A 56,115-nucleotide genomic window follows, 5' to 3' on the forward strand; every position below is an offset into this window, starting at 1 on the left:
TCTAACTTGGGGAAGGATTTCATCATACACAATAATGGGGCTGGGGTGTAGATGTGACTCTAGACCGGTGGTGGTTCTCAGCCTTCCTAATGCTGAGACCTTTTAATAGAGTTCCTCATGTTGTAGCAACCCTCATCCATGACATTATTTTTGTTGCTGCTTCATAACTGTAATTTTGTAATTACAGCTTTATATAACTGTAATTTTGCTACCATTATGAATCATAATGTAAATATCTGATATGCAGGATATCTGATACGTGGCCCCGGTGGAAGGGTCGCCACCCACAGGTTAAGAACCACTGCTCTAAACAAAATCCCTGGAATCTGCTGAGGCAACAGGTGTCTCTATTGACACTTGCTGATGAGGAAAGTGTGACGTATTGCTGGGATAGTCACTGTCAACAGGAAAGTCAGGCACCTGCTGGTCAGTCATGCTGCAATTCTTCCAACACACACACACCCAACTAAAGAGGAAATTGCAAAGGAGAACCGAAGAGAGGATTTACTTTACATCGAGGGACATGTTTACATCCTAGGTTAGCCATGAGTGGTATGAGTATATTTTTAGGTCAAGCGAGCTTAACATGAAAATACCAGCAGTGGCGGCCATGGTGGCACACACCTTTAATCCCAGCACTCAGGAAGCAGAGGCAGGCAGGTCTCTGTGAGTTCAAGGCCTGTCATAGTGAGTTCCAGACAGCCAGGGGTACATAGAATCCCTGTCTCAAAAAAAGAAAGAAAAACATACAAAACTTTAAAAAATAGATAATAGTAACTGTATCATAGAATAAGTTTGTTAAACAATTTGTGTCTATATCAAATGTCCCAGAATTCTACCCTTTTGTCTTAGTTAGATTTTTCAATTGCTGTGAAGAGACCACTATGACCACAGCAACTCTTAGAAAGGAAAGCAAGCATTTGGTTGGGGCTGGCTTCAGAGGTTCAGTCCATTATCATTCTGGCAGGAAGCATGGTGGCATGCAGGCAGACGTGGTGCTGGAGAGGTAGCCAAGAGTTCTATGTCTGGATCATCAGGTAGCAGGAGGAGACTGGGAGCCACTAGGCCTGGTTTGAGCTTCTGAGACTTCAAAGCCCATCGTGACACACTTCCTTCAACAAAGCTACACCTGCTCCAACAGGGCCACACCTCCTAATAGCGCCACTCCCTATGGACCTATGGGGGCCATTTTTATTCAAACCACCACAACTTCTAAACTTTTTGAGGGGCATGCATATGTGTATGTGTATCCATGCATGTTGACATGTGTGTGAATGTGTGTGGAGGCCAGAGAGTGAAGTCCAGTAGCTTCTGGATCATTCCCACCTTACATATTGAGACAGAGACTCTCTGTTGAACACAGAGCTTGATGGTTAGATTAGTTTAGTGCAGCTGCTTGTTCCAAAGATCCCACCTCTGTCTCCTAAGCACTATGATTCTAAACAGACTACTAAGTAGACCAACGTTTACTAGGTGCTGGGGATCTGAACTCAGGTCCTCAGGCTTTACAATAGTGAGTAATCTCCCACCCAGTCATCTCTAAAACCCACTTCTGAAGATTTTGTTTTTCATTTTTAATTATATGTATGTGAGTGTGTATGTGCATGTGAGTGCAGTTGCCCAGATAAGCCAGAAGATGGCACCAGATCCCCAGAAGCTAGAACTACAAGGGGTTGTAACCCACTTGATCTGGGTGCTGAGAACCAAAGTGGGGTTCTCAGCAAGAGCCATTTGCACTCTGGACCTCTGAGCCATCTCTCCAGCCCCCACTCATAAAGACTTTGTGTGAGGTTTTCATGTTTTTCCCTGCCATATTCCTTATTCAATCCTACTTCTCTTTGTTCTTGGGTAGAGCTTACTTAGGACAAACTCTCTTCTCGTGTGTGTGTGTGTGTGTGTGTGTGTGTGTGTGTGTGTGTGTATGTGTATGTGTGTTTCTCTTTCTATTTTTAGAGACCCTGTACCACAAGGTGACCTTGAATTCATGACAATCCTCCTGCACAAGCCTCTGAAGATGCTGGGATTACAGATGTGAGCAACACACCTGGCTCTACACCAAGCTCCTCCTCCAGTTTCTAATCTTCTCTGGGGGAGAAGGATAATTAGCATCTTTACATCATACTACCTCAAGTATAAAATTATAACATGTTGGGCCTGACTTCTGTAATCATTATCTATGGGTCATAGCCCTAGGGCTTGGGACCTTGCTAATAGCCTGGCCAATTAGAATATTCTAACTCCTTTACAAAAGACTTATTCAAGAATACATACAAGAAATAGACCCCAGCTGACCTGTGAGAATCTGTCCTGAGAGTTTTTCCAGATCAAGAAAACAGCTCTGTCTACACAGAGTTCCTTTATTGCAGAAATAATTTACTACAATCCCCTGAATACATTCAAAGTAGCAATAAAATAATATACACATCTTTATTCACTATTCTCATATAATTGATTTTTTTTTCTTTTTGAGACAGGGTCTCTCTGTGTAGCCCTGGCTGTCCTGGAACTAGCTATATAGAGCATGCTGGCCTCGAACTTGCACAGATACACCTGCCTCTGTCTCCCAAGTGCTGGGATAAGAGTATTTCTTTCTTAGAGATGAGAACAATTATGCTCATTGATATTTGTCCTGATAGAAAAGTGACATATAAGTAAATCTGTGGCCGTGGTGGCCTCAGTCCTTCTAGCTAACAGTTCTCCTGCCTCAGCCTCTTACTTCTGAGAGAGAGGGAGATCTGAACCACCTGGTCGGGCTGCTTGTTGCTGTTTGCTTTCTAAAAAAAAATACTTTTTTTAGATTTATTTATTTAATGTATGTGAGTACACAGTCATTCTCTTCATACACACCAGAAGAGGGCATAAGAGCCCATTATAGATGGTTGTGAGCCACCATGTGGTTACTGGGAATTGAACTCAGGACCTTTGGAAGAGCAGTCCATGCTCTTAACCACTGAGCCATTCCTCCACCCACCGCTTTCTAAAATTTTTATTGAGGTAAAAGCAAGGTAGCTCAGCAGGTAAAAGCGGTTGCCACCAAGACCCAAATGGTGGAGGGAAGGGGCCAGCGCCACAAAGATGTTCTTTGACTTCTCCATGGATGGTGGATCATCTACTTGAACACAGGTGAACGCGCGCGCACACACACACACACACACACACACCCTTACAAATAAAATATAATTTTAAAACCCACTTTTATTAATTTTGTTCTTTGATAATCTCTTGCATATATGTCTTACCTAGAGTTTCTGTTTCTATGATGAAACACTATGACCAAAAAGCAAGGTGGGGGGGAATAAAGTGGTGATGTAGCTGACATTTCCACAGCATTGCTCATCCTTGAAGGAAGTCAGGACAGGAACTCAAGCAGGGCAGGGACCTGGAGGCAGGAGCTGATGCAAAGGCCACGGAGGAGAGGCTGCTTACTGGCTTGTTCCTATAGCTTGTTCAGCCTACTTTCTTATAGAATCCAGGACAACCAACCCAGGGACAGCCCCACCCACAATGGACTGGGCTCTCCCACCAATCACTAATTAAGAAAATGTAGGTTTGCCTACAGTCCAATCTTATGGATGCATTTCTTTTATTATTGTTATTGTTACTAATTAATTAATTAATTAATTTTATATATGTGATGTAGCTGTCTTCAGACACACCAGAAGAGGGCATCAGATTCCATTGCAGATGGTTGTGAGCCACCATGTGGGAATTGAACTCAGGACCTCAGCACTCAGTGCCCTTAACCACTGAGCCATCTGTCCAGCCCATGGATGCATTTCTTACTTGAGGTTTCCTCCTGTTGGACAACCTTTGCTTGTACCCAGCATAATATGTAAAGTGAATTTTGATTACGGTGGCTCCCCAGGCTCCTTAACACCCCTCTTGCCCCTCCCCCTACAAGTTCCCTTCTCACATGACTTCGTTTTTTTTTTAATTGTAGGTGATGTCATTTTGGTTGTTTTGAGGTCCTGAAATGTTTTCAGATTTATTTATCTTATTTCATATGAATGAATGTTCTGCCTACATTTATATATGTGCACCATGGTGCCATGGAGGCCAGAAAGGGTGTTGGATTCCCTGAGACTGAAGTTATGGATGGTTAAAGGCTTAGAACCCTTCAAGCCTTCTCCCAATCTATGATCGACTGTCAACAGGCCCAGGCTTGTATAGATCCACGGGAGGCTGCTGTAAGGTCATGACTGCATGGGCCACACCTGTCCAGAAGACAGCTTCTCACGGCCCTTCTCTCATCCTCTGGGTCTCTGTTGCCACCACCACCCCTTGACCAATGTCCCCTGAGCCTGAGATGGGAGGGTATAAACGTCCTGTTTCCTACTGAACACTCAGCTGCCACTGACTCTGGACAAGCTAACCCAGGAGCATGTGTGTGCTGCAGTTGTGTTTCAGCCAATGAGAGACACTGGGCTTCAGCCAATCACAGGCGGCCAACTGATGAAGCCATGTCCGTATAAGACAAATGCCTCTACTAGCCTCCTCATATTAGGCAAACAATAACTACAGTGAATCAGGTTGCTTCTGTGCATTTCCTTTCCTCTGTACACGTAAACTATGTTGCGGATAGGAGGGACAGCTTTGGGAGCAACTTGGTTGGGATACTGCTCCATCCTCAGACCTTTTCCCTCCCCAATAAACTTTATTAAATTGAACTCATTTTAGAATTGTCTTAAACAGCTTAATAATCACAGTTATGATGTAATTATCCTTGCAGAGGTGGTGCGTGCATGCGTGTGTGTGTGTGTGTGTGTGTGTGTGTGTGTGTGTGTGTGTAAAAAAAACAAGTTCCCATATTTTCTAAGAGCGGAAGTAGGTGATTTCTGAAAAAGCAAAATCAGGGTAGAAAACTTAGCCCAGTGGTAAAGGAAACACTTGTCCAATTTCAACACCCAGCACCACATACAAAACAACCAAATAAAACTCCAGAAAAAAATAAAAAATAAAAAAACCAGTAGGCGGGGATGTAATTGTGTTATTTAACTGTGCACTGAAAGGTGAGCACTGTGTACCTTCCTGCTTTCAGGCGGACTGAAGGCAGAGGAGTTAGAGACCCGCTCTGACAAGTAAGCCCTTTCTTATACATACATATGCAAGGCAATTGCTTTGCCCACTAAGCAATCAGCCCAGCCCTTAAGCTGTTTTGTTTTGTTGTGATAGAGGCTCTATTTATGTCCCCATTGGCTGGCCTGAAGCTCACTATGCAGATAGACCAGGCTGGTTTTGAACTCCCACCTCCATGATTCCTTTTGTTCCCTTTCTGGGAACTTTTGTTCCCTTTTTGGGACTGAGTGACTATGGGCAGAAAACTCTGAATGCAGGAACCAAAGTGTGTCCCCCTGTATGTTTTTTTTTTTCCCCTGAGACATCTGTCAGAGCATGAAAGGTCAAGTAACACATTTAAGCTGTAGTTGGCTGCCTATGGAGTCACAGTTGGGTCAAATTTTATCGCTCAGCTGTGATGGCACACTTAGGGCAAAAGTGTCCCTGTAGCAAAGTCTGACTGAGGTTGCCGAGCCACTGAGACCATGGTAGTGTCTCCTGAAGTGGGTCCCAACGCAGTGCGAGAACCTTCCTTTCCTGCTGAATTCTTTGCCCCCTAGAACTTAACATTAGAGTATTTTTAGTCATTTTAAAATAACATAAGTCATTTTAGTTATAGTATCAATTTTTATAACATTTTACTAGGATAAATTTCACTTTCGAAACTTGTGTAGGGTTTCCTTAACTTTCACGATCTTGACAGTTTGGAGGGATTTCCTTTGCTTGTTTTTACTGCTTTGTACAGCATGCCTCAGTTCGTGCTTTCTAGTCGTCAGACTCAAATTCTGTCCTGTAGGCAGGGCAGAAACAACTCAGAAGTGTTACTGCGCTCTTGCTCTTAGTGTTGACTTTTTTTTAGATGACTGCAAATCTTTATCTCATTCGTTTACTTATCTGGGTATATGACAGTGTGCATGGGCCTGTGTGCCCTGCTTCAATGGCCACTTTTGAAGTCTCCAATGCAATTCCTCCTCCCACTTAGCCCCAGGTGCCCTTCTAGCTCTTCCTGACCCTCTAAACTGTTTCTCCTTTAGGCTTTTGGACAAAATCAGCAGAGGGAGAAAACAGAAGGAAGACAGGAAGGAAGTAGGCTTTTGCCTGCTGTTTTTTTAAGCATTCCCCCCCCCCCCCATCTTCCTATTTGGTGTTCCTTCATATAAGACAACATTCCAGATAGCCTGGGGGTCCTCTGCTGTCTCTCTGTGTATAGCTGTGTCTAGAAAGGGGGCTGTCATTCGGGACTTTCATTTGACCTGACTGTGTTGTTACCTTTGGAAATGTCCAGAGGTCATGCCTCAGGTCTCACCATTTTCACCCAAGATCAGAAACTAGACCTCTATTTTTTTTTTTTTTCTGGAGATACCAACAATCCAAGAGCTACTTGGGGCCATGAAGGGACCTGGAGATCCATGTAAGTGTGGCAGCTCTGAAGGAAAAGCTTTCTTCAATGCAAACGTTATAGCCCTGAAAGGAACTGTACCCTGCAAGTCAGGAGCCAAGGAATACCGCCAAGTCATACCACAAGACAAACTTCACACAAGAACTGGGCAAGAGGCAGGCTTTATATAGAGTTTCTTGGGGGAGAGTGGGCGGGGCTGTGCTTTCCAGGGTAGCTGAGATTGGTGGGATTTTGCGACCTGATCTTGGTGCAAGCTCAGGGATTGGTGGGTTTTCAAAACCCAGAAGTAAGCTTGAACTTTTTACCTACAGTCTAACTTCATAGTAATCTGGCCGCTTTCATTCCTCCCCCCTTCCCTCCCTCCCTCCCTCCTCCATTCCTTTCTTTTTCTTTCTTCTCATCTCTTCCTCCTCCTCCTCCCCTCCTCCTCCTTCTCTTCCTCCTCTACCTCCTCCTCCTCTTCTGCTTCTCATCCTCCTTCTTCTTCCTCCTCCTCCTCTTCCTCCTCTTCTTCCTCCCTCTGCCCTTGTTTTTTTTTAGACAGGATTTCTTTATAGAGTCCTGGCTGTCCTGGAACTAGCTCTGTAGACCAGGCTAGCCCTGAACTCACAGATCCACCTGCCTTTGTCTCCCAAGTGCTAGGATTAAAGGCACACACCACCACAGCCTGGTGAGTTTCTTATTTTTTATTTTTGTTTATTTTTCTTTTCTTTTTGTTCTCTCTCTCTCTCTCTCTCTCTCTCTCTCTCTCTCTCTCTCTCTCTCTCTCTCTCTCTGACAGGATCTCACATAGTCCAGGCTAGTCCCAAATTCACTATGGAGTTGAGGCTATCCTGGAACTCTTGATCATACTGCCTCTACCTTCAAGTGTTGGTATTACAAGTATGTGCCACAGTGGCATATGATAACCTTGATTTCTCTTTTAATTTTGAGACAGGGTTCCTCCATTATTTAGCTCTGGCTGTCCTGGAACTATGTAAACCAGGCTGGCCTCAAACTCACAGATATCCACCTGCCTCTGCCATACCCAGTTTAAATTGACTCTCAATCAGTCTACCATCAGGAATTTCTGCTTACTGATAGTCAACTAAGAGCCAGCCGCATTCTGGAAACAGGTTCCTCCCCATTTTCAATGACTCAGTGCCAGTTCTCCCCCTTCCCTGATCACTAAAGTGACTCTTCCATCCTTTGTATTTTCCCTATGCGCATGGTCCAGCTCTCATGTTTTCCCATGCGCATGCTCCAGCTCTCTTGTTTCCCTACGCATGCTCCATCTCCCATTTTTTCCCTATGCGCATGCTTTATACCGCTGTATACCCCACCATCACCTGGTCTCTCTGTTTTCTCCCATTCAGAGGCAGCCTTTTGCTTTTCCTCCCCAATAAATCTCTTGCATGAGGTCTGATTGAGTTGTCATTCTTTGGCCCTGGTCGCCAACACACTTTTTCACCCCAAACCCTTTCACTTTCCCCAGACATCCAGAAATACCTATGAAAATTACAGAAGCCTTTGGGAAATTCTCTGGTGAAAATAGGTTGCCTGTTGGCTTTTCCTCTATTAACTAAGTGTGCACACGCCCTAGTTGTGCCGACTCCTTAGTTAGCTTTGGTCCCCTCTCTTGCCCTTTCTGCCTAACTGGGTTTTTTTGCTTTGGTTTGTTTTGGTTTTTCGATTTGTTGCCATAGGTCCTGCTCTGTAACTAGCTGGCCTCAGGCTCTTGGCGGATCTTCTTGCCTTACTGCCCGAGTGCTGGGGTAACAAGGGTGCTTTTGCCTTCCTCGGACTTTTGAAAAGTCTCTTTTCTATCACTGAAGTGAGGTTTAGAAGGAATGGGAACTAAATGTATGTTTAATTTAATGTGTCTTTGCGACTCCTGAGTGAATTTTAGGCTTTTAATTGCCTCCATGCCTCTGTTCCCAGAATCCAGGAACACATACCCAAATGTAATTATTTTGAGTCATGGGCTCTTTAAATTAAAGAAAAAAAAGTTTTAACAATTTTGTACACGGAGGCATGGGTGTGTGTCTATCTCTACACACACATGCAGAGGGCAGAAGAATACTTCAGGGTCTCCCCTGTGGCTCCCCACCTTGGCGGTTGGTTGTTTGGTTGTTTGGTTTTGTTTTAAGAAGAGTCTCTCACTGAACTGGAAGCTTGCCATTTCATCTGGGTTTACTGGCAATCGAGCTCTGGGGATCCACCAGTTTTCTGCCACCATCACTCCAAACCTTGAAGCTATCAGCACACATGGCAATGTCTGTATTTTGCACGTGCTGGGGGTTTAAACTCAGGTCCTCTTGCATTTGCAGGGGGAGCACTCTTCCCCACCCAGCCTTGTCCGCAACCCACCATGTGCCATTTTTATCCCTCATACAAATTATTTCTTTGTGTTTTCTTCCCTTTGGTTCTTCCTACCATGAACCTTGTTATCTTTCAATGTATGTGACTGAAACTGCTCTGCAGTACCAATACTAATCTCTTCCTTAGCCTCCCTTATCTACCCACTGAATTTATCTATAAGAGCTATTACCTTCCTCCTAAACATTTCTACAGGCAGCCATCTTTCTTGTGTCCGCTCCATCCTAGCTCACTGGGACAGCTTTTGGTTTTCCTGCCTCTGATTTAGCCTACATTGCCTATGTGTTCTAATGTCTTCTTGTGAAATACAAATACGTTGTGGAGCAATTTCCTCTGAAGAAGCTAGGTAAGACCCTGCAAGCTCTAAAGACTCAGGGAAATTCTGAGAGGAGGCACATTAAGACTCAGGACGTAACGGTGGTGGCAAACACCTTTGATCCCAGCACTCAGGAGGCAGAGGCAGGCAGATCTCTATGGGTTCAAGGCCATGGTCTATAGAGCAAGCTCCAGGATAGCCAGGATTGTTACACAGAGAAACCCTGTCTAGGGAGTAGGGGCCAGACTGAGGAAATAAACAATTCAGAAGCCCTAGGAAGTCCCTGAAACTGGCCAGAAGCACTAGGTCCCTCTCTCCCCAAGATTATATGGACAGTCAAGACTGGTGAGGAGTTGGAGACCAGCTGAGTTCTCTGGAAGAGACTTAGACAAAGTGAACTCTGTGAAAGAGACTCTCGGACTTGTCTGAGCTGCCTATTAGTAGTGCAATGAGCTTCAGGGTTCCAGCTTTTGTGAGCCATCACCCATGCTGGGGTGGACTTTTGATGACATAGCAGCCTTGAGTCATAACGGTTATAAATAGCCCCTTACCCATACTCCTGTTCGTAATCCCAAGAGAAAGTCATTGGTTTATCATATTTGGTGCTATCCTTACTTGGAAGGGCTATCAAGTCTCGATCTGTGTAAGTCCACATTTGCTCCTATCTCCCACAACACATGGCACTCCCGGGGTAAAGGTTTTAACATTTGACTCTGGCAGCCTTTCAGGCTCTTGGAGTTTTGCAGTTTCCACTACCCCTTGTACCATACTCCTGTTTGTCACCTGCCTTGTCCCCTGAAGCCACCTGAGTATGACCACCTACTTTAATGACTTTCTGTAGCCGCTGGATAAAGAACAATATAACTTCCTCCTCCTTTTCCTCCTCTTCTTCCTTCTCTTCTTCCTCCTTCTCCTCCTCTTCTTCCTCCTCTTCCTCCTCTTCTTCTTTGTTTTTTTTTTTTTTTGAGACGGGGTTTCTCTGTGTAGCCCTGGCTGTCCTGGAACTCACTCTGTAGACCAGGCTGGCCTCGAACTCAGAAATCTGCCTGCCTCTGCCTCCCAAGTGCTGGGATTAAAGGTTCATCCAAACTGAGCCAGTTTCTATCAACTCTGTCAAGTTCCGTTTTGTCTGTAGGCTTTCTGTATTCTATGTTTAGCCCTGCCTTATTTCTCTGGCTAATTCTGACTCATCTTAACGGTCTCAATGTATATTTAATTTTCTGTTGAAAGCCATTTGTTATGCCCCTGGGGGGGGTGTCCTTTATCTCCTTTGTTCTAGTATTATAGCAGGAATGCTGATGTACAGGTGGAGTTCCATCTTGCAGTGGGCAGAGGCAGGAGGATCACTACAAGTTTGAAGTTAGCCTGGTTTACATAGCAGGTTCCAGGCCAAGCAGGACCACATAGCAAGACGATTCAATTGTTTTTCATTTCTGGGAATGGAACCTTTGGCCTTACACATGCTAGCCGAGTGTTCTGTTGCTGAGCTACATCTCTGAGCCCCATAACTCAATATTTAAAACGTATTTATACTGGAAAATTATTTATATGGAATTCGAGTTTAACTGGGTGTCCTGTATTTTGTCCGGGTACTTTACCACAGTCTTCCTACCTTCTCTGAAAGCCTGCCACCCAAATCATTGGTCATTCATTCGAAACATTTTGCCTTCTGCAACTGTGCGTTCCATATCTTTGGGGCCAACTATGTGAAGGTAAGCATACTTGAAAAAGCAGTTGCATCAGTACTCAACACCTACAGACCTCTTCTCGTTATCATTCTCTAAACAATAGAATATAGCATTTGATTAGACGTCACTTGCACTGTATTAGACACAAGTAATGTAGAGATGACTTATACAACAGTATGCACATAGGTTATATACAATGGTGAGCCCTGGCACTTAAGTGCTGTCTGGATTGTGACAGCACATGCCCTACAGGGGATGCTTTATAACTCTTTTGTCCCCTTACTGTTCTAAGCTGTAAGGCCACTGAGTATCCAACCTTGCTCTAACCCACCACATTCTAGAATAACTGTCAAGGCTGCTCTCCCCCTCACAACCTCTCCTCCTTTTTCCCTTCTACTTAGCCAAGATTCTTGAGAGTATGACTCCATTTCTGTTCTAGTCATCTGGAAGACACGATTAGAAAGAGTAATTGTTACAGGGCTAGAGAGATGGCTTAGTTGGTCAAATGTGGAGCAGGGTGACACACATATCTGTAACCCTAGCGTTGACAGGGAGAGACAGATGGATTCTGGGGCTTACTGACCAGCCAGTCTAGCCAGTCAATTTCAGATACAGAGAGAGCCCCTGTTTAGAAAAATAAACGAGCCGGGCAGTGGTGGCGCACGCTTTAATGCCAGTGCTTGGTAAGCAGAGGCAGGCAGATCTCTGGGTTTGATGCCAGCCTGGTCTCCAGAGTGAGTTCCAGGACATCCAGAGCTACACAGAGAAACCCTACTTCAAAAAGTAATAATAAATGATAGAGAAACGATTGAGGAAGGCAACAGTTGTGAATCCCTACACTCCACCCCTACCAGCAGGGGTGAGTGCCTGAATATGCACACACACACCTCACCACACACCCCCCCACACACACACACAGACACACACACACACACACACGGTAGTAATTCATGGCTGTGCTCCTTACAGCTCAGGGGTGGAGCACTGCCTAAAACCCAAGAAGTGTGTAAGAGGAGGAAGATCACAAACACACTTTTAATTTTGTATTCACCAGAGCAGCTCAAAGGACTATGTTGTATAGAACAAAATTCAGGAAGAACTGCTGTGGAACAGCCAAGAACGGGGTCGTCTGCCCCTGGATTAGCAGAGAAGATCACGGAGAGCACCGGTCAGCACTGCTCCAGTTGGGCATGCTTCGTGGATGAAGTCTATACAGAATCTGCTCCTGTGCCAGTTACGGAAGAAGCAGTGCAGAAACCTGGGTGTAGGCAGTGGAATCTCTTCAGTCTGGGAAGTCAAACTATTTGCAAGCTTAAATGAAGGAATCAAGCCAGGTCATGATTAAAGGGCAAAGCTTTTAATCCTCGTACATGGGCGGCAGAAGCAGGTGGATCTCTGCGGGTTTGAGGCTAGTCTGGTCTACGTTCCAGACCTGGAGAGGCTACATAGTAAGAGCCTTTCTCTAAAACAAGATAAAATAAAAATAAACAAGCAAATAAAATGAATAAATTTGAAAAGCTAAAGAATTTGCAAATTACCATAGTTAGGGCTACAGTCCTTGTAAATGTTTGGCTAGAACATTCTAGGCACTTGGAACATAATATTCTTTGGCTTTGCTTTCCTGAAGTTTATTCCCACGGGGGGGGGGGGGGACAAATGACAAGCAAATGAGCAAATGAAGAAATAAAACAATTTGAGCTTTTATTGAGGATTTTAGAAAAACCAAATCTCAGGAGAGACAGCAGGGTGAGGTCTGGAGTCTCTTTCTTCCTTCTTTTCTTTCTTTCTTTCTTTCTTTCTTTCTTTCTTTCTCTTTCTTTCTTTTTTTTACTTACTTACATTCCACTCACTGCCCCCCTCCCACAATGCTCCCCCCTCCTCTCTCCCCTTCTCCTCCGAGTGGTGGGGGGGTCCCTCTGGCATCCCCCCTACTCCCTGCACTTCAAGTCTCTGTGAGGCTAGGTGCATCCTCTCCCACTGAAGCCAGACAAGGTAGCCCAGCTAGAGGAACATATCCCACATACAGACAACAGCTTTGGGGATAGCCCTTGTCCAGTTGTTCACATGAAGACCAAGCTGCACTTTTGCTTCATATGTGTGGGGAGGCCTAGGCCCAGCCTGTGTATGTTCTTTGAGAGCCCCAAGGGTCCAGGTTAGTAGATTCCGTTGGTCTTCTTGTGGAGTTCCTATCCCCTTTGGGGCTACAATCTTTCCTCCTGTTCTTCCGGCTGGAGTCTGTTTCTTTGAAGAATGAGATTTACTTGGAAACCTACGGAATAAGGAGTGGGGAGGGACTCTGCGGGAGTCCCAGGTGAGACGGGTGGAGCTGTAAGCCAGCCAAGGCCCTCTGGGGGAGGAAGACAAAAGGATGACAGGAAGCCTGAGTCAGAAATACAGCAGTCGACAGGTCAATAAGGATGCTTGTATCAGAATGAGTGTGGGGATAGATGAGAGGAACCCGGTGGACTCAGGGCATTTATGTTTTATGCACCTGTATGTCTGTGTGCCATAAGGACAGATATTCTGTCATTATGGATTCTGGGAACCAAACACAGGCACTCTGCAAAGAGAAGGCAGTGCTTGTAAGTACTGAACCTCTCGACTCTCCCCCCACCCCCCGGAAATATTTTAGAGATGAAACCCAATAGACTTCGTGCTCCAAGAGACTAAAGGGAAGGGTGGAATGAGAAGTTGATTCAAGAGCCCCTTAGGCAAACATGTCAGCGCACCCAGCAAATGCCAGGGCATGTTCATGCTGTGGGCCACAGAAACAGTGTAAGCCAGTCCTCGTGGAGGGCAAATATAGAGGGAGGTGCTCGGGATACCGAGTGATCTGCACAGTAATAGAAATCTGCTTGCTGGTGCCACAAAAGGGAGAGTCATTAACTACTGCTTGTGCTCTTGAGAAGAAGCGTTCTCAGGGAAGGGAAGGCTAGACTCTATAGGAGATGGGACTAGACGCCAAGGAATGAAACTGGGAAACAGAATACCAAAACCTTGATTCCCCGCTGCCCCCCCCCCCGCACCCCCACTTGGGTTAGATCACCTGCCTGGTGGGAGGAGATCACAAATATCAAGGCTTAAAGAAATGGGGTGTTTTCTTGGCTGTATTACTGAGAAGGCTAGGCTGACTCCATGTCAGGCTTCAAATTGGCAGTTCAGGAGACTAGACCTAAATCTGTTTCCAAGAACTGGCCTGAGGCAAGGACAATGGGTCAGCAGCAGTTTCCAGACTTCCCCAGCAGTGTTTACAGCCCCCCACCTCTCAGGCCTCAACAATGTTTCTAGAATGTCCCTAGAGATGGAGCCAAGATTAAGATAGAGGTCACCTACCCCTCCCCAGAATTCCCCTAATGTGCTTTATTTAAATTGAGCCTGCAAGCTCACTTCGGGGTCTCTCCATCTTTGTAGATGGTAGACCCCAGCATGCTGGACTTCTGCAGAATAAAATACTCTTTGTGTTTACACACTATTTAAGTCCAGGGTATCATTCATCATTGAATCATAGACCCTTCCTTACATTACAAACCACTGACATGGTTGGATTTACACCTTAAACATCTAGCTTGATGACCTGATCCTAGCCATAGGGCATTTAATGCCCATGTGAAGACATAGCTCCTAAGTCTTCATCCCCCTCCCCCCGCCAGACACGTAATATTGTTTTATTATTCGTTGACTAGCATTTGATTTCTTTCTGCATGTATTTATTTGTATATGTATGTAGGGACCAGAGATCAACTTTCAAGAGTCAGTTCTGTCTTTTAACTATGTGGATCCTGAGATCAAACTCAGGTCACCAGGCTCAGGGACAAAGTGTCTTCACCTGCAGAGGCATCTTGCTAGCACCATTCAGTAACATTTACCAGCATTTATTGTATACTTGGCAGAGAATACATAATTTTTTAATAAGATGGTACAAAGGTTAAGAGTATGTTAAGAGTAAGAGCACCCCCTCAGATGGCTTACAGTCTTCTGTAATGACGGTATCTCACACTTATAGTCTCCAGGGGCACATGCACACACACACACACACACACACACACACACCCCTTTTAAAAAGAAACCTTTTTAAAGTGATTGACAGAAGCATGAATGGCTGAATGAATAAGTGAATAATTACAGCTTGTTGGTTCCAGAAACAAGATTTAATTAAAAAATTTGAGAACTTCATTGCAAAAGCTAGCTTTGATTTTAGCATCAGAACAGTTTGGAAGCCACCTAGATGGCACACAGTCAGAATGCCCATGCCTTATTGCGGCTTGCTATGAGTCAGGCCCTATGCTAAGCACAGCACGTGCTTTTCTCATTTACTTTTCTCATAATCCGCCCCCAGAAGCATGGGGACGGCCCTCATTTCACGGATGAGCAGGCGGGCTCTGCAAGGTTTTCTTACTCCATGATGAGTCTTCTCCTTCTTCCAGAAAACACTGTTCTGGCTCGATCATTTGCACCTGGGTTTTAGTTCCTGCCGAAGGTGGCAGTGCAGACAGGGAAGGTCTTGCTGAGGGGCTGGGCAAAGGCAGTAAGCAAGACATGGCAAATAAATGGGATATCAAATGATCGGGGAGGGGGCATGCCTTTAAGTATCATTAGGTATGCACACATTTGTACCAGACAGCAGGGTGGTGCACATGTGTGATCCTAACACTTAGGAGACTAAAGCAGTAAGACCACCAGAATGGACACCACTGTTAAGGTCACTTAACAAGACTGTATCTCAAAATAGGAAAATAATAAATAATAAGGGATGTGTGTGGGTGTGCCAGAGATGACTCCACAGTTAGGAGCACTGGCTGCTCTTGCACAGGACCCGGGCTCAGGTCCCTCTGCCTATATGGGGGCTCACAACCATCTGTGATTCCAGCTCCAAAGAATCTGGTGTCCTCTTTGACCACCAGGCATGTAAGTGGTGTACGGTTGTACAGCCAGGAAAGCACTCAGAGACTCATAAAAGAAATAAATCTAGTAAAGACTTTTCTTAAGGCATGAAAATAGTCTTAGCAGTGACTCAGAGAAGTAGGTTGAGCCCCACTGTTTTGAAGGAAGATGGGGACTCCATTTTATTCTGTCAGTAATGGAGAATCATTTCAAGGCCTCTGGAACTAGCCGGTGATCTGACTGGAAAATTCCTGTAGACAATGGGCTAGAGAGAGAGGCAGAGGAAGGCTAGGAAGCTACTGGAATAGTCCCAACAAGAGGGGGGGAAATCCTCCAGGATTGGGACAGTGGCAGCAATAATGGGGGTGGGAGATGGGGGGCAGGTGGTGGGAGGAGAGGCTGAAAGGGATAATATAGAGGAAGAAGTGCAGGGCTTTCCCCACATGGCAGAGCTGCGATTCCCAGGGAGGCCATTAGCAGGGGATGAATGAAGGAGGGAAGATTGCTTCAGTTTGTTGATTAGAACTGGAAAAATCTGTGGGATCAAGAGGGGCTCAGTTCAGGGTCATCTTGAGGCCACCCTGGGTTACAGAAGACCCTGATTCAGACAAACCAAAGGATGGAGAACATTTTGAGCATGAGTCCAAGATGAAGGGAAGATCCGACAAAGGGAAAATCTAAGAGATGGAAGCGATGAGAGACAAAATGATTTATATAAAAAGAGGGAAGCTGGCACAGTGGTGCACAGCCTCAGGGATACAGAGGCAGGTGAATCTTAGTGACTTTCAGGCCAGCCTGGTCTACATAGCAAGTTCCAGCACAACCAGGGCCACATAGTGAGACTCTGTTTATAAATAAATAAATAAATAAATAAATGTATATGCAAAACAACAGTATTTTATTTATTTAAAACAGGATCTATGTAGCCCTGGTTCCTGAAATGTGCTATGTAGACCAGGCTGGCCTCAACCTCACAGAGATCCTCCTGCCTCTGCCTCCCCAGTGTTGGGATTAAAGGAGTGTGCTACCATGTTCTGTTTCAGGCCTTGTTTTAAAATCATAGTTCTACTTCCAAGGCCTGGGCACGGTTCATAATTGTTCTGGCTCTTTGCTGCCCACTCAGAGAAGAGCACTCAGAAACAGCGTCTTGTCACAGGCTCAGGCACAGCTGGGACTTGGTATCTATCCTGCCAACACAGCAGCTCAACAAGGTCACAATGTTGTTTTTCATCAATTGCCCCAGAACTGACTTGGGAAGTCCCCAACGGGACCAAAGCATCTGGCAAGAGGACTGTTGTCGATTTTTCTTGATCTGAATAACCAAAGTTTATGCCTAAAAACCTAGTTTCCAGATTTCACTGTCTTCTCTGCCACGTATTATTTTCAAATTGATAAATAAGTAAAAACTAGTGGTACACAGTAATCTTAGGAAAACTGAAGACCAAAATGAATAGCTAGACCTCTGGGTGATGACCAGACCAGACCATGTGTGACTGATGAGGCCCAAAGACACCCGGCAAGCTGAGCTGGCTGAGCCGTGGTGAGAGGATGTTACTCGTCGAAGTGAATAAAACTGCAAGGAACAGTGGCTGTCTCGGGAAATGTGTCTCACCTACTTCCATCCCTCTTTGTCCTACTGTGAAAGAACATCTCAGTTTACTCTGGAGATAGATTTCTGTATCGCTTTCCCGAAGAAGCATATATTTTATAAATATAATGATACTATGTGCATTAGAAAAGAACTCACTTTTATTTTTACTTTTTCTATGTAAACGGGTGTCTTGCATGTGTATGCACACGGTGTGTGCCTGCCTGGTCCAGAGGAGGTCAGATTACTAGAACCTAATTACTAGGTTAGAGCCGGCTGTAAGCTGTCGTATGGGTGCTAGGAATCGAACCCAGGTCCACTGCAAGAGTAGCGTCTAACCTCTGAGCTATCTATCCTCATCTGTATTTTTTTTTTAAAAATCACATTTAATTATATGTGTGGGCTGAGATGTGAGGCTGAGGACAACTTGTAGGATCAAGTTCTGTCCTGATGGTCAAACCAAGGTTGTCAGGCTTACCTACAAACATTTTACCCACTGGAAAACCTCCACTTTTAAAAAAATTATCTTGAGATTTATGTACTTCATGTATGAGTGCTCTATCACCATGTGTGCATGCACACCAGAAGAGGGCATCCGATCCCATTAGAGATGGTTGTGAGCCACTATGTGGGTGCTGGGAATTGAATTTAGGACCTTTGGAAAACACACTGAAAACGACCAGTGCTTTTAACCACTGAACCATTTCTCCATTTCCACTCCACCCCCCCTTCTTAAAAATACATGGTCTCATTGTGTACCCCTGGCTGGCCTCAAACTCACAAAAAATTCACCTGACTCTACCTCCCAGGTGCTATACACTTAAGGGTGTGCAACAGAAGCCTGGTCCAAAAAAGTATATTTACAAAGATTAATAGATTAAATTCACCTTAAAAATGAGAATCTGACTAGAGATTTAGCTTAGTGCCAATATATTTGAATTAGGGAGAAAAAAATGTGTCATAATCATAAGATCTCTCAACCATTAAAACTGAACCCACATTTAAAAAAAAAAAAAAAAGGTCTGGCTACGTGGTGGTGGTGGGACACCTTTAATCCCAGCAGAGGGAGGCAGAGGCAGGTGGATCTCTGTGACTTTGAGGACAGCTGGTCTGCCGAGAGCATTCAAGACAGTCAGGGCTACACAGAGAAACCCTATCTGGAAAACAAAACAGAGAGAGAGAAAGAGAGAAGGGGGAAGAAGAGGGAAGGAGGGGGGGAGAAACAGAGTTGGAGAGACAGCTAAGCAGTTAAGAACACACTTGCAGAGGAGCATGGTTCATTTCTAGAACCCGCACTCACTATCTTTTGTAACTCCAGCTCCAAGGGATCCAGAGGACCCTTTCTGGCCTCCTCAGGCCCCAGGCACACATATGGCACACAGACATACAGGTACCCATACACATCAAATAAAATAAACTTTAAAAGAAATAAATAAAGACAACTTTTAGGTCAGGGGTTGGTGGCGAATGCCTTTAACCCTAGCACGCAGGAGGCAGAAGCAGGTGGACCTATGAGTTCGAGGCCAGCCTGGACTATATAGAGTGCATTCCAGGGCAGCCAGAGCTACACAGAGAAATTGTCTCAAACAAACAAACCCCAAAAGAGGCAAACAAAGCCTCATACCTTTTCTTAAAGAGATCACTTAGCTTCTCTCTAGGGTGAACACAAGGTACAGGCCTATTCCCTTGCATGAGTAGGTATTTTTAAATCTGGATGGAAGATAAAATATGTTGAACTTAGAATTGCAAAAAGCATAAATAATAATAATAAATTAAAAGTACAGGGTGTCGTGGCACATACTTGTAAATCCTTGCTCTATGGAACTAAATCCGAATCACCAAATGACAACTGGCCATTATCTGACTCAGTGCTTGCTATGGCTGTGGAGTCATCAGAGCACCCACCGGAGTTTGGTTAAGACTTGGGCTCTCAAGTTAAAATAAAAGAAATAAAAAAAGGGAGGGCTCCAGGCTTATTCTGATTGGATATTGCTGTCTAGAAAGCAGGAGGAGGGCTGAAAGCAGGGAATCATTGGTTTAGAGCGCATATTTGGCTTCCTCTGATTGGTCTCAAGTTGGAAGCAGCGGTAAAAATATGGAAGCTGCTGGTCAGTGACTAAGTATTGACTGTCCGGGACCCCTTTACCGTCGGTGTTCTGGTATGGAGTCATATTGTCACAAATGGTTTGACCATTGTCACTATTTCCAGCCCTCCAGCAGCATAAGACGCAGGTTTGTACTTTCTCTTCGGCCCAGCTCGATTTTCACTTAACAAACAAACAAACAAACAAACAGTTTGTTTTGCTTGGAACAAGACGGCTTTCTAGGTTAAGGCTAAGACATCCAGGATCTGAGAGTCACAGAATCAAAATGCACAAATATCTGCAGTGAGGGTCAGGCAGGAGGATCTACTGGTTTCCCATTTTTCAGGGCGAGCCCTCGCTCGCAGAGGCGACCCGCCCTTCTTCCTACCAGAGTGCCACTGCGGGCAGGAGCAAAGAAAGGGTCACCTCGCCTGCACTCTGGGCTTGGAAGCCCACGACCGAGGGCGCGCTCCCGGCTCCCGCTTTCCCCGGCCGCCCTTCCCGCGGACTCGCCGACCGCATCGGCCCCGCAGGCCCCGTTTTTCTGCACGTCCCTGGGTGGAGGTGCGCCCTGGCCTCGCCGCGGCCTCCGGGCCACCCCGGCTCAGCTTCCCGACCCGAGCTGGCTGCCTTCCGAGCGCGTCCGGGGTCAGCAGTCAGCAGACGTCCCCTCCGACCCGGACCCGCCAGCCGAGCACAGGACGGACGAAGGCAAGGGCGACTGTCCCCGGCCACCATTCATTTCCCCATCATCATCAGCTCCGCAGGCAAGCCCTCCCTCCCTCCCGTCCGTCTGTCCGTCCGTCCCTCCCTCCCTCCCGAGAGCAGCCCCGAGTATCCCCGAGCTCGGCCCCGTCGGAGACCGGTCTCTCCCGACCCTTGCCCGCCGCGCCCAGGAAGCCGTGACGCCGCGGCGGCCGCAGCGGCCGAGCTCTCGCCATCTTGTGTGGAGGAGGAGCCGCGGCCGCCGCCATGCGGAGAGGCTGGGAAGGAGGGAGGGAGGGAGGCGACGGCGGCGGGCGAGGGAGGGGGCAGAGCAGCAGAGTCAGCTCAGCCCGGCGGCGACATCGGGGGCGCCGGCACAGCGGGCTACGGGCCGAGGTAGCGCGGGGCGGCGGCGGCGGCGGCGGCGGCTGTGGCGGCGCCGCGGGCGGCGAGCGGCGCGGCGGGGGCGGGGCGGGGCGGCGGGCGTAGCGGCGAGGGGCCGGGTGGGGGCGGGCGGAGGTTTCCGAGGAGGAAGGAGCCGCCGCCATTTTGGGAGCTTCGAGTCAACAATAAAGGACCGAGGGTGCGGAGCGGGAGTGGCCTCGGTGGTAGGACTCGGGCCCGAGCCGCGGGGCGTGGGGTGAGGCGGTGTGGTCCGGGTTGGCGGGGCCCTGGGGGTCGCGGGGAGCCCCCTCGGGCGGGCGTCGGGGCGCGCTTGGGGCGGAAGCCCGAGGCCCAGGCCTGGCCCGGGAGGACGGGCGGGTGGCCGCGGAGAGGAGCGGGGGCGGCGGGGAGGAGTGGAACCGAGGAACGCGGTGTGTGCGGGGTCTGGAGGAGGAGCGGCGGAGTGCTCGGGGCGAGCGGTGTGGTGGACGGGAGCGGGGACGGAGCGGCGGCCGGGACTCCGGAGTGAGGTTGGAAGTGCGAGGCAGCCCTGTTGGGGGCGGCAGGAGACTGGGCTAAGGAGCGGACCGGCGAGCTGCTCGGTTGCAAGTAGGCCTTGCAGGTTTAGGGCGACTCGGCGGCGTCAGGGGAAAGGAGAGGCGGTCCAGTTTCGGGGTTCTCTTCCGGGCCTTCTGAGGGGAGTCCCTATTGTTTCCCACTCGGAGAGCTGGTTTCGGCTCCTGTGGCGTAGCTCGGATTGCAGGGCAGAAACCCTTTTGCGTTTTGCTCGGAGGGAGCTGGATTTGAAGAGAGTGTAGTTGGGGGAGGGGGCGAGGAATGATTGCCCTACGGTTACCGGACTCCGATTCTTAGCTTAGGTTTTTTTTTTTTTTTTTTTTTTTCCTTTCGCCATAGCCCCCACTTTCCTTCAGAAAAAAAAAAAAAACCCAATCACTCCCAACTTCCTGCCGAGGCTTAGAGAAATCGCGCTGTATTTGCAAACAAAAGCCCTTGTTGGAGCTGATGGTACTGTTGTAGGTGTGAAAACTGTCAATTGCTAACCACGGTCTTGGCCGTGCAGTAATTAACTCTGCCAGGGGCTCCTCCCCTAAGTCTAGGTTCCTTCGTGGGTTTTTTTGTCTGTTTGTTTTAGGAATATAACTTGCAAATCTAAATTGGGAAGGGGTAGGACGAGTATTTTTCCCCCACTCAGACGTAGAGCTGCAGTGCAGGTATCAGTTTCTGGAGGGAACAGTTATCAAAGTCTCTGGGTCGAAGGCGCTGGGAGGTCTTACTGTGCTTGATTGACAGTACTGATGGTGTCGGTTAGTATTCAGAGGTTGCCTTCTTCATCCTCTTAGTGCTGTACAAACAGTAAGCCTTCCTGTTTGACGTACCTGATTCTGTTGATCATGTGCTGTCAATACAGAAAATACTTATTAACAGAACAAATAAACAACGTTGTATGATAAGCGTTTCTGAGCAAGTTGATGTATAACTTGAGATATCTTTTGACTTGAAAATTTTGGATTTGGATACTTGGTGTGTGGCAAAGATAACCAGCACTAATTTAGTTTTGGGAGCTAGTGAAATGTAAGGAGGTTCCAAAATAAAACAGAAGGAGTTGGACTTAAACTAGTCCAGTAATTTTTTTATTTCCAATTTAAAGTAGAGGAGGTTGACCAACTCGTTCTTAAAATAACTTAAAATAACTCCGTATTCTGGGTGATTTGGGAGAATTTTATTAAACCTACAAGTTTTTCCCTCTGGTTTTTCTTTCTCCCTTTCCCCCTTAACTACAGGACCTCCCTGCCCCCCCCCCCAACCTTTGAACTTTATTTTAAATTAGGACATACTTTTTGAAAAGTGTTATATTAAAAGGCAACACTGACAGCTTTCAGCTTTTAGGAGTTTTCTTTTCTCTTTTTCTTTTCTTTCTCCCCTCCACCCCCAGAGTTGAGGATCTTAAGTTTTTCCTAACAAAAGATTTTTGACGTGTAGACTGCTCCATACAGATCTTTTGACTGCTTCATTTAATTTGGTAAGGACAAAACTCAAAAAAAAAAAAAAAAATCTGCTTAACTTCTGTAATTGAAACTGGTAAGAAAACTTTTTTTTTTGAAAAGCCTTCTCATTTAAAGGTTTTTGGTTGCTGTCAGAAATAGATGTTAGCGAATTACCTGGTCTTGGTCAAATCTAGATGTACATTAAGTAAATTGAGTGATATTTCAAGTCTTAATGCAATTAAATGTAATGACTTTTAGAGGTGGCAGGACTTGGAGAGAATTCACCAGAGAGGAAATTGAAGAACAGATTGTTATTTGAGAGTGAATTTGAATTTTATCAATAGTATCTTTCTGCTTCATTTTGTCTAAGTTGCTTTGATCTTGGAATTTTAAATGTTTGAGGTTAGATTTTTTTTTTTTTTTTTTTGGTAGATTGGGTTTTCAAGTCAGTTCTTTGCTGTGTCTTTCCTATCTCAAGCTATGATTGGCCTGAGTGTGGCTATTAGTGGTCTTTAGAAGATGAACACTCCAAAGAAGGTCTGAAAGGGAACAATTTTTCCCCCTGACTTTGTTGTCTGCTAATTTATTTTTTTTTCTTTGTTTCAGATTGAAGTGAGTGAATTCAGATATAATTCAAGCTTGTTAGAGGGCTTTAAAAAAATACAAAGTTGATTTGGTGCATGAAAGCAAGTTAACTACTGCTGCTTACCGTTGAGAGACTTACAGGTGCTTGCCTGAATTGCAATAAAGGACTCATATATTGAGCAAGACTTATTTATCTCTTCATTTTGGAGAGCCTCATAAACTGTTATTACAGTTTCTCTGCTGACTTTGAAAAGTTTGAAGTTTGAAAGACACCTGTGCAGCTAACAAAGCATGAGCACGGCCAGAACAGAGAACCCTGTTATCATGGGTCTGTCCAGTCAGAATGGCCAGCTGAGGGGCCCCGTGAAGGCCAGTGCTGGCCCTGGAGGAGGGGGCACACAGCCACAGCCACAGATGAACCAGCTGAAGAACAGCAGCACACTGAATAACGGCACTCCGCAGCAGGCACAGAGCGTGGCTGCCACGATTAAGTAAGTGTTGGAAGGGGCTGGGGACCCACAGCTCGTGTCTGTTGTTGACGACTTTATGCTTTACATTAACCATCTTGATTGTAGGTGGATGACAGATCACTTCGTTATGGCCAGTAGGTATTTGTAATCGAATAATGTAATATGTATCTGCCATTGTAATTTACCCAGCAAGTGATGAACATAGATGTCTGTAAATTACTGTGTTTAGAAATGAATGTGCTAGTGTTACTTCAGTGTAGAAGGTAATACTGGGTTATGCGGGGGAAAAAAATGATCCCTTTCTGTTTGTTTTTGAGCAGGCCGGGCTGACCTGGTACTGGGGCAGTCTTCCTGTTTCAGTCTACAAAGTACTAAGGTTGCACATGTGAGCCGCCACATCCGACATGTTTGTTTGTTTTTTGCTTCTAGTGTTACCACTGCAACTTACCCTAGTTTTCACAGCAGTTTAAGATTACTTGAAATTTTGAAAAAGAAATTTTATTTTATGTGTATGGGCGTTTCACCTGTATGTATGTTTCTTTACTATATGCATGTCTGGTGTTCATAAAGGCCAGAAGAGTGTGTTGAAACCACTGAAACTTAACGTTATAAATGATGGTGAGTCTCTTAGTGGGTGCTGGGAATTGAACCTCGGCCAGTGCTCTTAACCAATAAACCATTTCTTCACTCTCCTGTAAAAGCAAATTTAAAGATTCAAACTTTAGGCTCTTTAGGCAATGGTGGTACATGCCTGTTTTTCCAGCACCAGGGAGGCAGAGGCAAATGGATCTCTGAGTTCCAGAACAGCCAGGGTCCCCTTCACCCCCAAAAAGACAGAAGCTCATTTTATTTTTTAGTTTTTTTGAGACAGTTTCTCTGTGTAGTCCTCTGTAGACTGGGCTGGCCTTGAATGCAGATCGGACTCCTTCGTTTTCGATAAGGGCATGGCTTAGGGACTCATTTTGTAACCCTGGCTGCTGGCCTGGAACTTGGGTGTGTAAACCAGGCTGGCTTTGAACTTTCTGTGTAGCAGAGACTGGTCTCAAACTTGTGAGTACTAGAATTATAGGTGTGTGCCATTATACCCACTTAGCAAGCCTTCTAAGCTCCAAGTATGTTCACTCCCATTTACCAGTACCTTGTTTTGTTTATGGAACTGACTTTTCAGCCAGTTGTGGTGACTAGGGTTGGAAGATTGCCTGAGTTATATAGTGTGTGTAAGGCCTAGAATGTCTTACATAGTAAGACATTATTTCAGCTTGCTCCTCTGCCAAGAAAATGTTTTTCCTCTGAGGATATATACAAAGTCATAGAAATGTAGAATTTTGAACTCTTGGGACTATACTTTTTTATTTGGAGAAGCCTTAAATATGTTTGTTAAAATTCTAGAGTTGCCATCCTATTGTAGTTGGGTGGTTTTTTTTTTTTATTTGTTCATTTTGCTATTTTTGACTTAAGGTCTTGCTGTGAAAAAGTTGAACCTAGCCTTGAGCTGTGTGATCCAAACTAGCCTGAAACTTGTGATCCAGTTATCTCAGACCTCAAAAGTGGTGATGCTTACAGGCTTAGCTCACAACAGAGGTTTTTTTTAAGTGGAATTTGTAGGTTATCTTTAAGTGTTCAGGCATTAGTGGCACATGTCTTCAATCACAGCACTTGGAAGTGGAGGTAGAAGCAGGTGGATCTCTTGGAGGACAGCCAAGGTGACATAGAGAAACTCAAAAAGAAAGAAACTGTCACTCTAAAGATTGGTTTATAAAGAGTTAACATTAAAAACTTTACCTCCATGGAAGTTGGGCTTCTATTAAAAATAAAGACGTTCATAAAATGATTTAATATTTACAAACCTTCTTATAGTGATAACGTTGGTTTATTAACTTGCTTTGTTTTGTTTCTTGTTTTTTTTAGATAGGGTCTTTGTAGCACTGCCCTGGTTGATTGTTGGGATTATAGGTGTGTGTCATCATTCTGAGTTTGAACTGCATTAGAGTTTTGTAAGCTGGATTGTTCTAGGCAAAACTTGTCTTCCCTGGCTACTAGAATGTATAGATTATTGCTGCGCGATTCACTATTGGTCTCTAAGTTCCCACCTTTTTGTTGTTACTGTTTTAGTAAGACAGGACCACACTGTATTAATCCTGGCTAACCTGGACCCCTGTATGAAGACCAGGTTGGTCTCAATCAGCCTGCCTGCCTATACCTCCCATTTGCTGGTATTAGAAGCATAGTGGGATTGGTTTTAACTAGTATAGAAATGAGAATATTTTCTAAATTGTGGTTTCTTTTAACACAAGTAGGCAAGCAAAATTTATGCTCCTTTCGTTCCCAAAGGCAGATATGTATTTCAATATGAAAGTAGTGTTCAGTAGAATTTTTGATTTGAGAGAATAGTTTTTCTTCTGGGGTTAGTGGTTTCTTTCCAGTTCTGTTGTATTTTTCTGCATCTTAGTATGTAGTCTCTTTGAATCCGTCTGAATTTTGTCAGCTGTTTTAGAACTCTTCAATACTTACCTATCGCCTATTTTCTCACTTTGATTTTTCATTTTTAAGATATGATTGAGTGGGGGCTGGAGAGATGGCTCAGTGGTAAGGAGTACTGGATGTTCTTCCAGAGGATCTGGGTTCAATTCCCAGCACCCACATGGCAGCTCACAACTGTCTTTAACTCCAGTCCAGGGGATCTGATACAATCACATAGACACACAAACTGGCAAAACACCATTGCACATAAAAATAAATGTTTTTTAAAAAGATATAATTGAGTGCAATTTGTGGATCAGTTTTTGCACTGTATCTTATGTATTATGCATTGTTCAATTTGACAGTGCTGCGAGTTACTTTACTAGGTTGTTATCTGATGGTTTTTTGTTTGTTTGTTTTTTTGTTTTTGTTTTGTTTTTCGAGACAGGGTTTCTCTGTGTAGCCCTGGCTGTCCTGGAACTCACTTTGTAGACCAGGCTGGCCTCGAACTCAGAAATCCACCTGTCTCTGCCTCCCAAGTGCTGGGATTAAAGGCGTGCGCCACCACTGCCTGGCGTTATCTGATGTTTTTGCTTAGAAAGTTCAGGGCTGTAGGCTGAAGCATGAGTTCAAGACCAGCCTGGGCTGAAAAGCAAACTCTTATTTAAATAAAAGAAAGAAAGGTAACTGTGTTAAGAGTGTTTGCACTTTATATGCAGGTTCTAGCTTTAGATAAATCAAGCTTTGGGTGTTCTGGTTCAGGTTTCAAGAGTCTCCAGGTGAAATGACTGAGACGTTCTTATTTTGTTCCCCATAGTACTGACTGCTTTTCAAAATTACCTATTGCTTATTGAGATAACACTTCATGTAACCCAGACTGGCCTCCCAAGAGGCTGTGTAGCCAGGGGTAACCTTCAACTCCTAAACCCTCCAACTTCTACCTCCCAAGTGCTGGAATTACCTGGTGCATGCCAATGTGCCACCTTTATATAGATTATTGATGAAATTATTAGACACCTAGTTTGTAGACGAGAGAATAGAGGTTTGGAGGAGTAATTGTAAAATTGTAACAGCATCACAGAAGGAATTAGGAATCAAATCAAGACGTACCCTCTATTTGAAACTTGAGGTCTTTTTGTGCATTTGTGTTTAGAGTCAAGGTCTTTCTGTGCAGGTGAGCCTGCGGCTTCCAGCAGGCTCAGGTGGTCTTTCTGCTTCATTCTCCTAGGTAGCCAGGACTACAGATAGTCTTGGTTCTAACAAGAATCAATTAGTTACCATAAGTTACAGGCTTGGATGACTCGGGTACTGTGCCAAACCAGAAGGTGCTCACTATTTAAAGGGATCACTTGTTGATTTTAAGTTCTGGTTACTCTAGGTAGTCCACTGGATCCGCCCTAGCTTGCCCAATGACCTGGGTTCAATTTCTTAGCATTACAAAAAAGAAGAAAAAAAGGAAAAAAAAAAAATGTAGTTACTGAGGTCTACCAAACTGTTACCATACTGGAATTTGAAACATTATTGCCAAAGTGTGTCTCCTTGAAGTGCTGTGGATTGAATTTAGCGGTTTTTAAGAGAAAATCCAGAATCTGAGCCTTTATGTGAAATTGTTTGCTGCTAATAAATAAATAAATAATAAAAAACTATGTGGATGAAATAAAACACATTTTGACAAACATTTGGCCCTTGTGTTAAGACTTCATCTTCAATGATTTCCCAAGAACTCGTTGCTGAAGCTGATGATGCCCTTGTCAGTTGTGTTAAGTGCTTGAGATGTTTCGTTTGTATTATTAAGAGGAAGCTATGAATTGTGATAATTTCATGTTTACTATATTCCCTCTAGACCTGGTGATGACTGGAAAAAGACTTTAAAACTCCCTCCAAAGGATCTAAGAATCAAAACCTCGGTGAGTTGGGGTGTAGATGTCACATGGAAGAGCTGGACAGTTACAAGTGAAGGAGTTGGTGAAGTGACTCTGCGCATGGCAGCTTTGGTTTTTTGAGATAATAGCCTGTGTAGTCCAGGGTTGCTACACACTCTTCTTCCATGGCCTCTTGAGTGCTGGAGTGTAGCGTGGTTAGGTGTGCTGTCAGGCTAGCACGTAGGTTGTAGCTTTGAGCATCTTTAGGGTTTTAGATAGGGTTTCACTATTTGGCTGAGGCTAGATGTGTTGATATAGTTGAAACTGTATAGTTAATAGATACTGGGTTGCCACATTTTTCCTACCAGTCTTGGGTTGAATTACATAATAGGTGTAAACGTATATTAAGTAGTATGTGTGTACATGCACCCATATTTTGGTTATTGTTTTGTTGTTTTTCCCAGACAGGGTTTCCTATGTAGCCCTGGTTGTCCTGAAGCTAGCTCTGTAGACCAGGCTGACCAGAACACACAGAGATCCACCTGCCTCTGCCTCTCTGTCTTCAGCTGCATATCATAACCTGATTTTCTCAATTTATTTTTCTCAGGCTTTCGGTGAGATAAACAGGTTAGGTATTATAACTACTATGTATGAGTATGTAAGAACAAGCATTCAGAGAAGTTCTTTTATTTCAATATTCTCAACCAAGGGTGACTTTTTTGTTTTTGAGTTTTTTTTTTTTTTTTTTTTTTTTTTGATAGAGGGGACATTTAATAGTAGCTAGAGATCCTTATAGAGTGTCCTCCAAGCAGTGATCTGACCACAGACATCAAAGCACTGTGCTTGAGAGACTCAGACATAGCCAAAGATATTGGTAGCTAGTGAGTGGGGAGAACTAGGGTTTGATTTTGCATCTTGTAACTAATTGAATGTTATTTGTGCAGAAATATTCTACTTTAGACTATGGTTGCAGATGGTTTTGCCCAAAGGTCCGTTTTTTAAAGTGATGTTTGTTGACAGTAGAGTAGTTATTCTTCAGGGAAAGTTGAAGTAGAGATGAAAACAGTAGTAATACATGTTTTTAGATTGAAGTGGAGAAAGGGCTCAGTCTGTTGGGCATACTTTTTAAGCATGCTGACTATAAAAGAACCTCGATTGTATTTTGTTTGTTTGATTAGGATGTGACCTCCACAAAAGGAAATGAGTTTGAAGATTACTGTTTGAAACGAGAGTTGCTAATGGGAATTTTTGAAATGGGCTGGGAAAAACCGTCTCCTATTCAGGTATGTTCATCCTTTTTGTTACATGAAGTTATGGATCATGCATTGTACACTTCAGCAAACATTTTAAAACATTATTACAGCTGACCATGGTGGCATACACCTTCAATCCCAGTATTCAGGAGGCAAGGCAGGCAGATTTCTGTGAGTTCAAGGCCAGCCTGGTCTATAGAGTAAGTTCCAGAACAGCTAGGACCACAAAAATCCTGTCTTGAAAAGCAAAACAAAAAATAAATAAATAAAAGTGTTGACATGTATGGGGTGTTTTATCTGTATGTATGTCTGGTACCAAGCAAGAAGAGGCTCTCAGAATCTCTGGAACTGGAGTTAAAGATGGTTGTGAGCCATAGTGTAACATGGTCACATGTATTTGTGCAAGGACAGTATTTTTTTGAATTCTGTGTGTGTGTGTGTGTGTGTGTGTGTGTGTGTGTGTGTGAGAGAGAGAGACAGACAGACAGACAGACAGACAGACACAGAGAGGAGGGAGGAGAGAGAAAGAGAGAGACAGACAGACAGACACACACACACACACACACACACACACACACACACACACACACACACACACGGTTTGATCCTGTCCACACTAGCCTTGGATCTGTAGTATAGGTGAAAGTGGTCTTTGAGCTCTTGTTTCTTGCCCCACCCTCCCAAATCTAGGATTATAGGCAAACATCACCACTCCCATCTTTTTTCTTGAACTTTTAAAGGTTAAGTCACAGAATCCATCCCTTTATTTATGAGTCTCTTGGTGTTTATTTCCCAACATTAGGGGTTGTGTATCTGTGGGGTTCTTTATTGTCATGGTTGATGGTTCAATATTTCTTTTTTATATTTATTTAAAATTGTATATTTTTATATGTTTGAGTGTTTTGCCTGAATGTATGTTCATGTGCCATGTGTGTGCATTGCCTGAGGAGGCCAGACAAGAGTGTTGGATCCCTCGGAACTGGAATTTTAAGTGGTCTTTTACTGCCATGTGAATTCTGGGAATCAAACCTGGATTCTCTGGAAGAGCAGTCAGTGTTTTTGACTGCTGAGCCAGCTGTTCAGCCCCTGGATTTTATTTTTAACATTTTGTGACTATGCAGAGGTCAGACGCTTAGAGGAGTCAGTTCTCTTTCTACTATGTAGATTCTGGGGATCAGACTCAGGTGGTTGCACTTTTATCTACCAAGCCATCGTACTGGCCCTGTTGCTTTTTGAGACAGGGTCTCATGTATCCCAGTTGGACTCAGACTCTTTGTATCTAAAGGTGACCGTAAACTCGTAAACCTTCTGTAGAAGAGCACGGGGATTACAGGCTTGTAAAGTCTTGTCTGGTTCCATAGTTCTGGAGGTTGAAGTCAGAGTTTTGTGCCTGCTGGGAGAGCACTCTACCAATTGAGCTACATCTCCAGGCTCTTCCATTTATTTTTTTTTAACAGACATTTCTGATGGGTCCCTTTGGCTCAAGTCATGTTTTCTCAGCAAAAATACTGCAAAGCAGACTTTCTAGGTGTTGAATTTTGAAGGTGCATATAGTCTGACATTTCATTCATTTGGATTATCTTGTTAAAGTCCAAGTTTTGTCTGTTTTTTTTCCCCTCCATAATGTATGATGTCTACTACTTTTTGCCCCTCCATTAAAACTAATATAAACATTCTAGAGAATATTTAAAAACCAAGCAAATAGCCTTCTCTTTGTCAAACTTTCCTGGTTATTATAATAATTTCCTAATTGCCATCTTTAGTTTTGCTTGATCCCATTGGTCTGGGTTGTAATGAGTTTCAGCTTAATCAGTCAGTCCTTACATATTTGGCCCTTGTAAAGAAGAACCTGCCCTTATATGTGCCTTTAAAAGAGCATTTGGGGTTTGCGATGCTAAGGGCTGAACTCGGGGCCTGGGTCATGATAGCCAAGTTCTCCAGCACTGAGTTCCACCACCAGTCTTTTACAGCTTAATGTATACAGTTAGGAAGTAACAACAAAAATAATTTTATGGTTGGGGGTTACCACAACTTGAACTGTATTAAAGGGTCACAGCATTAGGAAATTGAGAACCACTGTTCTTGTTTGACCCAGTCTCACTGTGTGTATTCCTGGCTGTTTTGGAACTCACTCTGTAAACTAGGCTGGCTTTAAATTTAGAAATCCAACTGCTTTTGCCTTCCCAATACTGGGATTAAAACAGTAGACCGCCATACCTGCCGTGTGTGTGTGTGTGTGTGTGTGTGTGTGTGTGTGTGTGTGTGCGTGCGTGCGTGCGTGCGTGCGTGCGTGCGTGCGTGTGCGTGTGCGCGCGCGCGCGCGCGAGCGAGCGAGCGAGCAAACAAAAAGGGGCCTTGTTTATCTCTGGCTGGCTTTGAACTCCCTATGTAGCTGAAAATGACCTTAAACCTCACACCCAATTTATGCAGTACTGAGGATCAGACCTATGAAAAGCATAAATAAAATAGGGATTCTTAGAATCACTCAAAAGTCTAGATCCATAAAGAGATTTACAGTTCACCCAGTACAAAATGAGCCTCTTCTGTTTTTCTTTGGGTAGAATTTTGCTGTGTAGCTAAGCTGACGCCCAACTCAAGATCTTTCGGTCTTAACCTCCCAAGAGCTGGAATTGGTATGCACAGGCCAGCAAGCCTGCCTCCAATCTGCTTCTCTCTTTACCCTCTCTCTCCATCCCTTCCCCTTTTCTTGGCTTTTCAAGATAGGGTTTCTCTATGAACCCTCTCTGTACTAGAACTTGCTCTGTAAACCAGGCTAGCTTCAGACTCAGATCTGCTTGTTTCCTGCTGGGATTAAAGGTATGGGACACTGCCCAGCTGGTTCCCATTTTCTTGTTTTTTCTTAAAATGAATGATATCTTTTTCAGTATTTAAAACTACAAGGTTTTTTTGTTCATGTTATGTGTTTGCCTGTGTGTACACAAGTGCACCGTGTGTGTGCCTGGTGCCGGCTTAGGTGAGAAGAGGCCTCTTGCCTCCCCTGGAACTGGAGTTAGAGCCAGCTAGTGTGAGCTGCCATTGGGTGCTGGGAATTAATTCTAGTCTCTCTACAGTTTAGAATATTCTTTTAATATGAGTAAATGTTTTACCTGCACTATGTGCAGACCTGTTCCTGGAAGAGATCAGAAGAGAGTGTCCAATCTGAGATTAGAGATATATGTAGATTCTGAGAACTGAACCTGGGTCTTCTGTATTAGGAGTGGTACTCTTAACCACTAAGCAGTTTAATGGCTATTTTCCAATAAAATATCAAAGCCTTCTTGATTAGATGTTTAAACTGTCCATATTTGAATTGTATGTGTTTTGGTTTTCAGTGTTGCTGGGTTTTTGTTATTTTTGTTTCGTGCGTTTGTGTTTGCAGATAGGGCCTTTCTCTGTAGCCCATGCTAGCCTGGAACTCACTGTATAGCTCAGGTTGTCCTAGAAGTTGCAGCAATCCTCTTGGCTCAGCTTCCCAAGTACTGGGTTACAGGTATAAGTTTTCAGTTCTCAGCTGAACTTTGTGTGGTGTGTGTATGTGCAGGCCAGAGGATGATCTCAGGTGTTAGCATCAGTCACCAGTCACTAAGTATAGCCTCAACTGGTTTGTTGGTGAGTCTCAGGGGTCTGTTTGTCTTTGCTTCCCTGAGGTTGGGATTTCACACCCCTACTGTCATGCTTGGCTTTTTTACCTGGGTGCTAGGAATCAAATTCAAGTTCTGGTGCTATTGAAGACAGTACAGTACCAAATGAGCTATCTCCCTAGCCCCTGGACAGCTTCTGAGAGAGGACATTTAGTTGTGATTTGGCAGTAAGCTGATTGGAGAATGAGGCATATGAAATTGTTTTCTCAAAAGAGGTTTTATAGTGACAGCTTGGAACTAGACACACAACAGATTGTGCCTATACATCTCTCTAGATGTAGCCATCTTTAATGGGTACTCACTGTGAACCCTGTGTCCAGTAGTGACTTCATTCTAAAGGTATCATGTACTTCTTGGGAGGGAGGGAGGGAGGGCCTGGGAATCTGCTTCTCTCTAGTCACCATTCTACTAGCTTTGCATTCTGACGGTGAGGTAGCAACTTTTCTTTTTAAGATTGATTTATTTTATGTATGTGAATACACTGTAGCTGTCTTCAGACACAACAGAAGAGGGCGTCGGATCACATTTCATATTGTTGTGAGCCACCGTGTGGTTGCTGCGAATTGAACTCATGACCTCTGGAAGAGCAGTCAGTGCTCTTAACCACTGAGCCATCTCCCTAGCCCCTGTGGTGGCAACTCTTTGCATGTTGAGTTATGTGAGGATCAGAGGACAGTTTGGGGTGTCAGTCCTTGCCTTTGGCTTTAAAGCAGGCATCTCTTTCCTGTGGCCTTCCCCACTTCTTCAATTGCTGTGTATGCTAGGCTAGCTGGACCTTGAGAATTCTGTCTCCACCCCCATCTCACCATCGAGTTCGGAGATTACAAATATAGACTATCATGCCTGGCTTACCTTATGTGGGTTTTAGGGATTCAGATTCAGGTCTTTCTGCTTGCTCATATTAGTTAAACGCTGTTACTAAACTAATCTTTCTCTCTGTATCTGAGTAGCTTATACTTGTAATTACAGCATTCTGAATCCTTTAGTGATTTACTCTCCCTAATCATGGGTTAAAAATACGGCTAAAAGAATTAGTTTTGGTGGTGGCACATGCCTTTAATCCCAGCACTTAGGAGGCAGAGGCAGGCAGATTCCTGAGTTCGAGGCCAGCCTGGTCTACAGAGTGAGTTCCAAGACAGCCAGGGCTACACAGAGAAACCCTGTCTCAAAAAAACCAAAAAAAAAAAAAAAAAAAAAAAAATAGTAGTTTTGCCTTCAAATTTAGTATTTCTTTACTGTTGTCTTTATAAGTTTGGATGTTTCTTACAGTGGATTGGAAATTCTCTTTCTCTCCCCTATCATTTTTTTAAAAGATTGGATTTTTTTTTTTAAGATTTATTTATTTTCTGTGCATTGGTGTTTTGCCTGCATGTCTGTCTGTGAGGATGCCAGGTCCACAGTAACTAGAGTTACAGTTAGGAGCTACCATATGGGTGCTTAGGAATCGAACCCTGGTCCTCTGTAAGGGCAGCCAGTGTTCTTAACTGCTGAGCTATCTCTCCAGCCTCCCTTTCTTTAAGTCAAGGTCTTACTCTGTAGTCCAGGCTGGCTTGGAATTGACATAAGCCTACCAGCTTCTGCCATTTAGGCATGCGCAAGCCAAGCCACTGTGCCAAGCATCTGGGCTCCTCTTGTTCTCTCTTCCACCCCACACCTACAGTAAAATCACCACATTGAAAATTAAGGTGTCGCTGGGCAGTGGTGGCGCACACCTTTTCTCCCAGCACTTGGGAGGCAGAGGCAGGCAGATTTCTGAATTCGAGGCCAGCCTGGTCTACAGAGTGAGTTCCAGGATAGCTAGGGCTACACAGAGAAACCCTGTCTCGGAAAAAAACAAAAACAAAACAAAAAGGTGTTTTTATTATTTTAATTTTGAAACAATCTGTTTTTAGCCCGGGATGGCCCCGAACTCAAGGTGATCTTTGTACCTCAGCCTCCCGAGTGCTGAAATAAATTAAAGGCAAGTGCCACCAACCTAGGGTCTCACCATGTAGTGTTTGTTGGTCTTAAACACACAGAGATCCTCCTGCTTCTTTCTGCCCTGGTACTGTGATTAAAGATGTATGTCACCATGCTGTCCCTCCCGACCCCTTGAGATCAAATTGTTTCTTAACCTTTATCAACAAGTATGAGTAGGAATTCTGCCTTTTACATTACAGTAACTTGTATTTTACAGTCATTTTTACAGTATATTGTGCTAGATAGTAGCTAGTACATTTAAAATTTTTCATTTGTTACTCTGTGGGCATGTGACTGCCATGACACATGTGGACGTCAAAGGACAGCTTTTAGGAGTTCCTGGTGGGTTTAAGTCCACAGGCAAGCGCTGTGACAGCACTGTGACACTACCAGCCATGCTTGTCCCACGAGTCCTTGTGTTTCTTTTTAATCTTTCTGGTTTTAACTTCTAAAATTGTGTGTGTGTGTGTGTGTGTGTGTGTGTGTGTGTGTGTGTGAGTGTGTGAGAGAGAGAGAGAGAGAGAGACAGACAGACAGACAGTCACACAGACATGTGCATGCTCTTCAAGGCACACATGGGGATGAGAGCACATGTTTTGGGTATGGGACTAAATTCAGCAGAGTTGAACTTGCAAAACATAAAAATCTGTTGAGCCATTTTACCAGCCTCCAGTGATATTTTTAAGCAACAAACAATTCAGTAATTGTCAGAAATATTGTACTAGTGATCTATCATAACTTCAGACATGATTTCATTTTTACTTTGTGATGATTAATAAAAACTTTTCTGTGTTTCAGAAGGAACAGGGCTCTTCATTTTTACTTTGTAGAGATTTTGAGAAAAAAAAATGTTAAAATTTAAGAAGTATTTCTTGGGCTGGAGAGATGGCTCAGTGGTTAAGAGCACTGACTGTTCTCCCCGAGGTCCTGAGTTCAATTCCCAGTAACCACATGGTGGCTCCCAACCATCTGTAATGGTATCAGATGCCCTCTTCTGGTGTGTCTGAATACAGCTATAGTGTATTCACATAACATAAAATAAATAAATCTTTTTTAAAAAATAAAAATAAAATCTTTTAAAAGAGAAAAAAGAAATACTTCTCACTTTTCTGAATTACTCAAAAGACAGCATCATTTTCCTTTTTTTTTTTTTCTGTATCTTTCCCAGACATGCTTTCCTTAAAATTTTGGGCTTCCCCAAGATTTTAGGCTTGTTTGTGCTTTCTCTGAAGCCTCTTTATTCATCCTGTGGCTGCTGATCCTCTTTGAATCTGCCTTATAAATTCTGAGGCCTTTTTTCTGAGGTTCACAGCTGGCCTACTCTAAGGGTTTTTCTTTTAAACCTAACAAAATTGTTCTTGAGCTTTGAAAAAGTGTGTGTGTGTGTGTGTGTGTGTGTGTGTGTGTGTGTGTGTGTGTGTGTTTAAAGAAGGGCTGGAGTGTGGCTCAATAGGGTGCCTGCTTTGCATACTTGAAGCCTGGGTTTGATATCTAGCACCAGATAAACTCAGCAGTCCCAGCACTCTCAAAATGGAGACAAGGAGGGTCAGAATTTCAGGGTCATCTTGTGTGAGTTAAGAGGCCAACTTCAGAGCCAAGCAATCCTTTGCTCTGTCCCTTCTTCCTAGCAAAGTCATAGACAAATGATTATTCTCAATTGAGATATGTAAAATGTATTTGGTGTAATTAGCAAATGGTTATAGTTGACCTTTTATTCAAAGATGATATGTTTCATTTGGAGCTCTAGAAACAGTGAGCAGGCTCAAAATCCTTTGACTTTCTTGAAGTTTTTTAAATGTGGGGGCAGAAGGTGTGTGGTTTGTATCCACCTGCCAGCCCTTGTGTAGATCCAAGCACAGCTTTCTCCTTTCTTCATGGGATGCAGGATGGGTCATCAGGCTTATGCAGCAAGTGCTATTATTTAGGCATCTCACCTGCCACTTTTCTGAGCCTTTTCAGTTTAAAATAAAGTTATTTATATACTATACTCTTGCTTTAGGAATCGGTTAGGGGTCAGGGGAGTGGGAAGGCTAAAGTCTCTGAAACTATATACCAACAGTTTTCTAAAACATTGTCTTTGAGGGGCTGGAGAGGTGGCTCAGCAGGTAAGAGCACTGACGGCTCTTCCAGAGGTCTTGAGTTCAATTCCCAGCAACCACATGGTGGTTCACAGCCATCTGTAATGGGATCTGATGCCCTCTTCTGGTGTGTGTCTGAAGAGAAACAGTGTAGTTACATAAAATAAATAATTTTTTTTTTTAAATATTTCACTGAGCTTGGCAGTTCATGCTGCTAAACTTAGTACTTGGGGCTGAAGCAAGAGGGTTCCTAAGAGTCTGAGACCAGCCTAGGTCAGAAGCCATATGACAGAACAAACCAGAAAGTACTAAATGCTTCTTATACTTTTAGTTTTTAAGATGAATAAGGGAGAAAGAAGTTTGGGGTGGGGAGGGTAACGTAAGTTTCTCCCAAACTCTAAGGGTTGGTCGGTTCTATGCCTAAATATGTTTAGTAATGGTGAAAACTCGTAGCAACTGCTCCTCCACTACTCTTAAGCTTGTCTTTCCTGGAGTTTCATGACCAATTTGTTTCTAAAGTGCATAGATGTCGAGCCATCATGAAGTTTTAGGATAAGAAAGTGTTTTTGCAGTTAGCTGGCCTGTAATGTCAAATTTGAGAATGACAGGACATTGCTTTTATTACTTGATGTTTGCTTTAAAGTAGAAAATTATAAAGGTTTAATTTCTTTTCAGAATTATAAGAACCTTGATTTTTATGGGGCTGAAGAGAGATGGCTTATGGGTAACAGCACATGCTGCTTACTTATAGGGGGTCTGAGTTGAGTTCCCAGCACTCACACCTCAGTGGCTCTTAACTGTCTGCCTTTAACTCATCTCCAGGGACTCTGATACCCTCTTCTGGCTCCTCCTGTACTGAGAAAGAAAGAGAGAGAGAGACAGACAGACAGACAGACAAATGTCTTTTTTTAAGCTTGTTCTTATATCAACCCTTCCAAACCCTCTGTCTTCTTTTTTTGTTTGTTTGGTTGGTTTTGTTTGTTTGGTTGGTTTTGTTTGTTTGGTTTTTCGAGATTCTCTGTGTAACCCTGGCTGTCCTGGAACTCACTCTGTAGACCAGGCTGGCCTCGAACTCAGAAATCCACCTGCCTCTGCCTCCCAAGTGCTGGATTAAAGGCATGCGCCACCACTGCTCAACCTCAAACCCTCTGTTTTACAAAGCTGAGAGCTCATTATTGAGTAATAGCTGTGAACAGCTTATTGTAGGATTTTGTAGCTGAACAATGTATGTTCTGTCTTACTTGTGCCTATTTCCCTTTTAATTTCTATGTGTATTTAATTTTTAGTAACTTGTTAATTCTTTACTGTGTCCCAGATAATAAGTATTATTTTCGTTGTGGTTATTGAAAACATACTTGATAAAATAAGCTTAAAAATGAAAATGAATGTTACTTTTAGTGATGTGACAGATCCTGTCTTGAGTGGAACATGATTCAGGACAGAGAAGTTGCGTTGATAAAGACTTTGGAAGCTGATGTAATAAAAAATAAGTACCAGTTAGGTCCCAGAAATAAATGTTTTCAGCTTATTCCTATTTGGTGTAAGAGAAGGCTCATCTACATTTTCCCCTCCTTTGGGATTTTGGAGGGTTTTTTTTGTTTAGTTTTTGTACTGGGCATTGAACCAAAGGCATTACAAATGGCTAAGTATACACTCAATCAGTAACTTACACTTTCAACCCAGTATACACATTTTTCATGTGGCATGATTGACTTTACCAGTCTGAAAACGGCATGTGCTGTCAAGTGACCTGGACCCTTGGGGCTCTCAGAATCTGACACACCAACCAAAGAGCACTCACAGCTGAACCTAGGCCTCCCCACACATAATGTTGTAAGTAGATGTGCAGCTTGGTCTCCATGTTGGTTTTGAACAACTGGAGCCTGGGCTATCCCAAAAGCTGTGGCCTGTATGTGGAGTGTATTCTTGTATCTGGGCTGCCATGTCTGGCCTCAGTGGGAGAGGATGCACCTAGCCTCACAGAGATTTGATATGCCAGGGCGGGAGAACACCCAAGGGGACTCCCCACTCAGAAGAAGGGGGAGCAGTAAATAGGTTATAAGTGAATAATGATGATGATGGGGGCGGTGAAATAGCATATGCTATATATATAAAACCTTCCCTTGGAGTTAGTGCCACTTTTCCCCTGTTTTTAGACAAGCTTTTGTATTTGTCAAGCTGGTGTTGAGCTCCTGCTTGTGCCGATTAGGATTGCAGGCGTGAGTTACTGTGTGGCCATTTTTTATTTCTAACAGAAATGTCTTTTGTTGGAGCACTATTTACAATCCTTTGAGTTTTTTTTTTCCCCCAATTTGAGACAGGATCTTTTCTCTAGTAGCTGTGCTGCCAAGACCAGGCTGGCCTTGGAGGCTAATCTACCTGATGTAAGATATGTGTCATCACACCCACACCCAGCTCACTACCCTTCTGCTAGCTGGAATCCAGCTATTGTTTTCTGTTAACAGTGTTAGCAAACTTTTGGTTCAAAATAGTGTTAATGTTCACTGGTCCTGCTAATCCACTTGGGTCTGCGCCATTCATGCAAGATACAAGCATAGTGCACTTCAAAGCAGTATCAAAAGGGGGTATTCTTCAGTGTAACTCAGAGAAGAATCTGGTAATGTTTTATTCACAAGTAATTTTTGCGTCACCTTGTCTTTTAGGAGGAGAGCATTCCCATTGCTTTATCTGGTAGGGATATCTTAGCTAGAGCAAAAAATGGAACAGGCAAAAGCGGTGCCTACCTCATCCCCTTACTTGAACGGCTGGACCTGAAGAAGGACAATATTCAAGGTTAGCTGAATAAAGTGGGGAGGAGGTTGGAGGGAGACTGTATTTAGAGCTTTGTAGGTTTTAGTTTTGGTCAGAATTCATGTAATCTACTCTCTTCTTACTATATTTGGCTTAATTGTCTAAATACTATTCCCGACTTTTAAAGGGAATTTCCCATCTTCAAAGTACTTTTTTTTTTTAAATCAATAAACAGTTGCAGAAAGGGTCCCGTGAGGTAAGCAAAGTAAGCTTTATTGCTCCGTAGTTAGGAAAACCGACTGATGAGAGGTTAAATGAGTCACTGCTTACAGCCTATGCAACAGCACTCCCCTGCGGGAGCTATGTCAGCAGAGCTCCTTGTAGAAACAGGAAATGCTGCTGTTTGTAAAGGCTTGAGTTTATCACATTTTAAGAGCTCACACAGTAGAAAAGAAGCAGATTTCTATAGTTGTATCTGGAGTCAGTTCATATAATTAAGATTTCACCTCTAAAGCTTTTATTAAAATTTTCCATCGAACCTGAGCAGGATGCACTTACTACTTAAGTATTTAGAGTGACTCTCTTCTGTCAAACAAATGTAGTTTTTAAGACTCTGGTATATTAATGTCTGTGTCGTTCCTTTGTGTTTAGACATACTGCCTCAGTGAGACTATTTTTATAGTTGCTTAAATTTCTAAAATATGGCATGTCTCTCTTCCCCCACTCCTTTGTTCTTTGGTATTTTCTAGCAATGGTGATTGTTCCCACTAGAGAACTTGCTCTACAGGTCAGTCAAATTTGCATCCAGGTCAGCAAACACATGGGAGGGGCCAAAGTGATGGCAACCACTGGAGGAACCAATTTGCGGGATGACATAATGAGGCTTGACGACACAGGTAGGAAATGCTGCGGCCGCAGAGCTGTCTGGTTGTAGCTACAGACAGATGCCTCATTATTTATTTTCAGACTATTTGTGATTATGTGGAGGTAGGGCGTGGTTATGCACGTTGGTTTTCAAGAACTTTGATAAATATAAAATTGTATATATATACAAAGTGATTTACTCTGGTGTGGTCTGTAACACTGAAAAAGAAGGTACATTTAAATACTTGAGATTGGCTAGATGCAGTGAGCCTGAATGGAGTGTCACAGTCAGTAAGGATGATTGACTTGCATTGTTTTCATGAAGGCTGCCCATGGTATACTGCTGAGTGAAGAAGAGTAACACAGTAGCAAGAGTCAGACCCATGAAAAGTCAGCTTTCTCAGAATATTAGTATATGTTAGTATTTGGCTTTATTTTTTAACTTGCACGATTTTGTTTTTAGTGATCAGTAGGTTCCCCCCCCCCGTAAAACCGTCTGAGCAGCATTGCCCACATTGAAGACATGTCTTTTGTGTGAGAAACCCTGTGATTCTGGCTGTTATTTCTTCCAGATTGTCATAAGATAAAAGTTGTATGCCCTTTAGTTGGAATTGGTGATTGGGAAACTAGCCTCTCATTGAAGAGATGAGACAAGCATTGTCTAGCTGTTTAGCTGTTGTGAGAGGAGATAGAATGGACAGCCCAAAATACATCTTCCTGCCTTTTTGTAGTAATTTGTATCTCTATGAATAGTATTTATGATACTAAATACATATTACAAAATTATAAGGTTGGGGGTTTTTGTTGTTGTTATTCTAGATAAAATTAATAGGGATGTATATATTTTCTGAATCTTTTTTTTTTTTTTCCCTGTAATTCTTTGTAGTGCATGTGGTGATTGCTACCCCTGGCAGAATCCTGGATCTTATCAAGAAAGGAGTAGCAAAGGTTGATCATGTCCAGATGATAGTATTGGATGAGGTAAGGTCTCTTCATTCAAAAGGACGTTCAGTCCTCTTCTGAGTTCACTTAGAATTCTCAGTGTGTGAAGCAAACCCTGTCCTGGATATGTATGGTACCAGATAACCAAACCAAGTTCATTTTAAATCTTTCTGTTCGGTGTTAATTTTAAAAGCATGTAAGGAATATCTCTTAACCCTTTGTCTTACATCTGCTTCTTTGTAGTGTTTGGTTCTTTTGTGTCTATGAAATTAGTTGCTTCTTTAGGTTATAACCTAATATGAATGCCTTTTAAGAAATTACTCAGTTGAAGCCAAATGTTTTACCTGGGAGGTAGTCAGGTGTCTGTCTGGAGTCTGAGGGCTGCACAGCAAGTTTCAGGCCACTCGGGAGACTGCACAGTGCGACTAGTCTCTGTCTTAGAAATAAATAAATAAAACCTCCTCATCTGTGTCTCTGGGGTACAGCAGTGCTTTTATGCATTAGCCTGTCAGTCTTAGTGTTTTGGTATACAGCTATTTTTCTGTTTTGTTTTGTTTTAGATTACTAGTTTCTGGCCTTTGTGATTTTTTTCATCTGATAAAGATTTTTTAGTCTTAGAGTGTTTTATAGGGTGTGCTAGCCTGTGGTCATAGTTGAGGACACTGAAACATGGCTGAATGATTCCCAGTACAGCTAATGAAAACCATTCAGCCCACATGCCCTTGAGTTTACTGTTCTGTTTCTTCTATCTTCTAAGAGCAAGGTTTATGCCAACCACATCCAGCTCAAAACATGGTTTTGACCAATACACTCTATCTCTTTAATGGGAATCACATTTAAATTCTGTCAAAGAAGAAAGATTTTGATAGTCTACGTATTTTTTTTTTCTTTAGGGATTATAGCTTCCTCTGCTTTAAGACAGATTCATAATATAACCCAGGCTAACCTCAGATTCTCACTTCTCTCCCAGTTCAGCCACTTGCGTGCTGAGCTTACAGGCATATGCTACCATGCTAGGCTCTGTCCCCTTCTGCACTGCTTAGGGTTTGTCTTGGTAACCGTGGACATTGTGTGTATTAGAGTCTCTGTTAATAGCCAGGAGCAGCCTGTGTAGGTTATGCCTTGCCTTATGTTTATATTGCTATCCAAACTTAATGTCTTATTCTTTTTTAAAAGTACCTTTTCTTTGTATTACAGGCAGATAAGTTGTTGTCACAGGATTTTGTGCAGATAATGGAGGATATTATTCTCACACTACCTAAAAATAGGCAGATTTTACTATATTCCGCTACTTTCCCTCTTAGTGTACAAAAGTTTATGGTAAGTATTAAATGTGTACTTGCAATTAGTGTCATCGTGGTACTATGAGTATGCTTTTATGTTACTTCAGGTTTTTGGTTTTACTTGTTTTTTAAATATGATCAGTAAAGATTTGTGTGTGGATTTATTATGATTTTTTTTTTGTTGTTTTGTTTTTGAGACAGGGTCTCGCTATGTAGCCCTGGCCAGTGTAGGTTAGCTTCAAACTCACAGAGGTCTCTTGAATCTGCCTCCCAAGTACTGGGATTAAAAGTATGTGTGTGCACTTTTTTTTTTTTTAATTAAATGGATCTCTATTTGTTCTGAGGCTAGCCTGGTTTACGTAAGTTTTGCCGTCTATCCCCCTGTTGGTTGGTCTGTTTTTCTCTTTTTTCCTTGGTTTTGGTTTTTGGAGACAGTTTCTATGTGTGGTACTGGCTGGCCATGAGACCCTGTTTCAAAATGAGAGGAGTTGTAATTTTATTTTTTTTCAACTCTTTGTGCCAAGGTGACATATCCCATTGTAAGTTGGTTATAGCCCATCCCTGTGAGCTACATTTGAATCTGAGGTCTACCATTTTAAGATAGCTTATTTATTTATGAATATTTGTTTTTGAAAAGAGACACATTCCTTAGAGCACGAGACAAAAAAAAAAGTATAAACTTAGGGCAAGAAACAGGAGCTCAGGGATAGAGCTCTTGCCTTAGCATGCCTGCAAGTCTTTCAGTCTAAAAGGGAAGCCCAGTCTTCACCTTAGACTCTTCCTCCCTCCTCCAGAATTGCCATCTGCAAAAACCCTACGAGATCAACCTGATGGAGGAGCTGACGCTGAAGGGGGTGACCCAGTACTATGCCTATGTGACAGAGCGCCAGAAAGTGCACTGCCTCAATACACTCTTCTCCAGGGTAAGCAGTGGGCTATCTGTGCTGCATCCTGTCTTTACTAATTCCTAGCAAGTTGGACAATTGTGTCATTTTCCCCTTTATTTTCACTGTAAAAAGTCCTACTGTTTAGTAAAAGGGAGCTTTGATTGGCTTAAAGTTGAAACTGATTGACACGGGTGCTTTACTTTTATTGTTAAATAGTTCACCATAATTACAGTTCATCCTGCTTTGTGAATATTAATTGCTAAAAATTTATTTGTGGCCCCCAAATTAGAACTGAAGGTATTTTGGTCATTTTGTAGAAATGTGCATTGTGGCAAAAAGAATAAATTGATCCCAACTAAGGTCCAAGAAGAGGACATTTTTTATAACTACATATTCATCTCACAGTCTTTGAACCACTGTTGTTCACATTTTGGTGCTGTTCATCATTTCATTCCAACATGGCCTCTGCGCTGTTGTAATGTTTACCTGTGTATGAAATGTCACCGGAAGCCCACAAGCACCTAGCTTTGAGTCTTCCCCAGAAGCAGTGACTTTTTACTTTTTATCTTAATGAATGTGACTGTGTGGGGTTGTATGCACATGAGTGCAGCTTCTGGAAATGTCCAGAAAAGAGCGTTGTAGGACATTACTGATTACTGCGTTGTCTCTGGCAGTTAGGCAGAAGATACTCTTCTGCAGTGAAATCAAATTTCATCTGAAAGTTTTGGCTAAATATTTTCATGATTGGCAAAACAGATCTTTTGTCTTTCTCCTATTTCTCTTTCGTGTCTAGCTTCAGATCAACCAGTCGATCATTTTCTGCAACTCTTCTCAGAGAGTTGAATTACTGGCCAAGAAGATTTCCCAGCTGGGTTACTCTTGCTTCTATATCCATGCTAAAATGAGGCAGGTAAGTATAATTTCAAGAACTTGTATAGATTTAATTAAATAATTTTTCCTAAGTATTTCTTACATTTTCTTTGGTTACAGTGCTGCATGAATGCCTTGTGTGTAAGAGTACTCTGTGCTGTCTTGGGTGAGGGACTGTCACATTAGTAGTAGAGCAGTCTACTGAGTTGCAATTCCTGGTTCCAGGAAAAGGACAAATGAATGAACTCTTCTTTAGTAGACAAAGAACTCTTCTCTTAAACTAACATGCTTAAAAAGCAGTACAGAATGTCAGATTTCTTGGCCTGTGCCTGAAGTCCTAGCACTTAGACATGGTAAACGAAGAGTCATTCTCTCTTCCATACTAAGTTTGAAATCAGCCTGAGTGGCATGAAATCCTATGAGGACGGAACGGCACAGGAAGAGACATTCTTTCTCGGGTAATTTCTGAATTTATTCTGTTTAGTGTAATAACTTTATTAGATAGCTCCATGTAGCCACTTAAATTAGGTAAAAGCAAATACAATTTAAAGTTTGGTCCTCAGTCAAATCCCTGAGGCTAGTGACTTCTTTAGTGGAGAATACCAATGCAAAACATTTTTTTTTTTTTTTTTTTTTTTTTTTTTTTTTTTACAGAAAGCACTGCTCTAGATTTTAATAATACAGTAACTCCTCCTTACAGAGGAGAGTTCCAAGATCCTATATCGGATACCTAAAATCATAGACAGTACCAGATTGTGTGTGTGTGTGTGTGTGTGTGTGTGTGTGTGTGTGTGTGTGTGTGTGTGTATGACTATATTTAACAAATTGTTGGTGGTCTTTGCTGACCATGAATTTTTTGTTATTGTTTCAATGCTGCTTTCAAATTTTATTTTCACACTTGCTATAATACAGTTTATATATTAGATATGGCAAAAAAGTTTATTAGGATAATAAAATAGAATAAATATGACAATATGTTATAAATGTTACATAACTGTGATCTCAGCATGTCTTATGCCTGTCCTTCTTGTGATGATACAAATGATACAGTGCTTACATGATGGAATGAAGTGTGTCATAGAGACATTGTGACTGCTACAGAAGCATGGATATTTGTATAAACAAATTTGGGATTGAAGAACTGATTGAGTAGAGAAACCATGATGAAATTTTTGTGTTGTCTGTAAATTTTACTCAATAGTTTTATCTCTCTCCCCCCTCCCCCCGGCCCCAGGAACATCGAAATCGTGTCTTTCATGATTTCCGAAATGGCTTATGCCGCAATCTTGTTTGCACTGGTAAGTGTTTTTGTATTTCTTGGACCTGCTGTTTTCTTTCTTGGCTGGATTTTTTTCATGTAGTGAAGCCTATAACAGCTCCTTAAACCCTGCTGCCATTTTGAAAGCTTCTGAAGAGAAGAATGCGTGCTGTTTAGTTCCTAGGTTGAGAATGGGTATTATTGATATTTAGTTCCTGACTGGGGTACACCCTGATGCTTATGCCGCACGTGTGGCTTTAAGATAGGTTTTGCATATATGTGCTTTCTGAACAGTTCTACCATCCAAGGTGAGCAGGCACAAAATAAACTTTACTGAAAATTGCACTTTAGAAGTTGTGTCTTTTTGGGTTTTTTCCCAGAATCAAACTAATTTATACCCTAGGCTAAGATTTTCTAATTTTTGGTTGTTCCATTACTACAGAAAAATAAACCTGGGTAGGGAGGGGGGAGGCCAAATATAGCTCAGACAGAACTAATAGAATGAGTGCCTTCCCAGTTATGTATTTGGAATTTAATCTTACTATTAGTATGAGAAGAAGAAGAATCATTTGAGGAAGAAGGACTTGGAGTTTGAACTATAATGTATGCATTTGGTAAATATGCTTACCTTGTTATCATGGGAATTTTCACACATATATACACCTATACAGCCAGATAATTTTATTTTAGAGGTTTTGGTTGGTTGGTTGGTTATTTGGTTAGTTTTTTGTTTTGTTTTGTTTTGTTTTTTGAGACAGGATATTACTATATAGCTCTTACTGGCCTGGAAATTGGATATGTATACCAGACTGGTCTTAAACTGACTTCTTTTAGCTTGCCTTTGTCTCTTAAGTGCTGAGTTTAAAGGTGTGTACCACCACACCTGGCACAATTATATACATAATACATATTATTTTTAAAGATTTCTTTTAATTTGTGTGTGTATGTGTCTATATCTATGTCTGTGTCTATGTCTGTCTGTCTGTCTGTCTGTCTGTCTACCTATCTGTCTGTGTCTATGAGTGTCTACCATGCGTGCACAACAGGTGCCTGAAGAGGCCATTGTATCCCATGGAACTGGAATTAAAAGACAGTTGTGAGCCTGTTGATGTGGGTACTAGAAACTGAACTCATGTCTTCTGGAAAGAGCAGCAAATTCTCGTAACCATTGAGCCATCTCTTTAGCTACCTATTTTAAAAAAAAAAAAAAAAATTGAGTCAGGATTTTTGTGAAAATGCACATAAATAAAACACTTGTTATTGCTACCAGATACTAAATTTAGTTATTCCTAGTAATCGGGACATGACTATAAAAATAACTTACATGCTTCTAGTTTTCTTAACTACTTACATTCTAGTTAATATAAACTAAATTACTAGAGCTTTTAGTTTTTGTTTTGTTAAGTAGTTGTTTTTGAAACAACCTCATGATGTTGCCTAGGCTGTTCTCTAACTCACAGCTGCCTGTCCGCCCTGACTTGCTGAGCACTTGGGTTATAGATGCATGTCACCATGTCCAACAGGATCCTAGAGTGAAACCACTTGTCCATTGTAATCATATTGCATAGGTGCACATACAGAGTACTTTTTTCTTCTCCAGTTATGAATTTGAGAATTTCATTCATAAATATGTTGTGTTTGTATCCTTCCATTCCTCCTGTACCCTCTCCTCTTATTCATGACCTTGTCCTCTGCACTTACTGTTCGTTTTTTTGTACAAGGATGTGCACACATGTAGACACAATCTTTTTTCCTTAGTATGCCTGTATGATAGCATGCATTTAGGATCAGCCAGTTAGGATTGGGGCCTCAGCTCTTAAGAGAAGTGGTTCTCCTCTCAGCAGCTGTTGACTGCTGCAGTTCTTTATGTAGAGATGGGGCCTGTGACATTTTCCTTTTACCCTTGCTATGCTAGCTGGTATGGTCTTTGCAGGTTTTATGAAGACAGCCATATTATTGAGTGATTAACTTTTTTTAAGTTGTTGAGATATTTGGCTTGTATAAATGTATCTATTATATTTTTTCTACATTTGGAAAACCCATAAAATAGCTTACTGGTGAAAGTAAAGTAGTTAGTCAAATTGAATATTCATAAGAAAATTGAAACTTGCCATCAGGTACCTGCCCCCCTCCATTTTTTCACTTTAAATAAAAAGTTGGGGCTTAAGCGCTGTGACTTCAGTCCTAACATTACTGAATGACACTGATAGTAGTGATAGTACTTGTACAGTGACACATATTACTACACTTGATGAATCGGTTTTATTGATTGATTGAGTCAGGGTCTCCTGTAACCCAGAAGAGTCTGAAGTTCAGCATGAAGCTCGGGATGACCCACTTCCTCTTCTGAGACAAGAGGTTATGGGTGTGCCAACATGACAAGTTTCACTTGCTGTTGGAGTCCTAGGATTGCCTAGGGTCAGGATTTTATGCACTGCACTCAGTCAAGATTCTTAATGTATGTTTGGAGTGAATAAATATCTTCAGTATATAAAATCCTACCTGTTCCGGTGACTGACACAGTTTGAAGGTAGCCTATGAAACAGATTGAGTCCTTGTCTCAAAAAAGCAAAGTAATCAACAATAAACGGCGACTTCTTCAGGGAATGACAATTTAAATTTAATTAGAAAGTTGATAAACTTATATAAACTTTGTCATCTCAGAAGCAGCCTTAAAATGGAGTACAAATGAATGAGCATTAAAAATAACATTATAAAATCCAAAATACAACAACAAAACTAGTCGGTGCCAGGTGTTGTGTAAACAACAGGCACTGGGGTTTCGGCAGGAAGGTTGCTTCAGGTTCAAGACCTACCTGCTCTGCTAGCAAGAAGGCCAGCTGAAAACTACGGAGACCTGGATTAAATAGAGTTGAGCTTGGTTGACAAGGGAGTAATGTAAAATGTTTATTATTATCCCGATGGTTATTAGGATATAAAAGTAATAGCTGTCAAGTAGTTTCAGAAGAGATGGTGTATTAATTGGCTTTATGGACTGGGTAAGTTTGAGATGTGGAGAAAAAAAAGATTTCAAGTTTGAAGACGTAGGTCAAAAACGGTCCATAAAGGTCTAACATAGTATGGCAGTGTGTGCTTATAATCCTAACATTTGGGAGTTTGACAGGGGAGCATGAGTTCAAGACTCTCTTGAGCCACCAGAGACCCATCTCAAAAACAGGAACGTCAATGTCATGAATGATTCTGGAAGGGTATCCTGAGAAAGGCAAGGGAACTGGTTATGACCCTTGTGAGTTTGAGGGGCTTTGCCTATTAGTTTACTTCAGATGAGTTGTAAGTTATTTACCATAGTGGATGAGGGACTTCTAAAAGCATAATTAGTGAATTACCTTTCAATAATGAAAATTATTCCTTTTTTTTTTTTTTTTTTTTTTTTTTTTAAGATCTGTTTACCCGAGGTATTGATATACAAGCTGTGAATGTGGTGATAAATTTTGACTTCCCAAAGCTGGCAGAGACCTATCTTCATCGTATTGGAAGATCAGGTGAGAGTGGGGTAGCAGACACTGACTGATGAGAAGTATGGTCACTAATGTTTTCTTGTGAAGTGTGAGAGCGGTGCAGTCAGAGCAATTTAGTTTGATATTTAAAACTAATTTTTTATTAATAAATCATTTGTATTTGGAGACAGGGTCTGGCTACATACATAGATAGCCCAGGCTATACTGGAACTTAAAATGTACCTGCCTCAGTCTCCCAAGTCCTTGTGTCATTTATTAAAATTAAGCACCTGAATCCAGTCCTGGTACTTAGCATAACAGAGAACCAACTGCCAACACACACAAATTACAAACATTTTTTAAAAAAAATATTTTTAAAGGTAGGCTGTCTGGATGTGGTACACTTGGGAAGAAGAGGCAGGTGACATTTGTACCTATGTGGGTTAGGAGGCCAGCTGGGTTTACAAACTGATTGTGAGGCCAGCCTCAAAAAACATGCTTGAGACCCAGTTTCAGGGGTGGGAGTAAAAGTAAGCTGGAAATGGTGGCACATACCCTGTAATCCCTGTGCTTGAGAGATTGAGGCAGGAGGATCATGATTATAGGTGGGGGAAAGGGGGATGGAGAAATGGATTTGCTGCTGTCAGAGAGCCTGTAAAGCTTTTGTTTGATTTCCAGCACCCACATCAGGTAACAAAAAAGCACTGGTGATTGATTTAAAAAAAAAAAAAGGTTACATAGTATCTCACAAGAAGGAAAGAAAGGGGTTAAAGTAATTACTATATACTTAAAGTGAGATAAGAGAGGCTGGATTGACTGGGTGGTGTGTTGTGCACGTGTGTTGTTCAGTGTGTGTATTTTGTGTATTTTGACAGCTGTGCAAATGAGCATCCAGTTTGTCATTTCAAGACAGGAAAATTAAGTATAGCTGTTCCTCAGGATTCATGGGAAATTGGTTCCAGGACCCTTGCCAACATCAAAGTCTGGGTATTTTAGTCTCTTAAAAGCAAGTGCTGGCTGGAGAAGTGGCTCAGTGCTGACTGCTCTTCAGAGGTCCTGAGTTCAATTCCCAGAAACCACATGGTGACTCACAACCATCTGTAATGGGATCCGATGCCCTCTTCTGGTCTGTCTGAAGACAGCTACAGTATACTCACATAAAATAAATAAATAAATCTTTTTTTTTTTTTTTTTGGTTTTTCGAGACAGGGTTTCTCTGTGTAGCCCTGGCTGTCCTGGAACTCACTCTGTAGACCAGGCTGGCCTCGAACTCAGAAATCCGCCTGCCTCTGCCTCCCAAGTGCTGGGATTAAAGGCGTGTGCCACCACTGCCTGGCAATAAATCTTTTTTTAAAAATGTGCTGTTAGCATATAACTGGTCTGTATCTCACATATAGCAACTTAATTGCAGTATCTTGAAGATACCTTACCTTGTACAGTGCAAGCTGACTTTGTACGTGGTTGTCACGGGGAGTGGTTACCCAGAGGTCTGTGGCCTGTTCAGTACAGTTATTGTGCTAAGGGAAAGACCCTAAGTTGTTTTGTTTCTGATTTGTTCAGTCTTGTTTATGCCATTCAGAATGGCACCAAATGAATCCGGTCCTGCTGTGTGTTTTGGCATATTACAGACATGTACATACAGTGTTGCTCTCACTTTGACTCACTTTTTTAAGCAAATTTTAACCTCATTAAACACATTTTTCTTTAGGTCGCTTTGGTCACCTTGGCTTAGCCATCAACTTGATCACGTATGATGATCGCTTCAACCTGAAGAGTATTGAGGAGCAGCTGGGGACAGAGATCAAACCCATCCCGAGCAACATTGACAAGAGCCTGTATGTGGCAGAGTACCACAGCGAGCCTGCAGAAGACGAGAAACCTTAACAAGCACGTACGTACCTAGTAACCTGAGCAGAAATAAGGTTCCCTTCCTCGAACCTCTTGTGATTACAGTAGTTCCACCCAGTGTCATAAATAAGAATGAGTGAATGGGTGTATTAACTAAATACCTTGTTGTCAAATATGTAACACATTATACATTATAAAGATGTCTGTGTTTTAAATTTTTTCTTCTATCAAGATACATTGTGTGAAATTTTCAACTAAAATGAAAGGAGGAAGACGCCCCTCTAGCTTCTCACATGTCCTCTCCTCCCTCACATCTCAGCCGAGTCTCTCGGTAGGCTCAGCAGTGGGCAGGAGCTGCTGTTTTTCTTAGAAACACCTTGATTGGACTTGAGGCCTGCTTTATTTTCAAGATACATCGCACACCTCTTTTTTTTTTTTTTTTTTTTAATGTTAGGCATTTAACCCAAGGCTAAGCATCGAACTCTACTAAGTCTCCAGGCCTGCAGTAAATCGTGTCCTTTGTTGTAGCTTCAGAGGATTTCATTTCCAAACCGTCCTTCAGGGCCACTCAGAACACGGAAGGCTTCTCTGTGATTCTACTTTTTCACTTTATTTTTCTGTATTTGTTTGAGAGAGGATCAGGCAGCCAGAGGTGCCTTCAATCTGTTTGACTACTGTAGGACGGCCTTGAAAGCCTAATGTTCGTGCTTCCACTTTCCAAGTGGTGGATAAGAGATGTATGCCACACTTGGCTCGTGGTTGTGAGTGACGGCTGCCTGCAGTCAGAACTTAAAGATCTCCTTCTGTCCTGGGGTCTGTGGGACACTTGTTATCTAGTTTTTCTGACCCAGACTGATGGTGACTTCGCCTTGTCCTCCCACGTGGCGACTTACATGAAGGAGCTGCCATATCCAACTGAAATCTGTCGTGTAACTAGGAGAACAGTTTCAGGAGAAAGTGCTGGAGAGAGTTTAGTATGAGGTTTGTGAAAACATGTCCACTTGTTTTATACTGCTTTCATGGATACTAATTTGAAGTTTCTAAACTTCTTCCATAGGCTTTGACAAACTACAGAAGGCTCCTTGGATCTGTGACACATCATTTTGGGGGGGTGCTCTTCTCTTTGTGGGTTTTTTCATCTTTATTTTGGAACTATGAAGAGTTATATAAGAACTCAGACATTTTTCTTTTTTTTAACTGGTGAAGAAAAACTGAAAAGAAGAAATAGACCTTTTTTGTTCCACTTGTTTGCACGGTGTGCTGACTGAACATTTGTTGCACTAACTGCTGGTTTTTAAACATGTTTTCTGGGGAAAGGGGACAAGGAAGGAGGAAAAGAAGGGGAGAAACCCTAAAAAGAGAAGAATCTTGGTGACCACACGCACCTTCTACAGTTCTCCAATCGCGGACTCTACTGCATCTCAACTTCTCCCTGGTTACTCATCCGTTCCTTAAGCCTGAAGAGCTTACTACTTATTTGTGCGAAGTGCCTTATGCTACGAGACCATTACGAATATCATCTTTACACAGCCCGAGGAATCAACAGTCATGTTCTAGTTTCTTTCCTTTTTTATTTCTTTGCCTCTTCATTTTGGTTTCAAGTTGAAGTCTCGCTTCCTGTTCTACCAGTACTCACGCCCAGGGCCGGAAGGTGGACTAGTGATGGTAGCGCCATTTTCCTTTTCTTTCTATGGAGGAGTTGATTCACAGCTGCAGTCCATCCACACTGTAAATACATGTATTTAAAAAAAAAAAAAAAACAATACCAAGTAAAATTTTCTTCTGGGCTGAGTAGACGCACCATCGTCGCTCCCAAAGGAAAGAGCAGCCTCACTGCAGGAGCCATATGACAGGCCTCTGTGCTCTCCAGCAGAACACTAAGCTGGCTCTCACGCTTCCACGAGCAGTAAGGCACTGGGTGTAAAGACTTGTCGGAGCCTTGGCCCTCTTTCCTCTGTGGCAAAGCGCGACCCGTAGAAAATTGGATGTGTATACTTGTATAAACTTTGTAAATACGTTTTTTTCTGGGTTCATATATATATATATAAATATATATATATATACATACATATATATATTATTTTTTTTGGATGAAGGTTGCTGGGATTAAGGGATTAGAATGATTATGGGAGCAGCTAAAGATGAGAGGGGCTCAGTTTTCTGCAACACTAAATTCTAAAAAGTGCTTTGGCCTCTAACTATAGGAAGCTGACCTCTGCAGGCCCTGTATTGGAAAAGGGCCCAGAAGCCCAGGGCACATGTCTGCCACCACATTGCTCTTGTAATGTACATGCAGCGGTCTTAGCAGGAAGCAAGGAAGCTTCGGAAGTCTGTGATCCCTGAGGGCTTTGAGAAGCTCTGTGGTTTGGCTCTCCTGTCCTAAACGTTTGAGGAACTTCCCAAGTTCTGCAAAGGGGAACAAAGATTAATCTTCCTTGGAGTATAGAAGTGTATGGAGTGCAGTCTTAGAGCAAAGTGTGTGAAGCATGGGTTTGTACTTCTCTGGACCAGCCAGTCCAGCCTCGGCGGGCTTGGCACTGTGGCGCTTAGTTATCTGCGGTCACCTATAGTGCCCACCTTGATACATAACATTTTTGCAGGAATGGGCAACTCCTGAGAGCTGTTAACTTCCGTGCTGCAGAAAGCTGCTTGCCGTTCTCTGTGCTGCAGCAAGAGCTGCTGTCTGTCATTTTGCATTGTAAATTGCTGGCAGATGCTTTAGGTGGGTAGTGTTGCTTTAAATTGTGCCCCTCCCAACATGCTTGATGTTTGGCCTGATCTCCAGGCAAAAGGAGTGAGATGAATCAAAACCAGTGAACTTTTTTTTTTAAAAAAAAATGTTTTTAATTCCCTTTTAACCCAGTATACTAGGTCAGGAGGCATCTAGGGAACAAAAAAAGCAAAAAACAAAATTTAAAAAAAAAAAGTGATTTTCCTATTCCATCACTTTGAAAACATTAAAACTATGACAAGGTATGTCATGTGTATGCTTCCATGCTTAACTCACCTAAATAAGGAGTCAGTTATTCAAAGTTGCTTTTTGACTTTGCCTAGTTCTAAAGCAAAACTATTTGTGACTTATCCCAAATTCCTTGGGGATCAAAATCCTGTAGATGCCTCCTTATCAGATCTAACCCTGACTATGTAACAACTGTAGCAGGAGCTGCACGGTACAAGACCCCAAAGGCAAGTCCAGTCAGTGTTGGTTACAAAACAAACCAAATTAAGGAAGTCACTTTTTTAGGGAGGGTGGGCATGGGGTCTTTAAAAAAAAAATCTCTCTTGGCCAACAGATCTTGCCCTTGTACCGCTGCAGCTCTCCTCCTTCCTGCCTTGGCGAGCTGAGGGATCTCCTGTAGAACATCAGCAGGAAGGGAGTTTAAATGCCATCCGCCATCTCGCCAGAGGGCATGTGGGTGACAGGACAGAGTGCAGTCTCTTGCCAACCTTGTACTGCGTTGTCTGGTGCCGCATGCCTGAGTCCCTCTTAAAGCACAGACTCCACGTGGAGAGTATTCTGAAGTACAGCCTCTGCTGAGTGTGCCACTTGGACTAGCTGGGCACCCCCTGCCATCACTGTCTGGAGAGGCAGCGGCGGGGATGGTGCTTGGCTCACTTGAGCTGTTCATGGGAAGATGCCCTACTGACCAGGTCAAAGCCTGGTATCTTTTTTTTTTTTTCTTTTTTCTTTTTTTTTTTCTTTTTAATCCCTCTTAATAAGGAATATTGCTACTATTGGAAATTGTCTTTCAGGTTCTTTCCAGTAATTTTTAAAGTAATGGTTATGTTTTGTTTTTTTCCCCAGTAGTTCATTTGGATAAAAACTATGTCCTATTTTTAATATCCACCTCAATGCTTTTAGCCTCTGGTCATATAGTTGTGTAGTAAGTTTTAGACTGTTACACACCTTGCTGCCTCAGGGCCTGTTTTTTTTTCTCCCTTAATGTTCTGAACATGAAAGAAACTTTCTTAGGAATGGAATACATTTACCATAAAATGTTTTTCCTGGAAAGGAAAACCTAAGTAGTTCTAAATTACTTCCAAATGGGTACCAGCATCATAACAATTGGTTGGCCCCAAACGGTAGGGTGGGGTGGGTGGTTGTCATAACTCTTTTTTCAGAATGAGATGAGGGCATCTTCCCTTGGCCACCTGCTTTGTGTTGGATAACATCATGCTCCATTAGATCAGCACAGCACAAAGCTTTGAAAAAGTGTTGGAAACAAAACATCTCATTCTGATTATTTGGTTTAATTTTTTTTTTAAATAGGGGTGGGAGGGGAGGGTACTGTGTCCCAAAAGGGAGGGTGTCTGCACTAAGGATTTAGAAACACTTTGGAAGCTTATAACCTCATGGGAAACTGCCTTTAGCCACACTCCTGACCTTTAGATGAGTAACAAAAAGATGAAATAAGCTTGTGGGAATTAAGCCATGTTATTTTAATTGGATACTTTTTTTTTTTTCAACTTTCTGTGTATCTTTAAAATTGTTACTGTGGAATGATTTTCTTGCCAAATATCTTTGTCAGGCAAAATTATTGGCCTCATGGGAGGTGAAGTAAGCCAGATTTTGGGTGAATTTATGTGGACTTTGGTGAGTTTGTAGCTCTACTTTCTATTCATAAAGATAGTTTTTTAAAACTCCCAAAGCAAATCTATTTTCTTCTCTAATGTAAAAACTCATCTTTGGAATAAAGAGTTAAGTGTCCAAGGGTTGTAACAGGTATGAGGTCAGAGGGAGCTAGCCTGGCCTGGACTCTGCCCCTCCACAGCTGACAGACTCCAACAGAAGTGTATTTAAATCTCCAGTAGACAGAGCTGGGCAGGGCAAGGGAGGGGTAGGCCTGGGTTAGTAAGATGCAGGCTGCTGTATTTTAACCAGTGGTTCTTGGGGAGGGGTGCCTGGAGAATACAAAGTCACTTCCCTTTTTTTGAAACAAAGGAATTAGAAAAAAAAAACTACAATTTTTTTTGTTTAGTAAAAATAAGAAAATTCTAATGTCCCTAGTCACAAGGGACCAGTTCCACTTTGAACAGTAGGAGCTGAAAAATCTGACAACATTTGGGGAAAGGGAAAATTGGCTTTCTGTTTAATTGGCTGATGTTCCAGTGGGAGGGTCTGTTTTTGTTGGGATATGTTACAGTGAACGCACATGTCTGTGGACCTGAGTCTTCAAGGAGT

At 42.7% G+C, this 56,115-nt stretch overlaps 1 protein-coding gene across 4 annotated transcripts; it reads left to right on the top strand.

Annotated features, from left to right (window-relative positions):
- The first annotated feature begins 19,766 nt into the window (after positions 1 to 19,766).
- On the top strand, positions 19,767 to 52,727 carry Ddx6 (DEAD-box helicase 6). 4 transcript variants are annotated; one of them, XM_076924902.1, is made up of 14 exons: positions 19,767 to 20,136; positions 23,071 to 23,540; positions 27,823 to 27,886; positions 29,020 to 29,124; positions 39,436 to 39,565; positions 40,273 to 40,419; positions 41,274 to 41,368; positions 42,527 to 42,649; positions 43,407 to 43,535; positions 44,293 to 44,409; positions 45,604 to 45,667; positions 49,029 to 49,130; positions 50,794 to 50,976; positions 51,991 to 52,727. In XM_076924902.1, exons 2-13 carry the CDS (start codon positions 23,341 to 23,343, stop codon positions 50,967 to 50,969), a joined length of 1,452 nt encoding a protein of 483 aa, XP_076781017.1. In that variant the 5' UTR covers positions 19,767 to 20,136; positions 23,071 to 23,340; the 3' UTR covers positions 50,970 to 50,976; positions 51,991 to 52,727. The 4 variants fall into 4 exon arrangements, with proteins under 4 accessions (XP_076781017.1, XP_076781016.1, XP_076781014.1 ...); XM_076924901.1 differs by lacking the exon at positions 19,767 to 20,136 and adding an exon at positions 20,354 to 20,470; XM_076924899.1 differs by lacking the exon at positions 19,767 to 20,136 and adding an exon at positions 20,560 to 20,682.
- Positions 52,728 to 56,115: the final 3,388 nt, after the last annotated feature.

The sequence above is a fragment of the Arvicanthis niloticus genome, chromosome 26 (genome assembly GCF_011762505.2).
Source record: "Arvicanthis niloticus isolate mArvNil1 chromosome 26, mArvNil1.pat.X, whole genome shotgun sequence".
NCBI lineage: Eukaryota > Metazoa > Chordata > Mammalia > Rodentia > Muridae > Arvicanthis > Arvicanthis niloticus.

Coding starts and splice junctions, on each gene's coding strand:
- Ddx6 (XM_076924902.1), top strand. CDS start 23,341: ATGAGCACGGCCAGAACAGAGAACCCTGTTATCATGGGTCTGTCCAGT. Junction 27,887..29,019: donor ATCTAAGAATCAAAACCTCG/GTGAGTTGGGGT, acceptor TTGTTTGATTAG/GATGTGACCTCCACAAAAGG. Junction 49,131..50,793: donor TCATCGTATTGGAAGATCAG/GTGAGAGTGGGG, acceptor ATTTTTCTTTAG/GTCGCTTTGGTCACCTTGGC.